General features: G+C 43.5%; 1 protein-coding gene and 1 long non-coding RNA gene across 5 annotated transcripts; one reads left to right on the top strand and one right to left on the bottom strand.

The window, feature by feature from the left end:
• The first annotated feature begins 4,056 nt into the window (after positions 1-4,056).
• LOC307203039 lies at positions 4,057-4,794 on the top strand. The gene is made up of 2 exons (XR_013833093.1): positions 4,057-4,185; positions 4,490-4,794. It is a non-coding gene; the product is annotated as an uncharacterized lncRNA (long non-coding RNA).
• On the bottom strand, positions 4,715-41,331 carry MAPK6 (mitogen-activated protein kinase 6). 4 transcript variants are annotated; one of them, XM_079953275.1, is made up of 6 exons: positions 41,160-41,331; positions 10,862-12,024; positions 10,417-10,561; positions 9,301-9,465; positions 8,104-8,305; positions 4,715-7,083 (listed from the first exon to the last, which is right to left on the bottom strand). In XM_079953275.1, exons 2-6 carry the CDS (start codon positions 11,414-11,416, stop codon positions 5,991-5,993), a joined length of 2,160 nt encoding a protein of 719 aa, XP_079809401.1. In that variant the 5' UTR covers positions 11,417-12,024; positions 41,160-41,331; the 3' UTR covers positions 4,715-5,990. The 4 variants fall into 4 exon arrangements, with proteins under 4 accessions (XP_079809401.1, XP_079809402.1, XP_079809400.1 ...); XM_079953276.1 differs by lacking the exon at positions 41,160-41,331 and adding an exon at positions 19,769-19,868; XM_079953274.1 differs by lacking the exon at positions 41,160-41,331 and adding an exon at positions 19,600-19,739.
• Between the last annotated feature and the right edge of the window lie 30,758 nt (positions 41,332-72,089).

The following is a 72,089-nucleotide window of genomic DNA, read 5'->3' on the forward strand; positions in this document are numbered from 1 at the left end:
TCAGCCTCTAGAAGGCGGGCAGTGACCTATTTCACTCTCGCCGTATAGGGACAGGGAAACTCCCAAGGTTTCACTTTACAATAGGGGTGGGGAACATGTGGCCCTCCAGATATTGTGGGATAGCAACTCCCATCAGCCTCATCCAGCATCTCCTCCTTAAAAGAAAACGGTGGTTGTGCGCTTGGTATAATTCTATCCTGCAATTGTCCCTGGCCCCGTTTTGAATCTTGACGCACCGGTTACAGGCCAATGCCCCCCAGGGCTGTTATCTTTCACCTCTCTGCTGCTACTCTCAGGCTACTCTCTCATCATTCGCTTTTCAAGATCGGCTGCTCTTCCACATGCAACCAGTTTCATCACGGCATGATCTCCTGATCAGTGGCGTAGCGTGGGGGGTGCAGGGGGGGCCGGCCGCACCGGGCGCAACATCTGGGGGTTAGGGTTAGGGATAGGGTTAGGGGGCGCAAATCCAGGGTTAGGGGGTGCAAATTACTTGCCTTGCCCCAGGTGCTGACAACCCACGCTACGCCACTGCTCCTGATTCCCCGTGGTCTTAGCCAAGTAATGGAAGTGAACCAGAGTTCAGGACAGATGAGCAGATTATGAACTCACCTACACCGCAGCTCAAGGCTACCTGGAACCAATGTCCTTTGAGCCAGCATCTCTCTCCTCCAGCCGCCCTAATTTGAGCCCTGCAAGAGCTGACTGCAGTGACTCAGTGGCAGTGTAACACATACAGTCCAAACATACAAGTGAGCCTTGTAAAAAAACAAAACCCAGCCTTGAAGCTCAGCTGTACCACAAAATTGCCCAGGTTTACCAAGCACATATCAACATATCTCTCATTATAGTGTACGTCTGTGTGGACTTTAACCATTAGATCAGGAGTTGCGGAACCTCAGGCCTAGGGGCCCAACACAGCCCTCCAGGCAGCTTCAGGAAGTATGGGCCCCAAAATGCTGGGTCGCCTCCAAACCAGTGCTAAAACTTCTGTAGGGCTTTGTAGCACAAACCCCCCATTTTTAGCGCCTCCAAACTGGGTAGCTGATATCAAAACGGGTGATTATAACCTCCCAAGCCACATCCTCCACCAGCCATGATTTGCACCCCCTTTGAGTATTTTTTGCCTGAACTCTGATAGTACTTTTTAATGACCTGGATGGCAGATAGAGGGGTGTGTGAGAGAGTGTGCAGAAACTAGCCTACTGTACAAAGGTAAAATTTACATTCATTGCTCCACCCACCTTTGCCCCTGACTCCACCCACCACTGGCATTTCAGAAGGGAATGGGGCCCTCTGGGTAAAATAGGTTCCTTGCCCCCATATTAAGTGCTTTGGGAACTAATGTGGGGAGAGAAGATGGGTTTTAAACATAATAAAGACCCCAAAAACCCTTGTTGACAGTGGAGACAGTTCCTCCTAGATCTGAGCCTGCCTGCCAGCTCATTCCCTTCCATCCACTCAGCCTCCTTCTCTCCCTTGGGTGGTTGATCAAAATGCAAATTCCACAGAAGACTTTTGCCTCATTTTGATCTTTTGGCAAACAGCAGAGAGGAAATCAGGAGGCAATAAATAAGACGCCCTGAAATCCACTCAAACTGTCACTGAATGAGAGCGACAGACCGTCAGCAAAACCTAAGCAAACAAACCCATCTGCTTCCGAATCATTTCCGAAAATGCTGCCGTACCAGTTTGCAAAAGCACACCCTGCGTAAATCTTCGCTTAAATCAACACGTGAGTCATAATAAATCTGTTAGTCTTTTCATATGATTTTGGTCACACCAAAACTATAATTAGTGAAGTGCAAAGGAAAACACAGTTGAAGCAATTCTTTGGTGCTGTCAAGCACATGGCAGGCATTTTTCAAACTAGTTCATATTGGAAGAGGCTTTTTTATTTTTAAAAAAAGATAGCTGCCTTTAGAGATTAGTGTGTTGCTGTTTTTAATTTTTTAAAAATTATTATAATGCATTTTATGTGTCTACTGGATTTGCATCCTGTTTTTTGAATGAAGCCCTGAAAACAGCTCACCCCACATTCCCAGGCATCTTATCATTTATTGCTTGGTCCCTTTTGCTCCATTGTCCTTTATTCTTAATTCCAGTCCCCTTAGGGCTCAGCCAATTTTTATCCCCTCTCTCCCCCATCCCAAGTTCCTCTTCTGCTTTCAAGTGTTATCAGCTGCCTCTATCTTGGGATGATCAATTCTTTCCCTCTTTCTTACCCAGTATCTTTGATTCTTTCCCCCCACTACTTATAACCATCCACTGAAAAAACAAACAAACCCAGAACTGGGGCACTCAGATCATTGCACCCAAGCCTCCCACCTAATTCCTTCTGATTCTTAGCCAAAAGCTTTCCTATAGCTTCATAAAAATCAGCGTTTTCCTTCTGATATCCCCTCCAGCCAGATCTCCTGCTTCCCTCCATTTAGCAAACATCCTCTCCCATTTCTTGTTCCAATTCTTACTGCATGCATCCTAGTTTTAATGTGTGCTTTTAAGAATATAATTAGTTTTTAACTCTATGAAAATTAGCAGTTAAGTGTGGTGCTTACTGGTTCTATTTAATTAATATCCCAATTCTGTTTTGCTACATGAAAATTTATGTTTATGTTTGATGCCCTTGTTAACTCTTGGGCTACCAAATTGTGCGCATTCAGGTCTCGATGTCAGAAGATCCGAAAAGGGGTGTGAGGATTGTGTGTGAGAATTGCAAGTTTGTGGGCAAACCGCACACTTCATGGCACACCGTAGGTGGCTTTTACCATTAGACAAATAAAAAATAAGGATTTCCTAGTTGGAGCCATACTGATTGCATGGCATTTATTGCATCAAGAATATTATGTTTCCATGGACATTTAAGTATGCTAGTTACTTTGTTCTAAAGTTCCTTCTCTCAACAGTTCCAAGAGATAGAAAGGTCAGTATCTGTTTTGTAATGGATACATTCTGTTACATAAGTTCTAAGAGTAGCCCTGCTACTCAACTTTATCTTTTACTTTGGGGAGTGAGAGGGTTTATACAAAGGCTGTTATCATTACACCAGAGCGAAGATCTGGCAAACACACAATCAACCTTTCAGAAATGGTGTAACATTAAAGGTCCTTTAAAGGTTTCTATAAAGGACTGTTACAACTTTTTCCTCTGATCAGCAGAAAGGGAGACTGGTGGAAACGTCAGTCATCTTTTGCAAGCAAAATGTACCGGTAAGTCTTAGTAAGTTAGAATGGAGAAAGTGAGCATGCTATGCTGGTGCGGGAATAATGTTGAAAAGAAGTTATTGCTAGCGGTGCAATACATAGGGTATTTAGCTCATTTGCCACAGGCAGTCAGCCAAACCAGTAGTTTTCTGACCACACCCTTGGGATGGATTTTGGTTTACCAGGGCACTTAAACCGTATCTTGTGTTAGACATGGCATGCTGTCTCCCCAAACAGCATTATGACAAAGGTCCAAGTAACGTTGCTTCATAAAAATGAACTCTTCAGTGACCAGAAGAGGAACTGTGTGAAATGGATAAAAGCCTACTGTTTCTAACCTTGCTGAAGAATATTCTCACACATTCTTCTCATGCTCAGAATTATTAAAATGTAAGCTTCTGGTCAGATGCCAAGCAGAACTGGGAAACAGACTCCAGTGGTTTCTGATTACTACTTATGTTGAGGACCAGGAAACTGCACACTTCACACACCAAAGCCAATAATATATCACATGCATTCTCATGGCATGGGCCAAGCACTTTAGCATTAACTGGAACAAATCAGTAAATACAGTGTTAGCACGGATCCCAAAGAAATAAAAATAAAAAATCATCTGCTTTTACTAACGTCTTGATCAGACACAAACTAGAAAGGAAAATCATTACATAAATACCATAGGGAACTGTTAACAGGTTTTACAACTCTGTACCTTCAATCCATCTGTTTCATTATAGCTGTAAAAGGTGGACACCCACTCCCTGCACTGATGCTTTGGAGCAAAATCCATGCAACTTCACAAGCACGTTGAATATAAAAGATGAAGTAATGGCAAGATGGATAACTTTTTACTTGTATGAAACAAGTCTCCAGTTATTTTGCTTTTGCAATGCAGGTGGCTATGCATTACACAGCTATCCCAATTTTGAATATACCGTCATTTTTTTTGGTTTAAGATTAGAATGAAAGCGCCACAGGTACAGTGGTGCCTCGCAAGACGAAAAGAATCCGTTCCGCGATTCTCTTCGTCTAGCGGTTTTTTCGTCTTGCGAAGCAAGCCCATTGACGGCTTAGCGGATTAGCGCTATTAGCGGTTTTTAGCGGCTTATCAGCTTAGCGGCTTAGAAAAAGGGGGGAAACCCTGCAGGAACTCGCAAGACATTTTCGTCTTGCGAAGCAAGCCCATAGGAAATTCGTTTTGCGAAGCGCCTCCAAAACGGAAAACCCTTTCGTCTAGCGGGTTTTTCGTCTTGCGAGGCATTCGTCTTGCGGGGCACCACTGTAGAAAGGTCAGAGCTTTCTCCTCCTTCAGACAATGCTGGAAATGGCATGCTTTGCCTGAAATGCTTTGTATGAAAAACAGCACACACAAGGGGGAAATGTTTCCATTTTAATTCCTTACCCTGCCACAATTGTCATTTCCTAGACCTGGGAACAAGCTTGAAACTGATTAAGGCTCATGTCTTGCAATTACTCAAGGCTATCTGAAGCACTCCCATGTCAAGACAAAAGAATAATTTTTGCTGGCCATGTTTTTATTTGTTTCTCTTTAAAACAGGGGTGCCAATGATACATAGTTTCCCAAAAACAAAAACAACAAAAACCCAGAAGGCAAAACAAACTGTCAGAAGACCGAGATGCTACATGCTACATTTAACCTAATTATACTCATGCTTGCTTTGGGGATGAGACAAAGGGCATCATTCAGTAAAAACATACAGTAAAAACAAAATGTCTGACCATATAGAACTTTCAACCTACAGTAATGTTGTACCTTAATTGCTTCCATGCACACAACTAACATTACAAAAATTGTTTTTAAAAAATTAAAACAATTAAGACTTCTAGGAGCATTTTATAATAAAACAATTCCTAATTTCTTTGTAGAGAGATCAAGCACCTCCAAATTGCAAATTCCTATACACAGTGAGTGCCTTACTTGAAGTGAAATCTCTTTAAAAACTCATATGGATCACCTCAGAATAAGGGGATGTTATTTCATCTCTATTTCAGCTATGTAGGCAATAAACCACAGTGCTAACAAGAACTTTATCTGTAAAGCAAGTTCAATTTTTTTTTTACTTTCTATCATGACAGAAAATATAATTTGCTAAAATAAATAAAACGCTGCATATTAACATTTCCACTATAAAGAAGGCATACCAGAATATTTATAAATATTGAATGATTTCTCCATACCACCTACTACAATAATGTTGGCTAAATAGAAGTGCATTATGAAAAGCACTATGGGTGGTTAATGTTTTGCCACATACTGCTGTTACCTTGAGGTAGATAACACATGCGTACCAAATTCTGCATTTATTTTTCAGTTGCTGCTGGTATCATGTGTCTAAGAAATGTGTACAGTATGAAAAATTCTAAAATACATATGAATGAAAATGTTTCAGGGAAAAATAGATATTTTCATGCAAATATGTATAGTCTCACTGTGTAATTTTCAAGGCAAGATTCTTATTTTTCCTCTGCAAAGCATGAACTGTTTAAACTGAAGAGTGTTTCTACTTGGTTTAGTGCATTTTCTTCTTGTTTCCTCCTGCAATGTGCATTGTTTTGCTCTGTTCTTTACTTTTGTGTGCAAATGACATGCCAGTTTTTAAAAAAAAGAATTGTCATGTAAATAAAGTAATTCTGGATTGTAAAAACAATGGTAAACAGAAAACTAAGGAAATTCATACCAAAGTTAACATTATCTGATTTCAAGTAAAAAAATTACTTACAATAAAAAAGAACACACATTTCATGAATACAAAAAGAAATGTCTGCCGTTTAGTTTAGGTGTTTCAGAATGCTGCTGTATGTTTTGTGGGGAATCTGAGGAGATGATTTCATAGCAGACGGCGTTAGCGTGGCCTGTATGGATTTAAGTGGTGACCCAACGGGGCTGTGAAACTGAGGAATACCTATCGCTTCAAGGTGCTTGTTAAAGAGAAATTCCCCACTATTGCTTAAAAAGCTCCCCTCTCTTTCTTTCTCCCCAAGCTTCCCATCTTCTACTGGCTCAGTTTCTAGCATCTCAGCATCTTCCTTCTTGCTAAAAAACCTGTCCAGGTAACTGGTGTATGGATTCTCCTTCTCAATCTGCTCATCCTTTCTGACTTCGCAACAAAACTGGTCTATGAGGAAACATTCCTCCCCACCATTTACAAGCTGCCCATCCCATGAATTTTGGTAAAGAGCTTCCAATTGGGCCAAGTTGGCCATTCCTTTCTCCTGCTTCTCTCTGCTTACTGACTTGGATATGCCTTTCGACTCTAGGTGGGACACTGAGCTATTCAAGTCATTTAATTTGTCAATATCAGTTGACTCGTGCTGCAAACTAAGCTGAATAGTTCCTGCAATAAACGAATCAAAATCAAACCCTTGATTCTTCTCCTTCTCTTTTTCTGCAAGCTGCGAGGCTTCCTCAAGAGCTATCTGAGCTTTCACCAATCCATTCCTTTCACATTTTGACTTGCCTTTTTTATCTGATTTCTCTTTGCTCTGCTCCTTCCAGTTGGAAAGATCTATGATAAGCTTGGGCTCATAGTAATGGTTCACTTCACTCTCTCTCCAGACCAAATTATCTAGGTATGAAGAGGACCTCATTTTGTAATTACAAGTGTGGCTACATTCCAGATCGCAGTACTTGTTTTCATGATGATCTGGATACTGCCAGCAAGGCTCAGTGGAAAAGTGGGTATCAAACGCTGGATCCTCTAGATACTTTTCACGATCGCCATCCAAATATTTGCGAGGGTCTACTTGTACTTCTTCCTCATCAGTCCCATCGGAAAGAGCCTTTGGATCACGCTGAACTTCATCAGCTTCAAAATTGTTATGACTAGGCCAGTCATGGTCTGAAAATTGACTGTCATGATATCTGTAATATTAACGGCTTATGTTAGTAAATTACAGGCATCCACTTGCTTACATAGTGCAGAAGAGTCAAGACAGATAACAGCAATGAAAACTATGAATAGCCACTCATTTTAGACTCAATGGTATGGCAAGTCAACTGGCAACTTCCCACACTCTTCAGAGAGCTTTAATTTTGAAGCTTTTCTCAGTGACAGCAGAACTCATTCCTTAGCATACAATTTGCGAAAGGACTGCATCTTCATTTAAGGTGATGTTAACATTTCAGTGTCCTATTTCAGTTGCAGATTTCTTAGCAGAAGGGAGAAGAGGAACCTTGACTCCCAACAATCATATTTTAAAAAATGGTTTTTTTGTTCTAACTGCTGCATTTAGCTTTAACCTGAAACTGCAACAGTTTGGAACTCTTTCAAAATTACACATTTAGATAATGGTTCCAAATATTGGCTGGTGTCATCAATCAGAGTTATAAAGTGCAAACTCTTATGATAAAGAATTTGTCATGCTTCAGTGAGAACAATGTTAATTTTACTAAATGCTCACAGCAAGGTTTCCTCCCCATTGGGGTATTCACATCTTGGTTATAAAATGGAAGTCAACGTATTTGGGGAAGTACATTAACAAAGATGCCACTATTCTGGAAAGTCACATTATTTTCCCAATACATATTTTGCATTGGAATGTACAAGATTCCATCATTCTGTTGCAAAACTAGCTAGAGAACACCCAGTGCACGTGGACTTTTATCCCCTTAGCTGGTCAGCTGAAGCTAATGGGGTAGGTGGTTTGGGACACCATGCAAATGGTAGCAATTAATTATAATAATTAGAATGGAGAAAATTCTAATCTAATTTATGGGGGCGGGGGGAAAATGAGAAGAATTTATGCTACAAGATCCCTTTCCTCCTCCTCATGGAAATGCTTCTCCCACCTCACAGCATTCCATCACTGTTAAAAGAAGAAATCAGCTGGTGTTTCAGGCACAGTTGCAACATGCAAACAGAATGATTTTGAAGCTGTTTACCTTTCCCAATTATAGATGTGGCTGTGACTTTCGTCCATGAGCAGAATATCGTCCACCTCGTCCTCAATGTGGAAAGGATGGCTTGAAATGGGCTCATCAGTTGGAAAAGAGTAAATACTCATATAAGGATGGGACAAAGCTTCTTCTGCTGTCAATCGATCCATGGGACTAAACGTCAGTATTTGTTCCAGGAAGTCCAGTGCTAAAGAGGGCAAAATGAATAGCTGACTGTTTGTTTGTTTTTTAATCATTCTCTAGTAAGATAAAGTATGAAATGCAAAAACAATGCTTACATTATTTGTGGACAGGTCTTACTTATTTCAATTTTCTGAGCGCTAGAACCAAATATTTAGTAGCCAGAAAAAATTATTAGAGTGCCAGTACTATGCAGAAGGATGTTTTCTTATTTTTTACAGCCTTTCTCTCATTGTGGAACCTCATTTGCTCCACTCTGCTGCTTGTAGAAGACTATATGATTTGTACGATTGCAAAAAGAAAGCACTGTAGTGTTTTTAGCTCACTTCTACAAGCAGCAATGAATCTGATAGAGACAACAGAAATAAGTGGGTTGGGTGTAAATATGCCAGGCTTGTCAATACTGTAGCTACTTGCACCTGGTTCAGTATGAAAACAAAGAGTTAGATCCTAGCAGCTACATAGGTAAACTTTATGAAGGACAGCTCTTTTGTCTCTTTTAGGGCACAAATCACTAGTACTTCCCCAAGAGGGAACACAAGAAAAGCTTCTTAAGATTATACACTTTTGTGGACTTGTTTGGACAAAATACATAGTGTCCACAGTAACAGCCATCAACGGTTTCTACTACCCACCATGATTATACATTTTTTCCCAACCAGTGCAATTCACTAGGGGACTAAGCTCTCAGCCTTGAACTGCCTGGTCTGATTCTCCACGGAATACTGAGTTTCTGTTTAACTCAGCAAATCAGACAGCTCAAGGGGAAAAATGATATTCCCACAGAACACAACCCTTTCCCAAGAGGACTCAGAAACTGGTATAATAAGACACACAAAAACAACTCAATCCACTATTCACCAGAGATTGTCTTGCCCCCAACATGTGTGGAAGGCAGTGTCCATGGCATGCACTAACAGCCTGAAATGTAGACGCCGCTCTTGCCAAACCAGCTCTCTGATGACAAAAAGAAGGGGGAGAGGAAAGAAGAAGCCAAATTACCTTCAGGGCTAATGCCTGGGAGGAGCTGAGTTAAAGGTTTGTGTGGCTCAGTCATATCATTTTTAATGTAAACTGGGATTACGCTAAGAAGTTCCTGACGATCTTCCTCATGCACAACAGGAATTGATTCTAAAATCAGCTGCATCTGTTCAAGTTCATGGGCACCTAAATGTTAAGACAAAAAGCACATCAGCCCTGTTCCAGACACCCATTTATTCATCAACACAGCTAAGAAAGTCCTTATAATGCTCTATGTACTAAATCCAGGCTTCAGAGGGAGAGTGTAGTTAGTTAGGTAGTCAAAGTAGCAGTACCCACACACATCACAGGCATAGAAGAATACCAAGTATAGAAGTAGTACAACATACATTGGAGGGGGCGGGGCTTAAGTAACAGCCCAATGGGGGCTGAACATGCTCAGTCGCCACAGAACTATAGCTGACTGACTTGGGGGCAAGAAGCAGTGGAATGCCTGGAATCCTGAACAGCAACACCCCAAACTGGAACATTTTGTTGCAGCCTCTACTTACAGGACTCTCATTTCCTACCCTTGGAAAGAGTTAATAGACGTTTCCCATGCAAACTCCAGAAAAAGCTATCAAAGTTACCTCTTCCTGCCATTATTTAGTTACAGACTCTAGTTGGCCATTAGGTTTAACTCTTGACTTAAAAACAGGTTCCTCTACCTTAGTGGTGAGTTATCATTTTCCAAATTAAAATGCCCCCAAAGCAAACAGAAACACCATCCTTTCCAACATTTCCTTGTCAGTCATTAGTTCAAACAATACATGAAATCATGAAAAAGATCTGCATCATTTTCTGTACATTTCTCAATCTGTAGTATCGAACAGGTACCAACTAACCTGTTGGTCATGTTGATATATAATTATTTGCTATTAAAATGTTCCAAGACGGAATTGCTATGGATTTCAAAACAGCTGTTAATATGTCACACCTCTAGGCACTAACATTCATGAATGGATTAAAAGCACTGGCCACTTTGATTCCAATAAGCTCTTTGCTTTTCCAAACTGAAGTTTTACTGGCTACATCAATATAACGCACAGAGGTCTTATACTTAAAATGACAGGTTTGCACCCATCCTTCTCCACCAACCTGCAAAGAGAGTTTTTCCTGTGAGCATTTCAGCAAAGATGCAACCTGCAGCCCACATATCAATGGCTTTAGTATAGTTGTTGGGCGATAGCAAGAGGCGAGGTGATCTGTACCATTTAGTAACCAATCCTTCGGAAAGATGGCCCTACAGAAAGAGAAATTTTACTTGCATTTGATTTATCACATTTGTAGCCTGCCCTTCCTCTGAGGAGCTCAGGGCAACATATTTGGGGTGATTTCATTTTCACCTCTCAACTCTGGAAGGCCAAAGAGCAGCAAGGAGAGGTTTGAAAGCCCTTTGTAAACCTCTCCAAGCAGCTCCTTTGTAGGAAATTTGTAGATCTTTGGCACCACCAAGGTGCTGCTGGCTTTTATTTTGGTTTTATTCTGATGGATCTTTTGTTTCTTATTTTATGCCTGTATTGTATTGCCCATCTTTACGTACCTTGTGAGAATAATGAGGATCCATGATCCGTGCAAGGCCAAAGTCACCAATTTTCAGCACCAAATCTTCAGTATTAATGAACAGGTTAGCTGGCTTGAGATCTCTGTGCAGAACGTTTGCAGAGTGAATATATTTGAGCCCACGTAGCAGCTGGTACATGAAGAGTCTGGCATGTTCTTCCAGTAATGGCCCCTGCTCTAGCAGGTTAGCCAGATCTGTCTCCATGTATTCTTGAACAATGTAAACACAGTTCAGTTCTGTAAGAGAGCCTACATCATCTGTCAGTTGACTTCCGTTGGGACCAAGGATTTCAAACACCTTGACAATGTTATCATGGTCAAGTCTTCTAATAATTTTGATCTCACGCAGAGCATGTTTAACGCTCTGAGGATCTGTCAGGACAATTTTTTTGACAGCCACTCGTTTGTCACAGTCATTATCGACAGCAGAAAAAACTAAGCCATTGCCACCACAGCCCAGAGGTTTCAAGTCCATATACCGAGAACCTACATCAAAACCATGAATGTTCATTAGGCTTTCAAACTTCTCTGCCATTATGTTGAAATTCTTTTGTGTTGTTTTTTTTCCTTTAAAAACTACTAAGCTTCTGCAAACATGTACAGATGCTTCCACTGGTATATGAAGGGTCTTGCAGAAAAGGAGAAGAAAAATTTCAGGTTGAATGCACGATAGTTTTCTGACACTCTCATTGCATTGCCAATCAGGCCCGTTGTATCCCCGTTATAATTAGAACTTGAGCAAAGATAGAGAGGTTGCAGCATTCATAGTTCAAGGAAGGTGCAGCATATCCGCAGACATTAAAAGGAAATACAAGGAAATCAAACGGAATGAAGTGACATACTATAGACTCCACTCTACTGTGCTAAACTGCATTTAACGAAAATGTGAATAAATATGCACGTAATAGGCTTCTATTAACATCCTCCTCACAGTGCAGATACATTCAGTGTTGGACTGGTCCTGAGCAGCTTCATTCTATGGTGTTAAATAAGCACTTTTCTCTCCTCTTCCTTTCTTCTTTTCTTTTGTTTAGTTTGTCAAGGAAGAGGCAGCTTACAAAAGAGGCTGTTAGTTAATGATCAGGTGGCTCCAGCTCACCACAATCACAATCAAAGCTACCATCCATCTTGTTCTGTGAAAACCTGAAGAAAAAGAAAGAAAAAGAAAAGCCATATATCAGCACTCCCAAACCATACATGCTTTTCAAACAAAGAGTGTTTAACAGTGCACTCTTTCATAATTGCTTGCTGTGCACCAGAATGTAAAATACAGGGGCAGAACTAGGCATTACGAATCTTTTGATCTACTGGAGAAACCAGAAGCAAGGCTCATCTCCTTATGAACAAGTTGCTTCTGGTTCATCAAGAATTCTCCACCCCACACACAGTAAAGAGAGGCTCTTAGTTGGTAAAGTTCTCAAATTTCTTCTTTACAAGCAAGTTGATATTCAACTACAGTGGTATCTCTACTTACGTGCACCTCCCGTTATGTATCCTTCGGGATATGCACGCAACAAACCCGGAAGTATTTTTCTGGGTTTCGTCATGCGTGCATGCACAGAAGCGCTCTATTGCGCCGCGCGCACGCACAGAACAAGCACCTCTGGTTGTGAAAACCTCGGGATCCAACCGGAGCTCCAGAACGGTTCCCGTCCACAACCAGAGGTACCACTGTATCTGGTAAGAGCTTAGAGTTGAGGCTTCAGCTCACTGGTGTGTGTTTTTGAAAGGGAAGTTTAAGAAAAGCTATTGAACTACCAAAGTGGTGCATGTACTTAAAGGAAACTTGCGCCTCTATGGAGGTGCATTTCATACTTGAAAATAAAGTCTGGAAATAAATCTGAAAAACTAAACATGGGGTAAGGTAAAGGTACCCCTGCCCGTACGGGCCAAACATGGGGTACAAGAAGCAAAAAAATTCAAATTCTTCAATTTGTTGTTGATTCATTAAGTTATGTATCCATATGCTTTATGATGTATCCAACATAAAATATAGAATCTTGGTTAAAACATCTATGTGGTCTCACCCTAGAATGGAGCAAATTTTACACCCTTTATGATATTTATAGTGCTGCTATATGGTGGCAGAAGCTTGCAGGAAATAAGAATATTGAGATAAAGTACAGTAACTATAAGCTATTTAATGTGAAGAGGCCATATTACTTGGAAGTATTGCTGTGGCTAGAAAGAACTTTTATTTATTTTACTAAATTTCAAACTAAGTGGGTTGTGTTTGAGTGAAATATTAACCCCTCCCCCCATTATTCTCTTACACAAATAAGTTCACCCTTTAAGCCAGGGGTGACTAAATGTCCTTGAGCTGAGGACCAGAATGACCCATGGTCAACCCTCTGTGTATGTTGAAGTGTGCATGGCCAAAGTGTAAAAATGGTCATATTTTGGAAGCTGGGATGGGGGGAGGCCACACAAAAATTAACACCACAGCATCACAGCTGGGAACCTATGGGAATAGCCAGGAAAAAAACCACAAATATTTTTAAAAGTTAACATATTTTTTAAAAAAATATGGAGCCACAAAGGTTTTTTTTTGGCATTGTGACATTACAGTGGGACACCAAAAGTACCAGTTTTAAACATCTTTTTTTTTTAGTGATAAATTTGAGGGGCCACAGCAACCTCTTGGGGGCAGTAAGGCTGCCCCTACTTTAAGGTATATCAACCTTTCAGGTTAGACACACAGCTTCTCACAGCCTAGCTTGATGATTGTTACTTCAACCAGTGAAATCACTTTATATAAAAATGATATTATTTTGGAAATCTTTAAATTGGGTTTCAGTATTATCAAGTAGGTGCCTATTTCTCTTTACGTCCAGAGTTTCTGCATCCAGCTACAGTCCTCAAAGTACATATTTTGAAATGATCTCACTGTCCATTTGAGGCCTACAAAATTACAGTGGTACCTCTGGATGCGAACGGGATCTGTTCCGGAGCCCCATTCGCATCCTGAGCAGAACACAACCCGCGACTGCGCACTGCATGTGCACGGGTCAGGGTTTGCCACTTCCACGCATTACATCATTTTGAGTGTCTGCGCATGCGGCGAAACCCGGAAGTAACGTGTTCCGTTACTTCCTTGTTGCCGCAGAGCGTAACCTGAAAACGCTCAACCTGAAGCATATTTAACCCGAGGTATGACTGTGCTTTGAAGAAATACATCTGAGGATAGCAGACTTAAAGAAATGTTTAATTATCTCAAGAGTGAAATGCTGAAACTGTTTTTGGCAACAGAAGAGAAACCCTCTCTCAACAGTCTGTAGCTTATAGCATGAGAATTTGTTCAAACTATCACCGAGAGTAAAACTGATCACTCAGTGTTGGAAGGAAAGGAAATATTTGCTACAACTTTTTCATAATAAAGATGAAACATGTCCCTAGCTTACAAACAACTTGATTCCTGTTTCCATTGCTATGCAGGTAATCAACAGAAAAACCAAAGGAGCCCAGTAAGATATTGGCTTGTAGTTCTGTAGAACTACCCATGATTCATTTGGTTTAGGCTTGTGACAACTTAAGGCTTCAGCTCTCAGCTTTTCTGCAGCTTTTCACCCAGCTTCCCATAGCAGTTAAGCAATTATGGCTACAATCTTAGAGCTCGTCATCTTTCAAGTCGTGGCTGAAATTTAAACTATTAAATACAGAATGGTGCTTTGTCAGAAGACCACAGGGCAGAAAATCAAAATGGCACTTCTGAGTCACAGTTGCATGCTTCAAACAGAAAGGGATGCTATTAAAATTAACTCAGTAGGCACACTTTTCTGCCCATTCATATTATTAGTACCAATAATAATAATAATAATAATAATAATGAAATATTCAAAGTAGCTTTCTGGATCTTCCACATGCAAATATTCAAAATTGCCAAGAGCTTCTTATGACACATCAGTATCAGCCCTAAGTTTTAGGATCAGTCACAGCTGCCTTCCTTGAAATGACAGAGGAGGGGAGAGTACTCTACAGGAAGTAAGAGTATTAATCATTTCTGTAGGGCTTTGCCATTTTCACCTCATTTACACCTACAATAACCTTTAGAGGCACAATAGGCTGAAAAACTAACTTGCTTAAGGGCCACCCAGAAAGTTTTACCACCAAGCCAAGAATTAGAAGCTGAATTAGAATCTTCTATTCCACATCTAGCTGGCCCTCAACAAAACATCTGTAGTGCAACAAGTGCTGAAGGAAAAATAATTTTACACGATGTCATGATTGAAACAGAAAGAAAAGGCAAGTGAGTCTTTTCCCCCGGATCACTGTAATCGTACCTTATTGTATTCAAGGAGCAAAAATTACTTAGCTGGGCTTTTTTAGAATAATAGGAATATTATGCAGAACCCAACTACCAGCCCCACAACAGTGTTCCTGGTTTACCAGAGAACTATGAGTTACATAGAAAATAATGTACAGTTATTTAGGTTCTGAATATAGATTTTCTGTTAGTGGCAACACATGCACGGAGACTGCTACCTCAATACTGTTGGCAACATAACCCTTTCAAACAGATACCCATTAAAAAAGAATATACTAGCCTACCTTTACAAGGAATATTGCATTCCACTGATCACCATTGTGCATTACACTATTTTTTGTCAATTGCACAATAAGAGCTCCTAGTAAGGCTAGCATTTTGTAATGACAGTTACACAACTCACTGATGATCAGGTCATAATAGCAACTCCTATTTTTATTACAAGTAAGAATCTGCAAGTGTTAAAAGAAAGCTGTTATACAAGGGGATAGAAGTCCAATCTCCATATATGTAACTATACAAGTGCTTATGTGGATTCTTTTTTATCTCAGCCACGTTGCACACTGTAGGGAGTGAGTCATCATAAGAACTCATGAAACTGCAGCTCTTTTTCCTCAAACCTCCCACCGAGTCTCCACACATTCCGAAATTGTTAACTTACATATGCTCAAAATGAATATATGAAGGCACAGCACTTTCTCACCAGAAACAAGGGATCAGTAATTCACATCATTAAATAAACCACTCCTTTAAAAATTGTATACTGTTTAATCCTTGTCTTGATTTGCTTCCCAAAGTTATTGCTGTTTTTACAAGAATGAACTGCTGAGGGGAAAGACCCCCACCAACCAGCAAATAAGACAGTTCACAAAAAGTAGATGGTAGCACATAATAGAAATTACTACTTCTGCTTGAATGTTGATATAACCCACTCCTTTTCATTTTCTATGCTAGAAAATAATTAAGTAATTAACCTGGATTAAAGGCAAGTGATTTTAGCCACCCCAAACTGCCTTCAGCACTATCACCATGAAGTTTCAATAGTTAATCTGAGATTATGGGCCCCTCTGGTATGGCCAAATGAAGGCTCATTTTCTTTCATTTAGCCTACAATCCTTTGCACATGCTTCTAAGTTCCATTGCTGGGACGTACTTCTGAGTAAAAATGCATAACAGTACCCTGCAGTTACTTGTAAATTAAAGAATATAATTTTCTTCAAAAAGAAACTTCCAATAGAGCTTAGTAGGACCTACTCTCATGCCTCTATGTGCTTTCTAGAGAAAAGCTATATACAGGGCTCCTTCTGACTGAACCACACAAACTGGAAAGTGATCCTGGGCCCTCCCAATAAGAGACAGGGAACCAGAACAGCTCCTGCATGTAGCAATCCTGGAAAACCACTGGTAAAAAAAGTTCACTTGCCTGCAATTATTTTGTCTCCTAACAATCCTTCTGCCACAGCCTCTTTGCCACAATGGATATTTTCCTCCTCCATGTCACTGTTACACACAACTATTACCCTCTACTAATTGGGTGGGCCTGATACTTTAAACAAGGTCTTGGATGCCACTCACAGAAAAATCTACATTCAGATGTCTTTCAGTTGCCACAAAGGGGTGATGCGGGGGAACGAGGGAAAGAAAAGGTTCTGAAAAAAATCCACAGTTTCATTCAACCGCAGGGCCCCCCTTAAAACCTCCGTCGTTATTATAACGCAACTGATTTGCACGCCACAAGTTGCTGCTTTCCTGGGGCAGTTTTTAAATAGAGGAGGCAAGTGCCCATAAGATAAAAGGGAAAGGGGGCAGTCGGGTTCTCTAGTTCCTCTGGATGAAAAGAAACACTGCAGCAGTTGCTTTTAAAGGCGCAGAGCAGGAGAATGGAAGCCGGGAAATGAATGAAGAGTGTCCGAAGGGCGAGAGGGAAGCCGCCAAGTGCCGCAGTGCCTGGTGGCCACCGGGGGAAGGGGGAAAAGAGCAGACGGGGACAGGCCCCTTTTGGGCAGAACATTTTGTTTCGCAACGGAGACTTCCACGTCAGGCGACACCCGCCTAACGCATCCTTCCCACTCCAGAGATGAAGAAATCCGCGAACGCGTCACTGATCCGCCCTCGTGGTGATCAGAAAACCCCTTTTCCGTCCACTTTAAAAACAAACAAAAAAGGTCGGCCAGGCAGTGTTTACTCGGAAGTAAGCCTCGCCCATTCCCAAGCAAAGCATGCCCAGGGTCGCAACGCAACCCTATGCGGCTTTTTTTTAATATATATATACGGAAGTAAGATCCGTTCGCGCGTTAAACCCACGCTGGAGGGTTATGATCGCGGATCCGAGGAGGAGAGAGAGGCCCCTTCGCGGGGATCTACTGCTCAATGCCACCCGGGCCTTCGCGTCCTCGGAAACCCGCCCGCCGCCTCCTCTCGAGCAAGAAGACGGGGACCGAGGGAGAAAGTCCCGCCGAACTCTGCGGGGCGCGAGTAGCAAAAAGCAACGCGTGCCTGGGATCGAGGCCTGGTGGGGGCGGCGGGAATGGCCGCCCCGCGGGACCGCCCGCCGCCCCCGAAGCACGTCTCCCCTCGCCGGCCTCCATTGTCCCGGGCTTGGGGCGAGGAAACGGGAGACGGCGGGGCTTTTGCCCTTTCCCCGAAGCCGCCGCCTCCTCCTCCTCCAGCTCGCTTCTCAGAGGCGGGAAGGGCCGCCACCAACCGGCCCCAGGGTTTCTCTTCTCTCTTTCCCACCCTCAACCCTCCGGTCTTCCCTGGGCACGGAGCGCCGGGCGCCGGGGAGGCTCCGCCGCACTGCGGAAGGCCTGGCCGGGCTTCCCCCGCCGGGCAGAGGCCCCGGCGGCAGGGCGCGCGGGAGGCGCCAGAACAAAGCGCCTTTGTGCAGTGGCGGCGGGAGCGAGACCGCTGCTCTCGGCCCTCCGTCTCCGCCTCCCATGCCCGACCCACCGCCCGCCGCTTCCCCGCAACTCACGGGGCTGCCCAGGCTCATGGAGAAAGGAGAGAGAAGCCTCGGAGCTCCGCCGCCGGGCCTTGGCGGAAGGGTCTCGGCGCCAACGACAGAAGCCCTGCTCCCGCCGCGGCTGCTTGCCATGTAACCCGGCTACGAGGACAAGAGAAAGCGGCGGGCGGGCGAAGCGGAGAAGCTCCGCCTTCGGGTGGAGCGGCGGGCGGGCCCGAGCTGAGGCGGCTCCGCCTCGCCAGGACGGGGAAACGTGGCGGTTGAGGTCAAGGCGGCGGCGGCGGCGCGCGGCCTTGTCCCCACTGAGGGGAATTTGCGCCTGAGAGGCTCGCGCCGACCGCTCGCCGCACGAAACAGCAGAAGCGGACGACGACAGCCGGGTCATGGCATGACTGCCATACATAATAATAAAAATAACATGACGACGGCGACAGAAGGGTGATGATATGTTAAAAGGCAAACATGATAATGAAGCGCGAGAAGAAAAGAAATTGTGGGGGGGGGGGGGGGGGAGGATGCCTTCTCTATTCTGGATGTGGAGGAGGAGAGCTCACACGGAGCGTAGTGGCCCTAAAAGGGAATTAAGTGCAGAAATCAGGCATAGGCAAACTTGGCCCTCCAGATGTTTTGGGACTACAACTCCCATCATCCCTGACCACTGGTCCTGTTAGCTAGGGATGATGGGAGTTGTAATCCCAAAACATCTGAAGGGCAGAATTTGCCTATGCCTGGCCTAAATCATGTCTGGACAGATTAGGAAACATCCTCCTTTGCTGAAGGATCCTTCATCTCCAGGCCCACTTTTATCTGCAATCCTATGTCAGAAGTAAGAACCAACTGTATTCGCTGAAGAGGCCTCTTAGGGAGTTTAAGCCTAAATACATGAAAAATTGAAAAAAAATTCCTACAATTTTAACTACAGCCTTCATTTTCTTCTTCTTCCTCTGTTCCCTAACCTGTATCATTTTTTTTTACTTGTAAGCTGCTTGGGGCAGGGACTTGTTCTCTGTGCAGAGACAGAGTACAGAGAGAGATGGTGCTATACATAAATTGGGACGATTTCACAAAGCTTCAAACCCCTTAATAGTCTGGGTGATTTAATCTGAAGGAGGGTTTAACTTGAACCAAGTCTAGGGATTTTATAGAGTTTAAAACCACTTATCATAGCAATCGCCATCTGGCACTCAAACCTCATTGAAGCTTGAGGCCCATCCCTTGATTTTAAAACCAGTACAATATGCCATTACATGAATCAACACAGATAAATTTACTCCTTAAAAACAAGTTTGTTTTGTTTACTCCTGTTTCAGTGCATGCTGTAGACACATCTTATTAGAAGTTAGGAGGAGGCTATTTAGTATTGCCCCCTTCAAATACCCCAAAACACTGTGCCAAGAACAGAATGAATGATCTGCCATAATGGTGGAAAATATATTAGAACTAGAATAAAAGAGATGGGAAGAGGAAAATAAGTAAGAAGAAGAGTTGGTACCTGAATTTGCTTATTATCCTCTTCCCTCCTGACCCTTTTTCTTTTTGAATCCCATCTATTAGATTGTATGTCATTATTTTGAATGACAGACCACCTGAAGGGCACCAGCAGAAAGACAGTAGGTTAAACAAGTAAAGTACAGTAAATAAATAAATGCGTAAATTGTTACATAATGGCCCCAGTGGAAAGACAGTTCTGGGACGGGAGGAGTCAAATGGCAGTTGGTCCCAGCCAGGCTGATGGAGAGAACTATGTATGGCACAATAACATGGCATCATAATGCAGAGTTCAAGGGTGTGATCTTATTATGCAGCAGTCAACCTGTATGGGGATCAATGGGCTAAAACTCCAATCTTTCTATCACCCTGATTGTGAGGTCAATAAAAAGGTATCTGGATAATGGTAAGAGCAATAACCTTGATGAAAGGCGGTTAAATCTGGAGTAATTATGGCCATAACAAAAACATATATGTAAAGTATTACTGTACTGGTTTAACAATCAAAAAGGTAAAGGTACCCCTGACCGTTAGGTCCAGTCGTGGATGACTTTGGGGTTGCAGCGCTCATCTCGCTCTATAGGCCGAGGAGCTGGCATTTGTCCACAGACAGGTCATGTAGCCAGCATGACTAAGCCGCTTCTGGCGAACCAGAGCAGCGCACGGAAACGCCATTTACCTTCCCGCCAGAGCGGTATCTATTTATCTACTTGCACTTTGATGTGCTTTCAGACTGCTAGGTTGGCAGGAGCAGGGACCAAGCGACAAGAGCTCACCCTGTCGTGGGGATTCAAACCGCCAACCTTCTGATCAGCAAGCCCTAGGCTCTGTGGTTTAGACCACAGCGCCACCCGCGTCATAGCTTTCCCCAAATAATCCTGGGAACTAGGGTGCTGAGAGTTATTAGCAGACCCCATTCCCCTCACAGAGCTACAATTCCCAAAGTGGTTTAACAATCAGTCCCACTTCCCAGGGGGACTCTGGGAATTGTACCTCTATTTTTTCCTAGCAGGACTCATGCATGACAGACTGAAAAGTTAACAGGTGAAGTGCCCCCTGGTATGATGGAGAATTGCTTCACCTGTTGAAGCCAGAGGAGTCTTAGCATTCTGTCTTCAGTGACTCATTGGATAGCTCTGTGATAGGGGAATGGGATGTGACCTTCTAGGCCATCCTTTTTTGGTCCTTCAGCTTTGCTCAATTAAAAAAGGAACCTGCTAAAATGAGTTGCTGGCCAGGGAGGTAGATTGATGACTTGACCATTCTTCACAGTGGGAAAGTGTGAACATTACGTTTTGAGGAGCTATGACACAAAATCAGAGCTTTTTTCCAGGTGGTCTTCAATAGTGCAGTGGACGCTCGGGTTGCAAACGTGATCTGTGCAGGATGCACGTTCGCAACCCGCAGCGTTCACAGCCCACAGCTGCGCACATGCACATGCGCAAAGCGCAATTTAGCGCTTCTGCGCATGCGTGACCGCCGAAACCCAGAAGTAACCCGTTCTGGTACTTCTGAGTTTTGGTGGTCCGTAACCCAAAAAAATGTAACCTGAAGCGTCTGTAACCCAAGGTATGACTGTATGTGGTACCAGCACAATTTTTTCTTTCGATGGCTGCAACAGGGCAGGGCTTGGGAGGCACCTGACTCAATACAGGCACCTGACTGTCACGCTTACACATTGCCTTCCCACCATTTTAAGCTGTGGCAGTAGGTGGGGCCCAGAGCTTTAGGTGGGCATGGAAGGACGGAAAAAGAAGCCTAGAGCGCAGGGGTGGGGCTAGATGTGGCTTCCATGGTCCCACGCACACACAGTGGTTCACCTGTGAAAAGAGTGGCGGATCACCATGGGCGTAGTCAGTATTTATTTTGGGGGGGCAGGCTTTATGTTAGGGGGCAGGACTGAGTTCTCTATGAGGTAATTGGTCAGATAAATATTTTTTTTTATTTACTTGATTGGTGGGGGCAGTTACCCTCCTCCCCCCCGCACAGCTACGTCCATGCAGATTGCCATGAACCTGGTGATTATTGGCACCTTTTTTTCTAGCAAAAAGGCACTGCACAAGACCATGATTAGGGTGACTGGATGAAAAAGGGGGGGGCAAGGACTCTGCTCTTTAATAGTTGCATACAAGAAAGCATATCAGTAGGCATCGTGTGCAATGCATTAAAGCAGCTCTGTTCTCTTTCACATGAATATCCTATTTCAGTGGTCCTCTCCCAAAGTCCCCTCCCCCCACTTGAAAATTGCTGACGGTCTTGCCGGACCACTAAGTGATTTTTCTGTTTGTTGTAGCAAATGTAATGTGTGATGTTGTCTGGTTTTTATTGTCCTTTTATTGTTGCTTTTATTTCTTGTATTGTATTCACTATTTGCACTTCCATATAATTCAAATTGTTACTCAAGAACATGCAATATAAAAAAAAATGAAGCAATAAAATGGAGTTAAACATCACAATGAATATTTAACATGGGTATACTGCAAGCCACCTGCATGAAGTTTGTGGACCACCACAATTTAGGAACCCCAGCCTTATGCATTATCAGGAAATCGACATAGATGTGTGAACAGGGCTACAGTTATGATCTGTAAGATGAACCAAGTACTGTCTTGCATCTATCACGCTTCTGCCAAGTTCAGACAATAAATCGTATTCTCAGCAGCTGTCTCAGTGGAGAACTCCCTTCCCCTAGTGACTTGCCTGAACATGACCCTCTGTATCTTTTGGAAGCACTGTAAAACCACTCCTCACAGATACCAGTTAGGAACTATACCTCACACTGGAGGCTGCCTATTTAAGCTAGTAGAATTAGTTGGCCCAGGTGAAAAAGAGGACAAGGCTCTAATACCTTTGTTGTGTAAAAAAGCACATTTCAGCAGATGCAGCTCTGGGATATAGGAAAGACCTTGGGAAGGAAAGACCTTGAGACACAGAAAAGAACTCCAAAATTGTATGAAGCGCCCTACTTTCAGCAAACTTTAGGTCAAAGAGAGGTCACATCCAGCTCCCCAAATGGTTACTTTTTAGAAAATATTTTTTTGTAAAAATTATTGTTGCTCCCACAGATCCCGTTAAAAAGTTCAAGACCCTCCAAATTTGTCCATTTGTCCATTTAATTTTTACGTATTTCATTCACACACACACACACACACAAACACAGAGTTATTGCTCTCACACCCCACTGTGATACCAAAAGTTGTCTTTTTTTTTGTCTCTCCCTCCAAATTTCATAATTTTTTAAACAGTAATGTATCCAGTGCTAGTCTTACTCAAAGCAGACCCATTGAAAGTAATGGACATGGCTAATTTAGTTTCATTACTTTTAATAGATCTTCTCTCAGTTAAACCTAGTTGAATACAACCCAAGAATTATTGAAACAGATCACTCCCATGGGTCTTCTACTATGATTTTGTGAAGCCAAAAGGTTATTTTTGTCATCCCCTGAATGTTTTCCTTGCTCTGAAAAAAAATATGAAATTGACCACACCCACTTTTACACTTTGGTAACACCCATTTTGACACGAGTGGGTTCATTTTGGCCATTGTTGGCTTGTTTGAGGACTGGAACAATTAAATGGATGATATTGCATAACTCTGATTATTCTTGGGACAGTGCTTGGGTTCTGGGAAAGGAAGGATAATAGCAGGTCTCATAGCTGGTCTCTTATCATATGGCAGGTGTGAATTCCTTTTGTTGCATTGTAGCTGACCTTCAACATAGCAACAGAGACAAGGCCTGAGATTTCTAATCATGAGCTTATTGGAAAATGACAGGCAAATCTCCCTGTCGTGTTCTCTGAATAGAGACATATCAACAAGAGATGCTTTTCAAAATTAGTGACAGAAATTGAGGCTGGGTGGTATTCAACTAAGTTTAATGCACAGTGGACCTACTGAAATTAATGGACCTAACTTCATTAATTTCAGTGGGTCTACTTTGAGTAAAAAAATAGCTGACTACCCCCATATCTCTCTATAGAAGGAAACAAGAGGGACCTCCCTGGTTGATCGCAGAGAGTAGGCAAGTTTATGTCAAAGGATTTGATCTTAGGATCCGTTAAGCAGTTAAAGGATTTTAAAGTCCTAAGCAGAACTTTGACTGGACCCGGAAATAGACCATTAGACAAAGAATGTGATGTAAAAGGGGATATACATGCTCCTCAAAACTGACTGTGACCAAAGGTTTAGCTGCTGAGTTTTGAACCAGCTGAAGTTTCTGGATATTTTTCAAAGGAAGGTCCACAGAGTATAGTAATCCAGTTTTAATGTAACCTCCATGTGTGTCACCATGGTGAGATCTGCGTTTCCCTGAAACTGTTAACAGCTATTTTAACAGCCTAAGCTGGGCAAAAGCCCTCCTGGTGACCCAGCTGAACCAAGAAGGATGTGGACAGCTTTATACTAGTAAAGAAGACTCACTTTGCCACTGATGGATCGTCCACATTATCCCACTACTCAGAATGGGGTAGGCCAAGAAAGGCACACTGAATAGCACTGCATGGATACGAATGGTGAGTATTGTTTCTTTGCTAACTGCCACTGCCACAGAGGAAGCAACTACTGTATACCCTACTATATTGTTTGAAACACACACACCCCTCAAGGACTTCTGGGAACTGTAGTTTACTCATATGGGAGTTCCAATTCCCAGCATTCCTTTGCAAACTACACTGCCCATAATTCTTTGAGAGGGGGAAAGTGCTTTGGATGTGCTTTAAAGGTATAGTGTGTACACAGTCAGAGTAAGCTCAGATATGGGCTCTTGTGTTTGTTCAAATTCACCCGATGTTTTCTGCCACCTTCATTCAAGTCATGATCATGTCTTCCTGGTTAATCAAGGAACTGAATGAGCTGTGCTCTTGGGGGTTATCACGTCAGCCACCATACTTGGTAATGGCTTGAAGACAGAGTTAATGAGATAAGAGATTGATATGGAGCAATAAATGTCAGGGTCAAGCTTGGTGGCATCAAACTGCAAATGACATGAGGGAGAGGTGGCATGAATGATCACTCATCCCCAAACTCACATTGACAGAGTGCAGAGGGGAACGTTTCCATTTTTTTCAGCATATATTGACACACAGCGGAAGCCTATAGGCTCTACCAGAGATTTGTAACTCATGGCACTCCAGATGTTGTTGAACACCACCTCCCACTAGCCTCTGACAGCATTTATTGATTTAGGAAAAGCTATAAACCAGTATAGACAGCATCTTAAAAAGCAGAGACATCACCTTGCCAACAAGGGTCCGTATAGTTAAAGCTATGGTTTTCCCAGTAGTGATGTATGGAAGTGAGAGCTGGACCATAAAGAAGGCTGATCGCTAAAGAATTGATGCTTTTGAATTATAGTGCTGGAGGAGACTCCTGAGAGTCCCATAGACTACAAGAAGATCAGACCTCTCCATTCTTAAGGAAATCAGCCCTGAGTGCTCACTGGAAAGACAGATTCTCAAGTTGAGGCTACAATACTTTGGCCACTTCATGAAAAGAGAAGACTCCCTGGAAAAGACCCTGATGTTGGGAAAGATGGAGGGCACAAGGAGAAGGAGACAGCAGACGATGAGATGGTTGGACAGTGTTCTCGAAGCTACCAGCATGAGTTTGACCAAACTGCAGGAGGCAGTGGAAGACAGAAGTGCCTGGCGTGCTGTGGTCCATGGGGTCACGAAGAGTCGGACACGACTAAACAACAACAACAACATAAACCACTTAATATAAAAAAACACCTCTAAGTAGTGTACATAAACTACTACAAAGTAGTTATCAACAACACAGACATCAAATCAGCTAAATTCAAAAAAACAAGTATATATGCTGGCTCTGAAATAAACAAATTTTTAAGAGGCGTCTAAAACAGGCAAGGGTGCCTGGCCAATGTTGATACTGACACATTAAAATATTGACCCCCTCGGGTCGATAGAGCACACATAAAGTACAAGTTCCACAGATCTAAGTGGTCAAATAGGCATGTAGGGGACAAGGGGATAGTTCAAGTAAACTAATCCCAAGATGTTAAGGGTTTTATATATTAACTATAAAACCTTGAACTTGGTCTGGTAGCAAATCAGCAGCCCCTGCAATTCTTTGAGCAAAGCTGTACTACACTGATAGGATCTCATTCCTGTCAACACTTGTGCTGCAGCATTCTGAACTAGCTGTTGTTTCTAGACCAATGGTAAGAGAAGCTCCGCACAGAGTGCCTTGCAATAATCTAGGATTGGTCACCAATGCCTGGCCTATTGTGCTAAAGCTATCCCTGTCTATGAATGGTTGCAGCTGTCACACTTGCTAAAGCTGATAAAAGGCACTAGAATAATGGCCAGGAGTTGCAGTCCAGGAATGAGCAGCAAATCTTTCAATTTTGTTTTCTCTCAACTTCTCATTTGTCTAATCTTAAATTCAGTCCTCCACATTTCCACATAAATTTGAGGGGTTTTTAAAAATTGTAATGAAGATTCATCAGCATTTTAGTGCTCATGTCTTCTAATAAACACATTTTTGTAAAGCGATCTTTCCTAATGTAATGCATTTTAAAAAGTTGCCTTCACTAATATATGCATTATTATGCACCCTCTACCCTAGTATATGCATTTTTGTACACATTATTTGCCTGGAGAACTGCACTGAAAAATCTGGAAAAGTGCAGATTTTGAAATATGTCTGTGTATTGTTTGTGTATTGTTTCAAAAAGTGCAAATGAGGTAGATTTGCCTTTAGATGTGAACAGAAGTGATTTTCTCCTTCATCTCTAATATTCTGTAGGGACACAGGTTCCCCACTCCTAGGCTATACATTTAACCACTGCACAACCATCAGTATGAACTAAGCTCAAGCTGACTGAAGAAACTGGCAGAAGTTAGTTGTTCGTACTTAGGGCTCATCCACATTTCTGCTTTCCCCAGGGGAAAACCCAGTCTTTACCACTGAATTGGAGCAAATGTCGATCTGGATTGACATTTTTTCTGATTTAGTGCTAAAGAGCAGGTTTTCTGAGGGAAAGCGGCAGGACAAAGGCACAACCGCTTGGACCCATACCTGGAAAGCACGGGGCAAGCAGAAAACCACTCAGACCCATGCTTTTTAGGCATGGGGCAAGCAAAAGTTTGGACAAGCTCCATGTCTGGTTAAAGGTGCATCTGCTTTAAAGAGACAACAAATTTGGTCCAAGACTTATTTGACCATGGGGTGAGGGGGTTGATGTTAGGCGGCACCCTGAGCTATTAAAAGACACTTAGAATGGAAACTGACAGGTTTAAGGGTTTTCTTGTGCAACCAGAAGCTTTTTCAAACATAGTTTTTTTCCATGTGACTCACTTTTTCCATTTCTCCCATGGTGTGTCTGTCTGTTGACCCCAATGCCCCTTTCACCCCTTTCACCTCCTGCATCAACCTCCTGCATCAACCACCTACTTCCAGCAGCCAGAAAACATCATAACCAGACACTGGATAGACCTGTCAGGAGTAAGCATGGCCCAATGGTACCAAATAGTATGGGAAACAGCCTCACTAGAAAAATTAACCAATAAACTGAAACTGACACAGGGACAAATAGAAAAAGACGCCTTCAGTGTGGCTCTCCTTTATCACATACACAGCCCAACAAGACAATGACAAAAATCCACCAACAACATACAAATCAATATGGCTAACCTGATCCAAAACACCCACCCACCAAACTCACACCTGAAAACAAAGACTACCACAGCCAACCACAAACAAACAACCACACCCTAGGCCAACCCCAACCTCTCTCACCACCAAAGAAACCACAAGTTAATAGCAGAGAACCTGCACAAGCGATGCTGACACAAAACCCCACATATATTACCGTAAGTAAAACAGAAACATCGCCACCTGACCCCACCCCACCTCTTCCCCACTTTTCTTCCTAATGTCTCAACAAATGAAACAGATCTGTAAAAAAATGTTACGGGGGGGGGGGGGGAAGACATTGCACATACTTTTGTAAACCAAGAAAACCTTTAATAAAAATACATTTTAAAAAAAACACCAGACCTTCCTTTGCATACTACCTTCTACATGAATCTCTCTTGAGCATGCAAATTCTTTTACGACATGTTTACTCAGACGCAAGACTCACTGCGTTACTCAAAAGAAGCTGGCAAGATTGCAGTTTGGACCTGCCAATGTCCTCTATTTAAAAACTAACAAAACAGTAAAGCAAAAAGATGTCTCATTGTTAAAGAACTTAGAATACCTTTTCAAAAGTTTGACCAAAATGATCTATACCCAATATAGTTGTAATCTGATATATGCTTACCTGATAGCTAGTTCCACTAAAATCAGTAGAGCTGGCCATTGAGTATTTATTACCTAATTTTCCATGCTACTCTATAACCCAGGGATTGGGAATCTGTGGGTATTCAGGTGTTTTTTGGACTCCAACTCCCATCATTCCTGACCTGGGCCAATGGCAGTTGGAATCAAAAATAATCTGGAGAGCCACAAGTTTCCCAACCTTATACAGCTCATGCTCTCATACGCATACTCAACAGAACATGTCCCAGCCATGTACATTTTAGATGCTGTCAAGTAGTATTACAGTTCCCTTTTCTCCGAAATTTGGTGAATTGCCAGCTCTTATTTTTTACTATTTTTATCCCCACGTGCTCACAGGCTGACAAGGACTAGACTTTTTTTCCTTTGCTGGAAGGTTTTTATAGTGCTCCCAGCAATATGTCATAACAACTCTTTGACATAGTCTGAATTTTCTTCAGTATTACCTGGGCCTTTTAAGCATTTTATGAATAAACCATTGACTGTGGATCTTTTTACAACGCTTCTTTTTGATGACACATTTCCTCTTTTTTTGATGATGTACCTATGAAAATGATGCCTCTTTCGTCATTTTTAACCTAATGACCCCAGATTCTTGCATAAAACTTAAGCAATTGTATATTTCTTAAGCAGTTTGTTGTAAGGAAAGCAATATCAGTCACTTCTGACCTAAAGATACGAGAGCATTGCTTTCCATTGCATCTGGTTGCTTATTTTGCATGTTCCATCTCAGTTACGAAAACTGACATGGAGTTGTACTATAAAATAATCCATAGTAGTGTAATCCATAGAAGCTGGGAAGAATTTAACTGCTGATTAATTTGTGCAAGGTTCAACTTTGGCATAAACCGTGTGCTAAATATCTGCCTTTAACTCCACCCATTAAAACAAACCCTTCAGCATTCAGTACCAAGAGCTAATGAAAATATTTAAGTTGTAAAGTTTGCCAAGAAGGACTGGTGTTTTGCTAACGTTCGCCAACTGAACAAATCATTAGAATTTGACTGGATACATTCGCTAAACCCAGCAACCTTCCCCAACCTGTTGCCCTCCAGATGTTCTGAACTATAACTCCCCGTGCTATAGGGCCAATGGGAGTTGTAGTCTTAAAACATTTGGCAGGCAGCAGGGTGGGGAAGGCTAATTTAATCATCTTGGCATTTGGGAAGTGATTAGATCTTTATGCTCTTGTAAGAAGCTAAGGTCAGTCTACGTGGTCCCTGTTAAGTTGTGGGCGAACATATCAGACAACAAAGCGATTCTTCAACAGCTCTTGTTTATTCAGAGGCCAGAATAGAACTGAACTGAAGAGCTCAGTCAGCCTGCTTATATAGAGCTCCAGAACAACGTAACTGTTGCAACTTTCTAAAACTATCCAATCACTGAATGTCACTTTCAATCCTTCATTTGCATAACTATCTACAGTATCCCCCTGCTGGCCCAGGGTGAGAACTTCAGTACATAACAGTCCCCATTTCTATTTTATCCTCACAACAACCTTGTAAGGAAGGAAGCCTGACACAGACTGCTCCCGACTATCCAAAAGCTTAATGACTGAATGAGGACCATCTCCCTGGCTTAAGTCCTTCCAACGTACCAACTACTAGACCGTTGTTTCATGAGAACTAAAACCTCTCTTTCATTCACAAAAATGAAATTTGCCATGCTACAATTTTTGTCCCAGTAATCTGTCCAAGAAGTTACTCAGTTATTAAAATCCATAATATTTACATTGATTATAAAGGTGACTGGACTGTGATTGCGCTATTTGCATGATATCACTGTACAGAGATAATTACTAAAATGGAGAGAGAGATTACTGCTAGTGATAAACATACTGAACTCCAGCTATTTATCAACTTTGCTGTAATTTTATAGATGCAATATCTAGTATCTAGTATCCTGGAAGAATGAACATACCTCCTTCTGCTTAAAATATACAGTGGTACCTCGGTTTTTGAACGTCTCCATTGATGAACATTTCCGTTTTCGAATGCCATAAACCTGGAAGTAAATGCTTCGGTTTTGAACACGACTCGGAAGTCGAACATGCCACGGGGCTTCCGCTGAGCGCAAGATCCTGAGGCCTACCTGTCGGCTATTGAGTTTCCAGTTTTTGAACGTTTCAGAACTCAAACGGTTTATGTTCGAAAACTGATTATGTTCGAAAACTGAGGTACCACTGTACAATAAGTTGCAGCTTAATTACTGTCAGTTTGAATTATGTAGAAAGAACCTCTACCAGAAAAATCTTACTTGAAAATCTGACAGATTGCAGTTTACAAGCTAAAAGCTCTGTTCAGGGGGAATAAGCCATTTTGAAATCTTCTGGAAATTGGCATTTGGTGCAGGGGTATAGATAGAAATGCAAAGGCTCAAAGCATAGGCCAGTTAAAAATGCACATGCTAATTTATATGTATAGATGCATATTTATTTTTTGTAAATTTCAGATGAGGAAAACCAGCTCTGGCTATCAGGACTTACTCTGAGCTGTGGGGGCAACAACAGGATTTTCTGGTCCCAGTACAGTGGTACCTCGGGTTACATACGCTTCAGGTTACATACGCTTCAGGTTACACACTCCGTTAACCCAGAAATAGTGATTCAGGTTAAGAACTTTGCTTCAGGTGGAGGTTGCAGAGTATGGAGAAAATAAAAGATAAAGTGCGAGATTGGCTACATTATGCTCAGATTAAAGAAGTTTTTAAGTTGGACAAAAAGGTAGGATTCCAGGTGGAAAAATCAAAGTTAGAAACAGAATTGTTAGAACCCAGCTCTAAGATACTTTCAAGAATGTATTATTTGCTGTTAAAATGGAATACACAGGATGAAACGGTCAAATCAGCCATGATAAAATGGGCACAGGACATAGGGTACAACATCATGTTTGCTGACTGGGAAAAGTTATGGACCACAGGTTTGAGATTTACGGCATGTAATGCCTTGAAAGAAAATATTATGAAAATGATATACAGGTGGTACATGACCCCAGTCAAGCTTGCAAAGATATACCATGTGTCTGATAATAAATGTTGGAAGTGTAAAGAAGCTGAAGGAACATTCTTTCACCTCTGGTGGACTTGCCCTAGAGTGAAGGTTTTCTGGGAAATGATTTATAATGAACTGAAAAAGGTATTTTAAGTATACCTTCCTTAAGAAACCAGAGGCCTTTCTCTTGGGCATTGTTGGTCAGAGTGTGCAAAAGAAGGATCGAACCTTTTTTATGTACGCTACAAGAGCAGCAAGGATACTCATCGCTAAAAGCTGGAAAACTCAAGAATTACCCACACTGGAAGAATGGCAGATGCAACTGATAGACTATATGGAACTGGCGGAGATGACTGGCAGAATCCGAGACCTGGGAGAAGAACTGGTGGAGGAAGATTGGAAGAAATTCAAGGATTATCTACAAAAATATTGTAAATTGTATGATTGTTAAGAAAGATGTAAGATTAGCAAAAACATGGCTTCAACAAACTAGTTATAAAGAATATAAATTTAAATTTAATTGGAAGATGAAAAGATAAATCTTGGATAAGTAACATTTTATAATTAAGTTTCAATAAGAGTATGTTAAATCTTAAAATTTGAGATATTAATATTGAAAAATTATATTATATGTTAATAATTTGCTGGTAAAATTTATGAGTTTAGAAAGCAGGAACAAGGGTTGTGAGGAAGTCCAAAGATGAATATGAAATGTGGATTTTGGAAAAGATTGTGTTATTATCTATGTATTTTATTGTTAAACTAAAATTTAATAAATATTATAAAAAAAAAGAACTTTGCTTCAGGATAGGAACAGATATCGGGCTCTGGCGGCACGGTAGCAGCAGGAGGCCCCATTAGCTAAAGTGGTGCTTCAGGTTAAGAACAATTTCAGGTTAAGAACGGACCTCCGGAATGAATTAAGTACTTAACCTGAGGTACCACTGTACAATGAATGTGGTGAATAGGCCACATTCTGGATTAGTTGATTCTGAGTCATCTTCAGAGGTAGCCCCACATAGAGTGCACTGCAGTAGTCCAAGCGGGAGATAACCAGAGCATGTACCACTCTGGCGAGACAGTCTGTGGGCAGGTAGGGTCTCAGCTGGCATACCAGATGGAGCTGATAGACAGCTGCCCTGGACACAGAATTGACCTGTGCCTCCATGGACAACTGTGAGTCCAAAATGACTCCCAGACTGGGCATTTGGTCCTTTAGGTGCACATTCACCCCATTCAGCACAAAAGATCTGGGGTTCAGACTCCCCAGGCTAGCCCCAAACACCCTAATTCTAGTGTATATACTAAAGATCACAAACACAAAGGGAACTGCAGAAATTTAATTCCAGCAGGAAGATGCCTCTACTTTACTACGTAAGCCCGTTGTGTACTTCCTATCTGCAGCACTGTACTCTCTTGAAAAAGGCAGTGATAGATTTACCGTATTTTTCGCTCCATAGGCCGCACCTGACCATAGGGCGCACCTAGTTTTCAGAGGGGGAAATCAAGGGAAAAAATATTATTTCCCCCCCCCCCAGCTCAGGGAGCAGCCTGTCCGCTACTCCAAGGGCTTCTTGGGGCTGCCAGGTGAAGCCCGGTTTCCTTCCCCCCCCCCAGCCCCAAAGAGCAGCTCAGGGAGCAGCGGACCCTCTAATGTGGGCAGTCAGTCCCTTCTCCCTCCTCGGGGAAAAGCCCCCAAGAGTGGCGCACTCTTTAAAGGGTGTGCGGCTGCTATGGGCTTTTCTACGAGGTGGGGGAATTCTCCCGCAAAAGCACGCAAAAGCTGTGGGCTCCTTAAAGGGTGGAGGGAGAAGGGACTGACTGGCCGCGTCAGTCCCTTCTCCCTCCTGGGGAAAAGCCCGCAAGAGCCGCGGGGGCTTTTCCTGCCTGCCTCGCCCCTGCATTCGCTCCGTAAGACGCACACACATTTCCCCTTATATTTTAGGAGGAAAAAAGTGCGTCCTATGGAGTGAAAAATACGGTAGTTACTGAAGAAATTCAGGCAGCGGTTACACTTTCAAACATTTCCTCCTGAAGTTATTGCATGAGCTTAAGCCCTGGAGGAAATTCTGGGTTTGTATCTGAAACAGAAATAAATTATCTCTATTTGCTACTACCCAGACAAACGATGAAATTAGAAAGTGCAAGCCAAAATGGTTTCAGGCCTTATATTTGTGCTCTGGGCTGAATAATACATTGCCCAAAGCAATGATGGGGGTGGAGATGCTCTTTCAGGTATACTGGGCCAAGGCCGTTTATGACTTTAAAGGTCAGCACCAACACTTTGAATTGTGCTCGGAAACGTACTGGGAGCCAATGTAGATCTTTCTATGACTCCCGACGGCAGAATTAGATAGCAAAACGGACTGTACCACTTCAGATTGTAGGTGTAGGCTTTAGAATTTTGATTCTCCCCTAGCAACTGATCATGCCTCCCCGAAAACTTCACCTCCCCTTGTGCTTTGTAAACCTTTGCTTTAGAGATGCCCTCCAATCCATTTGTCATCATAGGTTTTGGAACTGCCTTATTTTGCGCTATGCTGCTATAAGCCGTCAGTAAAACAATCTCCTCTGCCCGTGTGCCTTGAGTGAGAGAAATTTCCATTCCCCTTTTTGCTATCGTATCTCACATTACAGCACTTACTACAGCTTCTTAATTTCAATTACCCTGCATGACAAGGCATTTATCAGACACTATCCCTGATTTACAACTTGGCATTTGAATTATATTGCACTGGCAAATGATAATTTCTAAAAAAGCAAAGTGTGGACTTTGATCTGAAATGGTTATGGGCCCATTCCTGGAATTGGTTTACAAGAAGCAAAGTTATAAACATTTGCTCTTAAAAAAAAAGTTATTAAAATGTTACTAGGTAGAGTTTACTTTAAACAGTCTTTGCCACTATGGAAGTAAAAGCCCTGCCTATAAAATGCTTTATTCCGGGCAAGTTTTTTTGCACATTCGGAGGGATGAAAACAATTCCTGCATCGCCTTGCCCTCACTCCGACTTAGCTTAATTGGTCCTTAATGATATAAATATTTGGTCCTTAATGATAGAAATATTTATTGAAGGGAGGTATGAAAATCTGTAAAATAAGTTCACCTATGTAATGTCACTGATGACAGCAAAAAGAAATCAGGGTGAAGTAACAAAAAGAAAAATGGAGATGAAGTAATACATAGTCAGTAAATCACCCCAGTTAAATAAGCTGCAAAGAAGGTATGAAGTGAGAAATGCAAGTCTGGGAAAAGAGTTTGGACCCCACAAGAGTATGATCTTCAGGTGAACATTTAGCACAATACCTAACTGATGCTCCAGAGCCAACTGTGGGGCAGGTTTGGGGTTTTGGAGATAAGGCAGGGTGCTTTAGCTGGTACCTGGATCCCTTCAGGAGAAGGCTGGACCTCCTAGAACAGGCACCCCCAACCTGTGGCCCTCCAGATGTTTTGGCCTACAACTCCCATGATCCTTAGCTAACAGGACCAGTGGTCATGGATGATGGGAATTGTAGTCCAAAACATCTGGAGGGCCAAAGGTTGGGGATGCCTGTCCTAGAAGTTGATGCTGGCTGTTCTCCACTAGCCTTCCTGCAAACTGATGCTCAGCTGATAAAACCACACTTTCCATAGTAGGAGTTCCCACAAAATCACTCCTCTTGTTTGACTCTTTTTCCCCTTAACCATACTGAATACCCAGAAGGCGACTCATTCCCATCCGTGGATTACTTTCCTGCAAATGCACTGATGTCATCAATCTCTCTCAAAGTACCGGTACTTTCCTAGCCTGGCACATGATTCCGACCATTTGAATCTTTGATAGTTGGTGGCTGCTGGAATTGTGTCGCACCCATCAGCCAGAAGGGGGGCGGATGGAGGGGATGCAAAGTTTTGAGACTGGAGCAGATTGGAGAAGTTTAAGAGGGCTTTGGCTGGCAAAAGTAAACTTCTGGGACATGCAATACTGTTCTGAGAACTGTGCTTCTTTCACACTAGTGTACTTCCTTGGTGCCACAGCACTGCTTAGTGGGAAGTGGGATAAAACTGTGATGCCACAGAGCACTAAACATAGTACAGCGGTACCTCGTGTTACAGACGCTTCAGGTTACAGATGCTTCAGTTACAGACTCCGCTAACCCAGAAATAGTACCTCGGGTTAAGAACTTTGCTTCAGGATGAGAACAGAAATCGTGCTCCGGCGACAGCGGGAGGCCCCATTAGCTGAAGTAGTACCTCAGGTTAAGAACAGTTTCGGGTTAAGAACGGACCTTCAGAATGAATCTGTGGCATCACAGAAGAACGGTATCAACCCAGCATATCGAAGAAGACCAAAGACCCATCTAGTTAAGAACATATGAAGATCCTGGCCTATCTAGTTCAGCATCTTCTTCCATACCCTCCAGCACGTTGAGGCAAAAACCCCGGAATGCACGTCTTCCAGGGCCACTTTCATGTGAGGGACATGTGACCTGTGCGAGATTGTGGCCCCAACTACAGAGTTTTGAAAAACTAAAAAATAGAGTGCGAGATTGGCTCCATTATTATCAAATAATGGAGGCATATAATCTGGACAAAAACATTGGCTTCCAGGTGGAAAAATCTAAATTGGAAATAGAGCTGTTAGATCCCAAAAGTAAGAACTTGTCAAGAATGTATAACTTGCTGTTGAAATGGAACACTCAGGATGAAACGGTGAAATCAGCTATGATTAAATGGGCACAAGATGTTGGACATATTATGATGGCTGACTGGGAACAGTTATGGACCACAGGTATGAAATTTACGGCATGTAATGCCTTAAGAGAGAATATAATGAAAATGATATATAGGTGGTACATGACACCAGTCAAGCTTGCAAAAATTTATCATTTGCCCGATAATAAATGTTGGAAATGTAAAGAGACTGAAGGCACATTCTTTCACCTTTGGTGGACATGCCCAAGGATTAAGACTTTCTGGGAAATGATCTACAATGAAATGAAAAAGGTATTTAAATATACTTTTCTGAAGAAACCAGAGGCCTTTCTCCTGGGCATGGTCGGCCAATTGGTGCCAAAGAAGGATAGAACTTTCTTTATGTATGCTACAACAGCAGCAAGAATACTTATTGCAAAGTACTGGAAGACACAAGATTTACCCACCCGGGAAGAATGGCAGATGAAGGTGATGGACTATATGGAACTGGCGGAAATGACTGGCAGAATCCAAGACCAGGGAGAAGAGTTGGTGGAAGAAGATTGGAAGAAATTTAAAGTTTATTTACAGAAACATTGTAAAATTAAGGAATGTTAGAAGGAGGCTGGAATGAAGTTATGTGGCTTTAGCAGAAATATTATAAAGGATTAAGTAAAAATAGATTGTTAATGGATGAAAGGAGGAAAGGTAAAGTTACATTATATTAAGATAAATTATAGGATAAAAATTGGGAAAGATGGAAAGGATTTGCTGAAATAGCTAACCGAACTAGAATACAAAAAAGGGAGGTGCGAGGAGGTCAAGGAAACAAGTAAATGAAAGATAAGTTATGGGAAGGTTCGTTGTGTTTTTTTAATTGTTTCTATTTTTCTGTTTTTTATAAAAAAAATTCTCTATTCTCTTCTTTCTTTATTGTGATGTGTTGTCAAGTTTTTGTTTAACTTGGAGTTATCTCTTTCTCTTTTTGTAACATTTAAAACTTTAATAAATATTATTTAAAAAAAGAGAGAGAGATTGTGGCCCCAAAAGACATGCTTTTCCCATGAGCACAGTGCCCAAATGTGTGCCTTTTGGGGCACCACAAAAGAGTGCTGTCCCCCCAAAAGCACTATTTTTGGGGGTGATATCATGGTGCTGTGCTCTTGTGTGAGAAAATGGGATGTCTTGGTTTTATTGGGACAGTTAAGGGGGTTATCATTCTCTCAGTGGCCAACCAGTTTTCTATGAGGAGCCTAGACATGAGCACAACAGCACCGGCTCAGAAGCTGACATTCAGGGTCATATTGGCTCCAGTGATGGAGGCAGATCATAGCCATCATGGCTGGTAGGCTTATCCAGTGGCTGACACACATTTTTGTGGCCCTGAAGCTTAAACAGTTATGGGGGCCCCTTCACAACCAGTAATGAGATCTGGGTAACCACTGTAATCTTCTTCAATGGGGTTGTTCCACGACAGATCACCATATTTTAAAAAACAAACAAAAAACTACTACATCTCAGATTTTGGTTAAAATTGTTGTACAGTGGTACCTCGGGTTACATATGCTTCAGCTTACATACGCTTCAGGTTACAGACTCCGTTAAGCCAGAAATATTGCTTCAGGTTAATAACTTTGCTTCAGGATGAGAACAGAAATCGTGCTCCGGTGGCACGGCAGCAGCAGGAGGCCGCATTAGCTAAAGTGGTGCTTCAGGTTAAGAACAGTTTCAGGTTAAGAACGGACTTCCGGAACGAATTAAATACTTAACCCGAGGTACCACTGTACTGGATTATCCCACATGTCAGAGTCACTGGTGTGAATAAAAATTTCCTAAGCCTTATAGTTTTTGGGTTGTGTGACTCAAACTGAGTCTCCTAGACCCCAAATTTTTGAGCAATAAAGTCACTTCTGGGGCCCCTCTGGGACTAGGGTCCCTGAAGCTTAAACTTTATTAGTTTCATGGTAGATTCGCTTTATCCTCCAATAATTTGTCTAATTTTGTCTGTTTTTCTTTTAAAGTCATAAAAGTTTGTTAAAAGGTTTGTTTACTTTTGTAGATAGTATCAAAGTCATGGCAAAATGAATCTCATGTATGGATTTTCAGCTCTTTCTGCAGATCAAGCAGAGCCTTTGTGAAGAATGGCAAGTTCAAAGCAAGTCTAAAATAAAAATAAAAATCCACCAGCCTTGTTCACTTAAGAAGCTTTTGTTGTTTGTGGCCATTTGTCTTTTCTGGAGATCTATCTGTTAAGTGTTCCTGACCCTGGAGAAGGTATTTCATCAAATGTGTTAAGTAGAGCAATCCGCTTAGCAGCAGCAGAACATTTTGTGAGAGCTTTAAAATGGGTTACATAAATTTATTTGTAGTTCTAAGTGCAAACTTCTCTTCTGATCACCAGGAAAGATACTGCAGGTTTTTTGTTACAAGGCTGATTTGCAATTCCAGCAGATAATCACCTGACCCGATTTGGGAGTTCAACTTTGAGGATATGCATGCTGAAACACTGACGTCTGTGCTTTCCAAAGTAAAGGTTTGTTTTGTTTTTTAAAGTACATTGATTTTCATCTGGTGCACTGCTGCAACTAAACTTTATTTTCAGTTAAAAAAAAGGAGCAGCAAGTTTCAGAACATGCTCCAGGGTCCTTTGCAGCACTAGCAATGCACAAAGAATGTGCACGGCTTTGACTTCCAGCAGTGGGGTTTTGTAGGCAGTTCCTGCATGCACTGATCATGCTCAGACTGTAAAGGTAAAGGGACCCCTGACCGTTAGGTCCAGTCGTGGCCGACTCTGGGGTTTGCTGTACTCATCTTGCTTTAATGGCCGAGGACCCGGCATACAGCTTCCGGGTCATGTGGCCAGCATGACTAAGCCGCTTCTGGCAAACCAGAGCAGCGCATGGAAACACCGTTTACCTTCCCGCCGGAGCGGTACCTATTTATCTACTTGCACTTTGACATGCTTTTGAACTGCTAGGTTGGCAGGAGCAGGGACCGAGCAACGGGAGCTCACCCCGTTGTGGGGATTCAAACCGCCGACCTTCTGATCAGCAAGTCCTAGGCTCTGTGGTTTAACCCACAGTGCCACCCGCGTCCCACTCAGTAGTTCCCTCTAATAATGAACTTGGGTGTCGAGGGTCAACTGAAATAGAGTCCAAGTGGGGCCAACTGAGAAACTAGAGGGAAGCTATCCGCAGACTCGGGGTAACTTTGAGGTTTTCAAAGCTATGAAAACACTTTAAAAACAAAAACAAAACCCCAAACCCTAATAGGGCAACAAACTGAAGAAAAACCCAGCCCAGATGAGTCACAGAATGTCAAGTACTAGTTGGAAAACTGTGGTGTGTGGGTTTGTATGGAAGGATGGAAGGAAGTACTCTAGACTGGCCAGAACCTTGAACCACAGCGCTCTTATTAAATGGGGAGGACACATTTCAGCATTGTACCACAGGTCCCATTTGTTATCCTGAAGATAAAAGAAATGTCAGTGGAGGAAGGGCAAAAAGAAAAGATTACACACAACAGGAAGACACAATTGGCATGGGAATGTGTAACATCAGTAGATACAGATAGGCCAGAAGGGACGAGAAGATGACCCACACTTGTTATTAAGCAGGTAATTTCAGCAGGAGTGGAATGGTTCTCCTCTTTTGCATCTAAACAATGTCTGAACTTTACACTGCAGCCGGCCCTACCATTAGCAGGAGTGCAGCAGCCACCTTAGGCAGCAGTTGTTGAAAGGCTGAGAGTGGGTAGAGCTGTGTGAGCTGCACACACCCACCCAAGCTAGCATGCTGTCCTTGGGTGCAGTGAAAGTCTGTTTCATGGATGGGAAGTGGGGCGGGGCACCATCTTCTCCTTTGCCTCAGGCAGCAAAATGTTTTGGGCTGGCCCTTATCTAGCCAGAGTCCTAAATAAATGATGCTGAAAACAGGTGCATGACCCAGGAGATCCACGGTTGGAAGTTTATCAATATGTATTGTCTATTTTTGCTTTTATACCCCACCTTTTCTGTCAAGGAGCTCAAGATGGCATTCGTGGCTCTCACCCTCTTCATGCTATCCTTGAAACAGCCCTGTGAGGTAGGTTGGGCTGAGAGATTATGTCTGGCCCAAGGTCACCCAATGAGTTTCTTGGCTGACTGGGAATTTGAACCTTGGTCTTCCAGGTCTTAGACCAACACCCTAACCATTGCACCGCACTGCACCTAATTTAAAACAGCAACATTAAAGCAGCCAGTGAGGGCTCCCATCATGACTGAAGCACTGGCACCAGGGAAAGGGAGAATTTTCCTGCAGTTTTCCCAATCAAAACCACCCACTTAATGCAGCTATTTATTAACTCTGCTTTGGGAAGAGGGAGGGAAGAGGTCAAAGTCAGGTGGAATGCAGGTACCTGTTATGAGTTGCAGGGTCAGATTCCCTATAATTTATGGAGTTACAAAAAGGTAGAATTAATCAAGGTAGAAATTGTGGGTGGCCAATAACACCAATGCAACACCTGGGATTTTCAATGAGGAATAACAGATGAAGCAAAAGGGTTAAACACGCACAGAGCTCCCCCCGCCCCTATTGGCTGTTTAAAAAGAGAGAGATCCAAACAGAGATCTCTTGCATCACATGTTTTGACCTTAAGATCCAACCCCCGGAAGAGAGATTATACCGCTTACTACTTGCATTAAGCACATCCTGATGATGTAAGCTCAGTTTAAATGGGGAACTTTCAACAGAATGTAATAGCCACATTGTGGTGGTGGGGAGATTAAGAGACATATTAAAATGAAGGCATGCAAATAAAAATAACTTGGGCTGCAATCCTATACGTGCTTACCTGGGAGTAATTCTCAATGGGTTCAGTGGCGGTTGCATATGTATATATCTCAGTACAATGCACAGGACAGGATTCTGCCCAGAAATCTTTTTTAAAAACTTGTTTTCAATGTGTTGAAATAATAATAATTATTATTATTATTTCCCACCCTTCACCATAAGATCCTAGGGCAGGTTTCAGCAATTTATAAATACAATATTAAAATCTGTTTAAAACATGATAATACTAGATAACATGATATCCCTTTGCATATTGTCTTAGATAAGCAAACTAATTTGGAATAATATGGGATCCTCTCAGGTTTTGCAGGTTCCAGTGCCACGAGCAGTGAGTGGGCTAATTGACGAGAGTAATGTCAGATTATATGTCATATGTAATCATATGTAGTAGCTTCCAAACACATCATGCACATTTTAACATACAGTTTTCCTTCATACTTTGACAGGTGTTGCCAATAAAATGATTTCAGACCCCCCCCCCCATTTTATTTCATGAATAAAACCCCTCAAATAATTAAGCAGTATATCCTTTCCCATTGATATCATGCTAAAGAGACACTGGTGGACTAACTGCCAATTCCCACATGCCAAAAAATGAGTCTTAGAGCTATTTCAGCATGCTGGTACATTTGACACAACACATTTCAACAATTTCCTATATAAGTTTAATTTTAGCTGATTTAAGCTTTGCAAGTCATAACAACTACGAACCTACCACCCAGACAGTTCTTCTTTTGGCTTTTGAAAGAAAAGCGCATGCATGCCTCCTTACCATTATTGCGATTATCCTGCAGGCTCTTGGATTGCATTTCGACTTCCTAGAGTTAAAAAAGAAATGATTTGAACTGGAAGTGAATTTTTAAAGCAGGCACCCTGAGCAAATGAAATCTTCCACCAAAAGATTGCTGGTCAAAAATAGAAGTGATCTGGAAGAGGAGAGGAAAGTTATATTGCTGTGATATGAGCCCTGCTAGTCTACAGCTGTTATACTTGCAGTCATTCATCATAATATTTAAATGAGAGAGGAGGGGCGGGCATTTGACTGTTTAGGTCCCTCCCAGATCTTACACAGAGCAAACTCAAACCAATCCCAAAAAGTGAGTAGAAATCAATCCGAGCAAATCAAAGCTGCAGTTTTCAGAACAGAGTCACAAATAAACAACACGATTTTGCATTTCTGTTCAGGGATCCATGCTACTGAGCGGCTGCCACAGTGGGCTAAATTAATCCACAGTTATTCATTTCCTCAAACCTTAATTAAATTACATCTAGAATGAATAGGGTGCTTATTGTTGGTCAGTTGATGTTTGCTTCTTAATTTTGAAAGTTTCTCTGCCAGGGCTACAGGTAATGAAAGAATAAAAACAGCAATTCTTTAAACCGACAAATACACACATACATGTGCAGAAGTTAAATCAAAGCCATACATTTAATGGAAGATTAAAAACCATAATCCAGGCAAATTAGATCCAGTGTTGAAATTTTTCTAGGCAAACAGAAGAGGTCTCTGGCTGGTGCCCAAATGACATGAGTGACATGCCCTCCATGATGCAACCTGGGGGTTTGGGCCAACTAAGCTGTACTCAGAGTAGACTCATTGAAATTACTCAGTGCTTTCTTTTCTAAAAAAATGTTTAGGGGTACTCTCATTTTCCTACTCATATTGAAATACTGCCCCTCAATGAGGCCAAACTTAGATTCACAAAATGTTTAGGGGTACGCGTCCCCCTGTGTCCCCCCAGAAAAAACGCACTGAAATTAATAGCCAACCCTTTGCCTATTCATGCTTACTACAAAATTTTCTATAGAATTCAATGAGACATACTTCAAAGTAGCATGTCTAGCAGAATGGGGCAGTGGGAATAAGATGGCAGATTGCAGTGGGAGGGGAGGCTCTTCCGAATACTCCCCCTGGATGAAAGATTTGTTGCAAAACAGAAATGGACACAGTAGGGCTTAACTAGAAAATTTCCCCTAATATGCTTATTTATTGATTTATTTATTGCATTTATACCCCACTTTTCCTCAAGAAAATGGTGTACGTGGGTCTCCCACTCCTCATTTTATCCTCACAACAAACCTGTGAGGTACAGTAGTACCTCTAGTTACAAACTAAATTCGTTCCAGAGGTCCATTCTTAACCTGAAACTGTTCTTAACCTGAGGTGTGCTTTTGTTAATGGGGCCTCTTGCTGCCGCTGCACCACTGGCACACAATTTCTGTTCTCAGCCTGGGGCAAAGTTCTCAACTCGAGGTAACTCTTCCAGGTTAGCGGAGTTTGTAACCTGAAGCGTTTGTAACCTGAGGCGTTTGTAGTCGAGGTACCACTGCACTGTACTGTAGGTTAGGCTGAGAGTGAGTGACTGGCTCGAGGTCACACGGTGAGCTTCATTGCCAAGTGGGCATTCAAACTCTGGTCTCCCAGGGTCATAGTGCAACACTCTAACCACTGCGCCACACTTTTACTTGTGTTAAGTTTTTATTTGGGATATCAGTGATTGTTACAGGCTCCCACCCTTCAAAACATTGCAATGGTGCCCCTTGCTTGAAAGGAAGGATCTTTATTCAGGCTAATTAGCAATATAGGCTCAGCAGCAATCACATGGGCCAGAAGCCAAGGTTCTGAGATACATGAGCAAAGCAAGAAGTTCAGAGTCAAGAGGGAAATAGTGGAATGTCCCAACAGGTGACATGTCCCTCCAGCCAAGCTTTTAAAGACTCTCTCCCTCTACAGTCCTGCTGTGCTCATGCATGTGTGTGTGTTTGGGGGGTGTATCTCAGGGGTGCCCAATCTTTTTTCAAAGAGGGCCAGATTTGATGAAGTAATAATAATAATAATAATAATAATAATAATAATAATTTATTATTTATACCCCGCCCATCTTGCTGGGTTTCCCCAGCCATTCTGGGCGGCTACCAACAAAACACTAAAATGCAATAACCTATTAAACATTAAAAGCTTCCCTAAACAGGGCTGCCTTCAGATGTCTTCTAAAAGTTTGGTAGTTATTTTTCTCTTTGACATCTGGTGGGAGGGCGTTCCACAGGGTGGGTGCCACTACCGAGAAGGCCCTCTGCCTGGTTCCCTGCAACTTGGCTTTTCACAACGAGGGAACCGCCAGAAGGCCCTCGGCACTGGACCTCGGTGTCCGGGCAGAACAATGGAGGTGGAGACGCTCCTTTAGGTATACTGGACCGAGGCCGTTGAGGGCTTTAAAGGTCAGCACCAACACTTTGAATTGTGCTCGGAAACATACTGAGATGAACATGCATGAGGGCTGGCCATTTTTTTTACGATTTTACCCCACAGTTGTTTAGCTTTCTTTAGGATTGAAGTTTTGAGCTTTTTAAAAGGATTTGACCCCAATAAATAAACTGCCACAGGGGCCAGATAAAACCAGCCGGGGGCCCGGATTATGCCCCCAAAACAGACTTTGGACATGCCTGGTGTATCTGATCCCACCCTCAAAGGTGGTCAGAGGCAGATTTAGGGCAGCGTGACCAGTTTCCCCTCACTGGTTGCCAAACCGAGGGGGGCAATGGAGGGTTTCACAGCTATGACATGCGCAGGACAGAAGGCGAGAGGTGGGAGTGCCAAATTTGGGGCTCGCGCAGGGCGCCACTGAAATTTAGAAGATCGCCTCTTGCCTGGATCCCACGACAAGGCTGTCTCCTGCCCCTCTGCCTCAGGCTCCAAAGCCGCCCACTCCTGTTCAGCCAGCTCCTGCCTCTGTCTGATCAGTCACGCATCCTCTCTGGCGAGGCTTAGTGCTCCATAGTAGGGGCATGGGAGAGACACAGAGGAAAGACCTCCCCCCTCCAGCTCTAGCACAAGCCTTCCGGCCCCCATCTCCTCCTCCTCCTTCCTCCTCCTCCACCTTCTCTTCCATCTGTGACTGCCAAAACATGCCAAGTCCTGACGGGACCCACAGAAGACAGTCAGGGAAAAAAAACCCTCTTCTCTGAGCTTGGGTGCTCAACAATCCCAGGGAGCGGTGTCGCAGGAACACCCCCCCCCCATCATTCAGTTTCTACAAACTCTACACACACACACACACACACACACACACACACGCTTCTGTTATAAATTCATAGAAAATCAACCATACATCGGATCTGCACCGTTCCACTTTTATTTTACTCCATGAAGGAAGGACTACAAAATAGGGAAGGTCTGATACAGGCCAGCCATAATCCCTTGAGCATACCAGCACATACGCAGGAGCCCTACCCAGTTGCTATGCCAACCCTGATGGTCCTAGACAGAAGACCATCAAGGTGACAAAGAACTTGCATATGGGAAGCTGCTGAATTGCAACTTATTACCAAACTTAAAACCATGGAGAGACCTGGTCTGAACAAAGACATTGGATTCTTATCTCATTATACATGACAAAGCCATTTTTCACCTTCTCACCCCTTGCTTTTTCCTGTAAGACCTATTTTCCTGTAAGACCTATTTTCCTGTAAGACCTAGTCGTCAACAGGCTCATCACAGCTATCTGCCAATCACCCAATCCCACCACCCTTCTGAGTAATACCCCTCCCCACCTTCTCACTATATAGAAGGGTCTGGCGACTTCTGTTTCAGTGTATCTGAAGAAGTGTGCATGCACACGAAAGCTCATACCAAAAACTAACTTAGTTGGTCTTTAAGGTGCTACTGGAAGGAATTTTTTTCATTTTGTTTTGACTATGGCAGACCAACACGGCTACCTATCTGTAACTTGCATATGGGAGTGGTTTCAGCACGGACTGGAACAAACGACAATGATCAGATCTTCCCTCTGGGGGCAGGAAACTGCCAACTCCCCTTTGTCTTCTGGAAATGACTCATGGGGAGGGGGAAAGGAGGAACCAGCCAGGTGACAAGATACTCAGGTTACCTCCACAACTCCTCCCTTTTTGTGATGTGTCAGTGATGTAGTCATGATGCAGTTGTGATGTAGTCCTAGGGGTGTAGCTTGGGGGATTAGTAACTCATAAAAGTTGGGGTCTTCTTTTTTTCCGGGCTTCCATTTTGTTTCACCTGGTGGCAGGTGGGAGTCCTGTCGTGACAGTCTTCAATAAGGACGAGGCCTACTGGCTGCTGTTTTGCTCTGGTATTCCTGGCTGGTGTCCTTGTTTTTTGTCCAAGGGAGCCCTCGGATTTCTCTGTTAACAGTGGAAAAATCAGCGCCGAGCCAGGGGGATAAATGATGCCAAAGGGAAGGAGACAAATATAGGTACTGTGCCTGTTGAAGAAAGTAAACCTGACCATACTGAGCTGTTTATAGGATTGCATAATTTTATTCAGCCGCTCCGCCTAAATGGTACCACCCGCCACCGATTCTGTGTTGGTACAGATTCTTCTTGTTTTGCTCAAGAAAATGACGTTGCCAAGGCATCCCTAAGCAGAGGTGTAACAATATGTTGCTTTTCTTTACCTTTAAAAGAGAAAAGGGAAACATGTACCATTGCAGAGGTCTGATAAGTGCTCATATCCGCGGAACAACAACAGAACACGCCGTGCCAAACCTGTTTAAATCAACTTCTCACAGGGGCTGCTGTGAACGCACTTTTGGTGGCCTTGATGCAGAAAAGCAAACTGCCTTCCTGTGATTCTGACGTTTGGGAAAGGAGGGTTCGTTTTTCTCCCCTGGGGATGTGAAGATTCTACTCTCTGTCGAACTGCAAACGGCACAGGCAAAGTGTCTGTGCAGGGCTGGAGTACACACCGTGCAATTAAAACACATGACACCCCACCCCAAACCTGGGAACTGTAGTTTGGCCCCTCACAGAGCTATAATTCCAGGGGAAGACAAAATCCAGAGGGAATAAATTAGGAGCAGCTGCTGGGAAGGGTTGCCAGTACAGACCTGGCTATACTGGGGAGGTGGTGGCAGGGCAGTGGTGAGGTTGGCGTGGTTTGAGGGCACCATCAGGAGGCCTGCCTTGGTTCCCTTGGTGTGTCCAAACTGCCCTGACCTCACTGCCACACCCTGCCCATTCTGCATGCCAGTAGGTGGGGATGAAGCAGCTGCAAGGAGGCCAAGCTTGTGGCACTACCCATGGCCGCCAGCTGCTGCTGGTGGAAGGAACAAGCTCCTATTTCCCATGTATATATATTTTCTTAATTTTGTGCAGTGGTGTAGAATGGTTTGCTGGTGTCTGTGGCGGGCACAACACAGCCCTTGGTGGGCAAATCCCCCCAACACCTGTGGATGGGGTGAGGAGGGCACAACAACCACGTGCCCTTCAACCTCAGCCTCACAAAGCTCATTATTTCCTTCAAAGAATTCTGGGCACTGTAGTTCACCCATCGCAGATGAAATATACTCGGAGTCGAGAGTGGATTTCATGCTCTTTATTCAGCTCATAGTGGTGAGGAGGAATGGAAGTCCCCCCAGAATGTCTTCCTTATATACATTATTTACACAATGGGCCCCACATGATTGGCTAATTCCAGGATTCTCCTGTAGGCCAATCAGGTTGCGGATTCCCTTCCACCTGGAGCTGGATTGGGTGGCTCCTGTGGACCAATCAGACCGCTGCATTCTGAATCCTATTGTTCTAGGACCAATCAGACTGCTGCCTTTTGGATCCTATTCAACACAGTACATAACAGCAGAGGTACAATTCCCAGCACCTGCCCACAAATTACAGTGCCCAGAAGAATGCACTTGGAATGTGCTTTAAAGGTGGAGTGTGTATGCAGCCTCACACACCTTTTTTTCTTAAAAATAAGACAGAATTTTGGAGGACCACACACACACAAGATAAATAGGTACTGCTCCAGAAGGAAAGGTAAATGGTGTTTCTGTGCGCTGCTCTGGTTTTGCCAGAAGCGGCTTAGTCATGCTGGCCACATAACCCGGAAAAACTGTCTGCGGACAAATGCCGGCTCCCTTGGCCAGTAAAGCAAGATGAGCACTGCAACCCCAGAGACGTCCACGACTGGACTTAACTGTCAGGGGTCCTTTACCTTTATCTTTTTACACACTTGCCACTGGAGGGCCAAATGGAGCATGGCGCAAGAAGCCCCAAATTTAATAGTAGTCACACGGAGGGGGGGGGGAATCAGATTGAGGCTGCAGTCCTGGAGGATAGAGGGACTCATTTTCCCCATGCTGTTTCCCTAAATTTTGGGGGCGAAAGCTCCCCCTGAAATTGACATTTGCTCCATGGTGGTCCAGAGACACAGCCTGGGAATTCCATTTTGGATATATATGACATCATTTCCAGGTAAAGTGCTATTGTACTCATGTGGACTTCTCCTTCGTTGTAGGATCCCCATAGCTGGGAACAGAATGCTGGGCCTTTGGCCTGATCCTGCAAGGCTCTTCTTATGTTCCTATACTAGGCCTAGGCAAACTCCAGATGTTTTGGCACTACAACTCCCATCATCCCTAGCTAACAGTACCAATGGTCCGGGATGATGGGACTGTAGTCCCAAAACATCTGGAGGGCTGAGTTTGCCTATGCCTGTCTTATATCCATCAATTTCCAACTCTGCAGTTGTTAAGATGCTACCAAGGCGAGGTACCAATCCTTGCAAGCAAATCTGAGCTGCAGTGTGGACAAGTTCCACAGAGAGTTGTTTTCTTCCATTTCAGAAGTGCAGCATGCTATTCGGTTGATTTGATCTTGGATGTCAGCCTGACATCTTCCTCTCCACAACCATGAATTGAAGCCAACTCTTTGTTCTTCACCTCGCATGCAAATCCCCACTCTCTCATTTCAGGCTTATGAATATGCTACAGAAGAGCCTTTCTTTGGAACATCTTAGTGTCCCACACAAGTGCTGACCTCCTTCCAGCTGGTCTTCACAACAATAAGTTGTTGTAACAAGCAATTAAGAGCCGTGCAGTGAATGCTAAGCCATTCTAGTAGGCTCTGAGAAAGGACACCAAGCAAATATGACCTCAAAGGACTGCTTTCTCCAAAAGAAGGACTGTGGGAAAGCAGTCGTCCCTCCTGCCATCTCATCTCTTTCTTTCTTCCACAAGGCAGGTTTTATTATTGTGAAGTGCACCCTTGCAAAATGCTTTAGGGCCTTTCCAGCCAATAAAATCCCAGCAACGTTCTCTTAGCACTATGCTCATCTATTGCACATAACGAACCTGTAGCCAGTGCCCCGCCCTATGCAAAGGAAGGCCAATAAATTCTTGCTACCGAGGAGTTTGTGTGTCCATGTGTGCTATATTTGCTGCAACAGTTTTGGCTCATTTATAGGGATGAATATTTGCTCTGCTGAATATCCAGGACCTGTATAGGTTCTGTTGCACCTATATGGGTCTTCAAGGAGTGGGTTTCATGGCTGGTTGGATGTTTTGTGGCTCCGGAATCATGACTAGGTTGGGATTCGAACTCTAGTCTTCCAAGTCCGAGTCCCACACTGTAACCACCACCTCATACCGGTCTGGTGATTTCACTAGACAGATGAGTTGTGAAGCTGGAGAAACAGTTAAATATGCCCTTGAGGAAATAATGTTTCAAGGAAACCAAAAATGCAAATAACACATGTGATTGTGGTGTGGTGTGTGTTAAAATAAAACTGTGATAATGGAAATTGTGTTTTTTGATGGGGGCAGGAGGTGAAGTGGTGCATTAATACACATTGGGCTATTATCATCCTATAATTACAGGTGACAAATAATGCTTCATTGACCCACTAGTACTGCTTCTTCCCATACCAATAAAATGGTTTGGACAGTAATGGCCCAGAGATTCATGGGTTCTGCTATGTACAGTCCCTTAAATGGAAAGTAATAATAATGAATATACACTATTCAGCTCCTCCAACAACTATACCGTTGAAGGAAATAATGGGCTTTGACCTTATGCACAGGTGCGCTGGTGTGCAAGTGTGCATTCAGTATGGTTTTTTTAATTAAATAAACTTCACAAGTGAAATCAAACGACAGATACTTCCTTTACCACTCCCAAATGCCCAAGGTTAAAAGTCAACAGGGAAAGGAGGAAGGTGGAGGGAAAAAAATAGCCCAGCCAGTTCTGCTGGTTCTAAGACACTCCCACCAACTATGGTGATAATTCCATGACTTAGCAGCACACAAGAAGAAAGGCATAACTAAAATGCTACAACTGGAAAAAGGCTCACAATAAAACTAGTCTTAGAAATCCTGGAGTCAAAGGGTTCATTGCCGAAGGGTCCAGTGACTAAAGGGGTCCATTGCTGGAAACCCCAGGAGGTGGGGCTCCTATGGTGCTCAGATCTTGTGGGCTTTCCATGGGGATCTGGTTGGAGACTGGGAACAGAATGTTGGACTAGATCCAGCAGCTGGCCTGATCCAACAGCTATACTCTTCCCATGACTTCCCCTTCTGGTTCTTTAAATATTTACTACTTCTGCTTAATTATTACCTTATTTTTATAATCTTACACCTTAATACTCTTTTTTTCTTATCCGTTTTATACCAAATCTTCCTTCATGATTACATCTTACAGTCAATTTCATTCCATGTTGTCCTTACTTAACCTTTGATCTTATTTTCTTACTTGTAGGTGTTTAATCAAACCCTGCTAGTGAGTCCATATCTTTACAGTATTTCCGTAAATACAACATAAAAGGTTTCCAGTCTTTTAAAAATTCTTCATTATCATTGTCTCTCCTTCTTTCTGTCGGTTTCGTCATTTCTGCATATTCCATAAGCTTGACTTGCCATTCTTCTTTCGTTGGTTTCTTGTCGTCCTTCCATTTTTGAGCTAGTAGAATCCGAGCCGCCATTGTAGCATACATAAACAACTTCTTCCAGTCTTTTGGTAGTTCCTTTCCTATTATACCCAACAGAAAAGCTTCTGGTTTTTTAAACAAAGGTTATTTTAAACATCTTCTTCAGTTCATTATATATCATTTCCCAATAACTTTTAATTACAATTCCACCACATGTGGTAAAACGTGCCTTCTTTCTCTTTACAATTCCAGCACTTATACTTGTTCTATACATTTTTGCCAGTTTGGCAGGAGTTAAATACCATTGATACATCATTTTCATATAATTCTCTTCTAAAGTTGATCTTAAATTATTGCGTTCAGATGTAGCAGTGCTAATACAAGTGTGTGGTGGGGAGGGGGGCACTGCTTTCATTGTGAGTACAAATAGGGAACGAATTCTATTCAGTTCACATTTCAAGGTGATGCTAGCTCATTCTGACTTCCTGAAAGAGCAGGAAGCAACTGAAACCTAGCTAGCTCTTGAAATTTGCACTTTTCCAAATTTTGCCATGCAACTTTCCAGCTAAATAATGTGTGCAAATACTGCATAAACTACTGTATTTTTTGCTCTATAAGACGCACCAGACCATTTCTCCTTACTTTTTAGGAGGGAAAAAGTGAGTCTTATAGAGCAAAATATACGGTAAGTGTGTCTTGAAATGCATATATTAATGTTTGATAAGTTATTGTATTTTAATATTCTCTTGGAAGCCGCCCAGAGTGGCTGGAGAAACCCAGCCATCTGGGTGGGGTATAAATAATAAATTATTATTATTATTATTATTATTATTAGAGTGATAACATGCAAAAAACGCACTGTATTAGGGGGAGTTGCTTGTAAAAATGTCTGTCTTTGGCAAAAATGCATGCAATAATGTGTATACTATATTAGCAGTCATGGATTCTAAAATATGACTGAATTTTTATTGGACTTCCCCCCCCCCAACACCCCATTCCCCCCCCCCCAAACCCCCTTGCATGTGGAAATGTGGAAAGCTGAGCTTAAAACTGGGGAAATAAGAATATGAAACTTGTGGATTCATCCATCCCTCACTGCGATGAGGCAAGAAGCAGTAATGCCTGTAAAAGTAACCCAAACCGAAATGTGGATCCAAGCTGGGCTTTTTTTCTGGCCCTTCCAGCTCTGTAAAAAGAGGGTAGGTCAAACCAGTTTCTTTTGGGAGTCAATAGCCCTGACCAAGTCTGTTAAGTATCTCCTTTTGTAATCTAAGTTTGGGACAATAAATCTCTGGAGACACTTCAGGGAGGTAATAATAGCCAATCTGACGAAAGAGGGCAAGCGTTTGTTCCCAGCTCCCATGGCTTCTGAGGATGTCACCAGGGGTAATCTGTGTGAAAGAGAACAATAGGCTGTGGAACTGTGGAACTGTGTGGCTTCCAGACTGTCACTGTTTTTGCGTGGGATTCAATCACCTACTGGCAAATCCAGGGGACACTGCCAAAGTTGATTTGGTGCTTTTCTGCCACAAACCCACTTTCCTTTAAAAAAACACAACTAGACTGTTTGCAATAAGGAAAGTGACAAGGAAGTGTAGGATAACAATTTCTGGATGTGATGTTGGCTAAGACCTCTTGCAAACAAATGGATGCTCAAATTAACAGCCACCTCGCTGTCTCACCTCGCTGCAAACTTTGTGCAGACAAATCAGGATAACCGCTCCGTAAACAAGTCATCTGGAAGCAACCCGAGTCTAAGAAAAGCATAGAGGCCCGGCTTGCTCTCTGTGATGAATTTAGTGCTGTCAGGGCTGGCACAATGCATTTTGGTACCTGAGATGAACCACAAAATGGAGATTTACCTCAGGCAGCAGGGTCACTGCCACTACAGCAGCAGCAGAAGCAGGCAGTGATGCATTCTGCTGCCCCTGTGAACCCTGTCACCTGAGGTAGGTAGCTTCACCTTGCCTCATGGGTGGGCCTGACCTGAGTGCTGTGACACAGGGGATCCCCTGGTAACTTAATGGGGCAGCAGGATATCTTGGGGTGTTAATACTGTGAAGTGATCCCTCATGTGATGCTCAGTCTATATCTATCTATCTATCTATCTATCTATCTATCTATCTATCTATCATCTATCTATCTATCTATCTATCTATCTATCTATCTATCATCTATCTATCATCTATCATCTATCTATCTATCTAGTTAGCTAGCTAGCTAGCTAGCTAGCTATCATCTATCTACAGTAAGACCTCTGTGAACGTCCACCTTTTCTAGTGTCCATTTCAGCGAACGTCTGTGGCAAACCCAGAAGTACCAGAATGGGTTACTTCCAGGTTTGCTGCTCGTGCATGCACAGAACTGCTAAATCGCGCTTCGCGCATGCGCAGAAGCACAATCTGCCCCGTACGCATGCGCAGCCGCAGCACTTTGCCCTGCGTCCTTTTTGGTACGACTCTATCTATCTATCTATCTATCTATCTATCTATCTATCTATCATCTATCATCTATCTACCTATCTATCATCTCTCTCTCTCTCTCTCTCTCTCTCACACACACACACACACACACTTTGTAAATAAAACTGTATCTCGTAGCAAGACGAGAAGTCTCCAGTGATCTCATTCAAAGGAAATCAACTCCGGATCATGTACTGGAACACCTGAAACCTCTCATCACTTGCTGGCTGGGGTACATGTATGCATAAGTTTGTGCTAAGGATGCTGTAAGATGTCATATAAGCTGCCCTGAGGTAAGTTAGGAACAGGGCAGGCCAATAAATTTTGTTGCCTGAGTCAGAGCAAATCCTAAAATCTCCTCTCCCACTCCCTGGCAGTAAAAGTATAATTGTAGTAAGTTTAACTACTAACAGTTTGTTGCCCTGTCATGAAACCCTAGATCTGTGACCTAAGGGTTCTATCCAGCTATGTCCTGCTCAGAGGAGACCCACTGAAGGTAAAGGACTTTACTAATTTAGGCCCATTAATTCCTAACTTTTATTTTTCATTTTTTGTTTGTGAAGAAAGAAAGAAAGAAAGAAAGAAAGAAAGAAAGAAAGGTGCTTAACCATCACAATAGTAATAATTTAAAATCAGGGTCGATTAATTTCAAATGGTCTATTTTAAGAATAGCTTAGTTGGATACAACCCATTGATTCCAAGAGGCAACTGCTCCACTCTGTCCTACGGTAGAGCCGGCCCAAGTTTGAAGTCCTTAAAACAAACAAACAAGACTTTTTCAAGGTGCCGAGATACAGTAGTTCTTCATGGAGAAGGCTAATTGAATACCACCCCCTGACTCCATCAAAACTCCTTTCCATCTTTAACTAAAGATTACTAGTCCCACTGCAGTCCCCATACAGAACGTTGACAATATCTGCAGGCAAGACCCCTCTCTCTGTGCTCTCTGCTTGCATGCTCTGCTTGCCCGTTAAAACGGATCTCATGACTTGTTGGCTACCAGCTTGTTGCTTCCCTGACCCACAAATGACCCAGTTTTAAAAATAGACATTCGTTTTCATTGCAGCAACCAGACGCTCAATATTATGTTACAAAGCATTTACACAGTAAGGAAAGCGAGAAGGGGGGGGGGGGGAGAGAGTCAGTCTCTTCCTTTCCTGTTAAGTCACAAAATTTACCAGGAAAACTGGTAAAACTTAAAAAGTCCTCCCTTTATGCCACTCTGCTCTTTGTGGAGTAAAACATGACTTTGCCCTCGCACAATGAGTCCACTTTGAAACAATGGCAGACCTAAAGTGGTTAGAAAAGTGATGGGCAGATTCACGGGGAAACGTGGGAACATGAGAGAATGTATGAACACAACACAAGCAAATCAGGATAGGCGCTCATTGTCATCTAACTTCCCCGTAAAAAAGGCAGAACAAATGTTCAGGAAAGACCAAACATAGTCTCACCTCCATTCAAGATCAATAAACAGGCTATCCAGAGGAACCCATGGTCTCTTGCTTATGAAAATGAAGTTGCAGGGAACCAGGCAGAGAGTCTTCTCAGTAGTGGCACCCACCCAGTGAAACGCCCTCCCATCAGATGTCAAGGAGATAAGTAACTTTTAGAATACATCTGAAGGCAGCCCTCTATAGGGAAGTTTTAATGTTTGATGTTTTATTATGCTTTTGTATTTGTGGGAACCACTTCATGGATCACTGCCTTGCCGTGGCGAAGGGGCTTGAATAACTCAGAGAAGCTATGAACTATGCCGAGCAGGGCACCCACTCTGAATTATGGTGCTGGAGGAGACTCTTGAGAGTCCCATGGACTGCAAGAAGATCAAACCTCTCCATTCTTAAGGAAATCAGCCCTGAGTGCTCACTGGAAGGACAGATCCTGAAGCTGAGGCTCCAATATTTTGGCCACCTCATGAGAAGAGAAGACTCCCTGGAAAAGACCCTGATGTTGGGAAAGATGGAGGGCACAAGGAGAAGGGGACGACAGAAGACAAGATGGTTGGATAGTATTTGCGAAGCTACCAGCATGAGTTTGGCCAAACTGCGGGAGGGAGTGGAAGACAGAAGTGCCTGGCGTGCTCTGGTCCATGGGGTCACGAAGAGTCGGACACGACTAAATGACTAAACAACAACAAATTTGTGGGAAGCTGCCCAGAGTGGCCGAGGAACCCAGTCCGATGGGTGGGGTACAAATAATAAAATTATTATTTAATAATAAGTTGTATGAGGAAAGTGTGAATATTTTACTCAACAGCTCTGTTACGTAAAAGTCCTGCTGTCTTTCAGAGTCGAGTGATTCAGAAGCACTTGAACCTCCTTTTTACATTTCGATTACCAAGTCATAAAATACTTAAAAATCCATTAGACTATTTTTATTTACACCCTTGCTCTTTTGCTGTGACGCATGTCGCTTCTCAGAGCTCTGACCCTAACAGCTCTGGCCCTGAGCCTTGTCATATTTGGTCACACACATTTGATCTATTTACTTGGCTAACCTTTTTTTTGGCAGAAGATCCTCTCCTAAACTAACTGTCTCTGCAAAGTGCGAGAAACAATCCCTGCCAAGATAAAACATGCGCAGCAAAACTGCAGGCAGTGCCTGCCACCTTCTTTCTGAGCTATGGACAATCTTGCTGCAACTAACAGAAACGTTAGGAAGTTCTTTGTTTATATCACTGATCTGTCCTCCAAATGTTGCTAACAGAGATAACTGTGCTACTGATTCAAATCATTTCACGTCTTACATGGGCCAATTCAGTAGGTTAAAAAAAAGGACCGCTGACTATTAGGTCCAGTCGTGGCCGACTCTGGGGTTGCGGCGCTCATCTTGCTTTATTGGCTGAGGGAGCCGGCGTACAGCTTCCGGGTCATGCGGCCAGCATGACTAAGCCGCTTCTGGCGAACCAGAGCAGTGCACGGAAACACCGTTTACCTTCCCACCGGAGCGGGACCTATATCTACTGGCACTTTTTTGGCATGCTTTCTAACTGCTAGGTTGGCAGGAGCTGGGACCAAGCAACGGGAGCTCACCCTGTCGCGGGGATTCGAAGCACCGACCTTTTGATTGGCAAGCCCAAGAGGGCCAGTGGTTTAGACCATAGCAGCACCTGTGTCCCTCTAATTCAGTAAGTAAAGGCAAAGGGTAAAGGGACTCCTGACCATTAGGTCCAGTTGTGGCTGACTCTGGGGTTGCTTTACTGGCCAAGGGAGCCAGCGTACAGCTTCCAGGTCATGTGGCCAGCATGACTAAGCCGCTTCTGGCGAACCAGAGCAGAGCATGGAAACGCTGTTTACCTTCCCGCCGGAGTGGTACCTATTTATCTACTTGCACTTTGACGTGCTTTTGAACTGCTAGGTTGGCAGGAGCAGGGACCAAGCAATGGAAGCTCATCCCATTGCGGGGATTCGAACCGCCAACCTTCTGATCGGCAAGTCCTAGGTTCTGTGGTTCTGTGCCACCCACGTCCCTAATTCAGTAAGTACTGCTCCCCAAAAGGTTTGCTGACAGGTGCATTTCCGAACGCATTACCTGGCTGGAGAACGGCATTGCAAAATCTGGAGAAGGGCAAAATTCAAAGGATAGTTGCGTTTTGCTTTGCGTGTAGCTTTGAGAAGTGCAAATCAGGTTGGTTCACCTTTACATGTGAACAGAACTAAATTTATTCCCCATCCCTGCTCAGGGACACCCCCCACCCTGACAGGGAGGTCTTGGACCCATCTACATAAGGCCTGCTCATTCTTCTTATCAAACAGCAGCTGCTAACCCCGGATAAGCACCTGGCATAACCACATTTAAACAAGAGGATGGGGGCGATGGGGGTCCCTCAAACCTGACACCACCCGCCGCTCTCAGGTACACATTTACCATGTATTGCACATTTGCTTTTGAACACTGTGGTCTTACAGCGCTTCCATTTATTACACTTGGCCTTTTGCAGGGCAGTTTCCCAAGACATTGCCCCCCCAGGCTTATCCCTTTTAGCGACTTTGCAACAACAAAGGCCGTTGGGCCAATGAGATCAGATGGAAGGAGCTGACACTCTCTTCCCACGGAAGCCCAGGGCAGTTGTAATTTCCTTCTCTGTGTGGGAGCAGATGCAGGAAAGCTTTCTTCCTGTACTCAATGGGAATACCACATTTCCTATTTATCTGCCTGGCTCAGAGCCCATGTGCCTCACTGCTGTGAACGCGGCCGGCTGAATTTCTTTTGAAGAGGGCTGCGCTGTGCCCAGGGGGACCAGTTATGCAATGGACAAATTGTCAGTGTGATGTAGTGGTTAAGAGTGGTAGTCTCGTAATCTGGGGAACCGGGTTCAAGTCTCCGCTCCTCCACATGCAGCTGCTGGGTGACCTTGGGCCAGTCACGCTTCTTTGAAGTCTCTCAGCCCCACTCACCTCACAGAGTGTTTGTTGTGGGGGAGGAAGGGAAAGGAGAATGTTAGCCGCTTTGAGACTTCTTAGGGTAGTGATAAAGCGGGATATCAAATCCAAACTACTACTACTACTACTACTACTCTTCTTCTTCTTCTTCTTCTTCTTCTTCTTCTTCTTCTTCTTGGCAAGCAGAAGTCACTATTTGGTATGCCATCGCAACGCTGGAGGGGATGCTCATGGGCTGAATGCCAAGGGGCGCTGGGAGGTGATTTCCCCCCCCCCACATCCTTCTCTTTCTCCTTAGCCTGTGGTTATGAATTTCTTTGGGGTCGTTTGGAGCTTTTTGTTCTCTTGATTCACGCTTTTGGAACATGGTGCCAAGATTGGGCAGAAGGTAGGTTTCTGAGTGATTTGTGGTAGATTGGTAAATGTTTCTGAATTCCAGTGTGGTGCAGTGGTTCAGGGGTCAGCAAACTTTTTCAACAGGGGGCTGGTCCACTGTCCCTCAGACCTTGTGGAGCGCCGGACTATATTTTGAAAAAAAAAAAATATGAACGAATTCCTATGCCCCACAAATGACCCAGAGATGCATTTTAAATAAAAGGACACATTCTACTCATGTAAAAGCACGCTGATTCCTGGACCGTCCACAGGCTGGATTTAGAAGGCGATTGGGCCGGATCCGGCCCCCAGGCCTTATTTTGTCTACCCATGGGTTAGATCCTTGGACTAGGCATGTGTATGCACTTCTAAAGCACATTTGAAGTATGTACCCGCCCGCCCCATCAAATAATAGTTTGTCATGAGTTGCTAGGAACTGTAGCTCTGTCCCCAGAATTCTTTGATGGAAAGGGCATGCTTTGAATGGGCTTCATAGTGTGTGCGAAGCAAAGGCCTGAAGAGGCCAGGGTTCAGATCCTCTCTCAGCTATGAAGCCATGGGCCAGTCACTCTCTCAGGGAGCTTAACTCACCTCGCAGGGTGTTGTGAAGATAAAAAGGGAGAATGGCGGCAGCTTGTGGGTGGTGATGGAATGGAGGGGGCAGCCTCTCACCAGTACAGTATTTCTGCTTGCCAGGTTAGGAATGCAAATACAAGTAATGAAGAAATGAACCGATGCTGCCAATTCTCGTAGTAGACCGGTATAAAGTAAGCAGCACATAAGCGGCACACAAAACACTATCAAACCATTCTACGTACTAAAACTTATATTAATAATCCAAAAATTGAGAGAGCTATGTACAAGATCTACTACAGAACCCACAAACAGAAAACTCATTCATATTGTGTACAAAAGGAAGATTCAGTCTTTAAAGTTCCTTACCCAGGCTCCTGTAGATATCAACAAAGGTAAGTTTGATCAAATGATGTGTTGTGATGTTATGCACAAGAGCTCCCCCCCCCCCACTCTCTGCACCACTGCTGGGGGGAAACAATGCACACGGAGTTTCTTGGAAGAAATGGTGGGCATTAATGTAAAAAAACAACAACCTAACAATAGTAAGTAAAACTGCAAAGTTGCTTTCTTTCTTTTTTAACCCCACCCCGAAAACAGCCTATGCCAGTCACTTCTCTCTCAATCTCAAGTAGCTTTGAGATGGGCTGATTTTCTTTTTAGCATTCATTCACCCTGGTTTGTTTGCAAAAAGTTTATGGGGAGGTTATACAGCACTTTCTGTTTATTGAGAGTTCATTCTGATTTGTTTGCCGGGAGGTAATATCTAACATGAGCAAATTGTATCCTTACACTTCCCAGTATTTTCCCCATCACTTTCCTTACCACAAAGCCCATTTTTTAAACATAAGAAGCAGATTTGCTTGCAGAAGAGCACCAAATCTTACGTGCCCAGTCTGAATTTGCTGGCACGTGATTGAATCCTGCCAGCAAAACAGTGACAGGCTAGAAGGGCTTCTGTGCTCCTTACCGTTGAATCATGAAATCGTGCAATGCTGATGTTCAGTTTAGAGTTCTGTGTTTGAATCCTTGATCTGCAGTAAGCCAGATGTAGATTGATAACCTACATATTCAAGTTATCCCAAGGGATGGTCATGGGAAACACTGGTTTCCATTGGCTCCATCCTGTCTTGTACCCGGCTCCACCTCTAGCACTGTTTTGTACATGGCTCTGGTTTTGTACAGTATGTGGCTCTGGTTGGTGAACATATTAGATGTTGCAAGCCTAAAGTCTGCCCACCAACTGATCCAGGCTGGGAAGATGGATATAAAAATACTGGGATGGAGGCAGAAATTGTATTGCCTCTGGGCAGGGAGCTGAACTCAAGGATGTTTGGTCTCTTCCAAAGAAATTACCGTATTTTTTGCTCTATAAGACTCACTTTTTCCCTCCTAAAAAGTAAGGGGAAATGTGTGTGCATCTTATGGAGCGAATGCAGGCTGTGCAGCTATCCCAGAAGCCAGAACAGCAAGAGGGATTGCTGCTTTCACTGTGCAGTGATCCCTCTTGCTGTTCTGGCTTCTGAGATTCAGAATATTTTTTTTCTTGTTTTCCTCCTCCAAAAACTAGGTGCGTCTTGTGGTCTGGTGCATCTTATAGAGCGAAAAATACGGTAGGCTCTCTTTGCATCAGCCCATTTTCATGTCAGTAAAAATGTCAAAGTTGTTAAGAACAATTCTAAATATAGTAGAAATGGGGGGAAAGTAAGTGATGTTGTTTGGATTAGGGATAGATAAATAATTTTGGGCAACTGCGTAAGTGTAATAATTTCATGTTTCCGTTTTTTTTGGCTGGAAGAAGTCAAACAAACTTTTTGAAACGGCATGGTTCCTGCACTATTTTGATGGAAATCCTTTCAAAATAACAACCTGCTGTTGATATTCATACAATAATTAATTGCTGGGATGCTGAAAACATTTAGTTTTTTCGGAATGCGTGACGCAACCCTCCCGAGTCCCAGCAGAATCTCACCCACTCAGAAATACCTGCTGTTAGCCTCACCCAGCCATACCCTCCAAGCTGTCGTTTTCATGATCAGTTAATAAAGGTTGCCTCACACGACCACTCAGCGCACGGTAGCTCGTGAAATTACAGCACGGTCCCTACATGCATGTTGGGTCCTTGCCCATAGCCAGCCAGTCAGCCATGAGCAATTGCTATGCACAAGATCAGCTGAGCATGCAGCTACTTTAATATTGCTCACACCAGTTGCTTTTCATTGTCTGTTGAAGACCTACCTGTGTTCACAAGCCTATGATGCTGGTTGAGAGATAATTGGCTGCTGAACTGCTTGCAATTTCCAATTTTTGTTATTTTTATATTTCTGGGTTGCTGTTTTTTAAATATAATTCTGGTTTCTATTGCTGTTTTATGGGTTCTGTTGCTTGGTGGGGGGTGAGCATCATAGAATTGTAGGTCCAAAAGTGTCATCTAGTCCAGAGCTCTGAAAATAATTATGAGCAGATTTGGACATACTATACACAAAAATCAAATTAAGGAGCTCTGTTACCAAGCATATAATAGCAGTGCAAATCTATCTTTGGCAGGTGATACGCTACAAAGTCTCAAGTGACATAGCGTGCATAACATGTCGAAATCTGTTAATTATTTTCAGACGTCTGACACTTTCCCTCCAAAATAGCCTAGCCTAGTGATATGTGACCTTGAAAATGACCTCCCAGGTCATTTTTGAGGATGGCAGCCACCCACATTTCCTTTGTCACTTTGTGTACAATTGAACTGGCATGCTTCCCTGTTCTCAATTCACCAACACTGGTAATTCATTTTCTAAAGCACTTTCTGGGTTTTCCGTGGCCTAATAGAACACCTTTAAGATGGTGCTTGCCATCTCCAGTTTTCATAATTCAATGTATTTTAAATTTGTTAGGAACATAAAGGTAAAGGGAACCCTGACCAGGTCCAGTTGTAACCGACTCTGGGGTTGCACGCTCATCTCGCTCTATAGGCCGAGGGAGCTGGAGTTTGTCTGCAGACAGCCTCCGGGTCATGTGGCCAGCATGACTAAGCCGCTTCTGGCAAACCAGAGCAGCACACGGAAATGCCATTTACCTTCCCCTTTTATCTACTTATACTTTGACGTGCTTTCAAACTGCTAGGTGGGCAGGAGCAGGGACCGAGCAATGGGAGCTCACCCCATCACGGGAATTCGAACCACCGACCTTCTGATTGGCATGTCCTAGGCTCTGTGGTTTAACCCAGAGCGCCACCCGCGTCCCTTGTTAGGAACATAGAACACTGCCTTATACCAAGTCAGAGCAGCAGCCCATCTAGGTCAGTATTGCCTACTCCAATTGGCAACAACTGTCTAGAATTTAAGGCCAGGGAGATTCCCAGGGGGATGCTGGAGATTGAACTAAATGCCTTCTGCATGGAAAAGAAGATCCCCTGTCACTCAGCCACTGTCCTTCCCCAAGGAGTTAAACCTATACCTATAAAATTAATTTAGGGAACTTCTTAGTGGGTTGTTGTTGTTTTAATTGATTGATCTAACTGATCCATCGTTTAATTTTTCTTAGCCATGCTTAAATATGCGCTCAAATATTATGGGCACTGAATATCCTGATACAGAATTTATATCCAAGCTGTTCTTAATCAGAGGGGGTGGGGTGGGACTTGAAAATGTTGGCATTTGACTTCACATATCGTGTTACTGGTTCATTTACTTTTGTCGACATCACAGAAATGTGTACCAGCAGAAGAGTCAAGTCAGGTAAGGAGGTCAGTGGCATATATGTATTAGGATTGCTTTGCAGTTAAACAATAAAATGTTGAGTGATGAAGCTGGAATTTGACCATTTATGATGGCACAAATGTACTTTCTAGGCTATCAAACCGATTGAATAGCCACCGAAGACTCAAGTAGTTAAATGGGTTTAGGAGGCCAATAGAGTTCATTTCACCAGGACGAAGGTTCTTGCTTAGTCACTTCCTTCATAGGAGTACCAAATACACAAATCTGTCCATTTCAATTTCCCCTGGTCTCTCTTTAAGGTAAAGGTAAAGGGACCCCTGATCATTAGGTCCAGTCGTGACCGACCCTGGGGTTGTGGCGCTCATCTCGCTTTATTGGCCGAGGGAGCCAGCGTACAGCTTCTGGGTCATGCGGCCAGCATGACTAAGCCACTTCTGGCGAACCAGAGCAGTGCACGGAAACGCCGTTTAACTTCCCGCCGGAGTGGTACCTATTTATCTACTTGCACTTTGACGTGCTTTCGAAGCTGGTCTCTCTATACCCACTCCTAAATTCAGTTCTCCTCATTTCTCCAGCAATCTGCATTTTTCATGAAAAAATGTTCAGCGTCCTATTGCAAATTTCTCCTTTAAACAACAGCACATTTTTGCATGTAGTTTTGACCAGTTATTATACTTTTTTTGCATGCAGTTCCCTCTACCATACTGGGTCTGTGTGTGTTACTTTCACTAATATATCCATCTATCAAAAAAAGAACCAAATAATAACAAAGTTTATTCTTTAAATATCACAGAGGAAGGACTAGAATTGTGGTTGTGACTTGAAGAAGGGGAGTTGTCAGGTCCAGTCAGAACATTCGTGAAAGGGATAAGCAAAGACGCTACCTTCTACGTGCTCCATATCACAAAAAACATCATCTTGCAATACGCACAAAACCCACAAACCAGAATAATGCTAGTTAAAGAAGGAGCCACCTGTGTACCCACACACACACCCCAGACGGGAGTTTATTAGTCATGTTCTTTTTTTGGCATGGAGCATAATTTTGGATTCACTCCAGATTGACAGAATTTGGTGGCAAGGATTCAAGCTCATGCTTCTCCTTTTAAAGGATTTTTGGTGGTTAGGGAAGCGGTGGACAATGCGCTGAAAAGTGTGGGATGAATGAAGGGTGTGTTAGAGGATGCATAAGCACTGCACAAGGGACGTGGGTGGTGCTCTGGGTTAAACCACAGAGCCTAGGACTTGCTGATCAGAAGGTTGGCAGTTCAAATCCCCGCAACGGAGTGAGCTCCCGTTGCTCGGTCCCTGCTCCTGCCAACCTAGCAGTTTGAAAGCACATCAAAGTGCAAGTGGATAATAGGTACCACTCCGGCGGGAAGGTAAACGGCGTTTCTGTGCACTGCTCTGGTTCACCAGAACCATGCTGGCCACATGACCCAGAAGCTGTACGCCGGCTCCCTCGGCCAATAAAGCGAGATGAGCGCCGCAACCCCAGAGTCAGTCATGACTGGACCTAATGGTCAGGGGTCCCTTTACCTTTAAGCACTGCACAAACAATTCAGGATGAATGCTTATTGCTGTATAACCTCCCAGTAAACAAACTGGGATAGACCTGACATAGTCTAGCCTCTGCATTAGGTTTGTGCAAGCAAATCAGGACGAATGCCCTGGGCTTCTTTGGGAAGAAGGGTTGGATATCAATTTAATAAGCAAATAATAAATCATATAGTTACCTTGGATCCCAAATGTCTTGCAAGTCGAACGTTTTGGCTCCCGAACGCTGCAAACCCGGAAGCGAGCGTTCCGGTTTGTGAACGTCCTTTGGAACCCGAACGTCTGACGGGGATTCCGTGGCTTCCGATTGGCTACAGGAAGCTCCTGCAGCCAATCAGAAGTCGCACCTTGATTTCCGAATGGTTTGGAAGTCGAACGGACTTCCGGAACGGATTCTGTTCAACTTCTGAGGTCCCACTCTACAGATCATCCGCAGGAGGCCTTGGGTTTTGTTTTGTTTTGCTTGGATTTGAGCATCACCAGTGTCACTTAAGGAGAATAAAGGCATTCCACCCATGGAAAAATCAGTGATTCCGTTTTTATCCAAGGGCACCACTGAGGGCAGGCATATTACAGCAGGGCACCAGCAACAGCCACATCAAAACAGGTCACCAGCGCAAACATTTCTACCCAATCTCATCTAAGAACAAAAGGACAGTGCACCAGTGGTCTGGATTTCTCCTTCTTCCCCAGGAAGTGGCAGGAAATATTTCTTGCCGCATGACACACACCTACACATTTCCGGTTCCTCCAGCTTTTCCTTAGCCATGAATGAATGCTGCAGATGTCACTGAGGCTTGATACAGAGTCCAAGGGACGTGGGCCGACTGTAATGAACAATTCACCTGCTACATGCGATGGTTGCCAGCTTCCTGGTTCCTGTGGAAAATGAGCACAGTGTCCAACTGTGTGTGTAAGAAATGGATGGTTGCTACTTTCCCCACATAGGTCTCTCCTCCTGCAGCAATGCCACATTTCTCTCTCTCTCTCTCTCTCTCTCTCTCTCTCTCTCTCTCTTTCTTTCTTCCCATTTATAAAGCAATTTAAAACTAGCATTTAAAGCCTTGGCAAAAAGATTAGCAGAACAAAAAAAGGGGGGATCGCTGGGTTGTATTCAGTGCAGTGCTAAGTTAAAAGTCATTTAGCAGCACACTTGTTCTGCTGGGGAAACATTGCTGCAAAAGTGAAAACAGTGGTATGTTACTGTTATGTACTGAGTTGAATAGGATTCAGAATGCAGCAGTCTGATTGGTCCTAGAACAATTGGATTCAGAATGCAGCAGTCTGATTCGTCCACAGGAGCCACCCAATCCAGTTCCAGGTGGAAGTGAATCTGCAACCTGATTGGCCTACAGGAGAATCCCGGAATTAGCCAATCACGTGGGGCCCATTGTGTAAATAATGTATGTAAAGCAGACATTCTGGGGGAACTTCCATTCCTCCTCACCACTATGAGCTGAATAAAGAGCATGAAATCCACTCTTGACTCCGAGTATATATACCAAGAATCAGCTCTCGCACGACAAGCTTCTGCTAGCACAACTGTTGTGCTGGCCTGTTTTGTTACAACACCTTTAAACTCTGCCATTCACTGGCACAAAGGTTTTGGCTAGCAGAGAGAGAAACGTTGGATATGGCCTAATTTTAACCCACATTAGTAACTTGGGGGGGGGGGCAGAGATGTTATGTTACTTTTGTTAGCTGCCTTGATTCTCTGTTTTTCACAGGAACGGTGCAAATTGCTCTGGGACCAGAGAGCAGAGCAGAAGCAAATGCTAACCTCCGTCTGCCACCAGCCGAGGGACTGAGAAGTTGTACCCCTGGCTTCATGGGACATCTAGGAGACCAGGGTGGCCCCATCCAGCACCCAGAGAAGGAGGAGCTGCTGGGAGGTCTATTCCTCTTTTCCTACAAGAAGGAACACTCTCTGCTCCCACTGCTAGTTGCCTTGGGACTTCTGAAGCCAGGGAAATGGACACCATGGCTTCCCGCCAGAGGTCAAAGAGCTACTAAGTCAATGACAGCAGTCTCTGTCTCAGGGTTGGTTGCAGGACACCGGAGACAAGAGATGGGGTAGAAATTGGGTTTGGTTAGGATTTTAATGCAAACTTACCTGATTCGCCATGTGTGCCAGCTTGAGCTCCTTGGACGAAAAGGTGGGATATAAACAACAACAACAACAACAACAACAACAACAACAACAACATAATAATAATAATAATAATACTGCCTCGTTTCCAAACGGTGCATGTCCCCAAGTTTCCTGCTGAAATTCTGTAACTTTTTTTAGCAGAAATGTTCTGGGGATTTTTTTGTCTTGCTTTCATTGTGTTGTAGTGCACTTGGCAATAATGCGGCAATACCAGGAAAGCACCGTAGAACAACTTAGTCAATTGGAATGAAGTGTGGACAGCCCAGGATAAATCCATCATTTGTACTGCATCACTGAAATGTTGCAGAACACACCCACCAACATTCCCCCCAGTTTGGAGGGCCATGGGCGTAGCCCATAGCTGTCAATGTTTCCCTTTTTAAAAGGAAAATTCCCTTATCCTGAATAGGATTCCTTGCAAGAAAAGGGAAATGTTGACAGCTATGGCGTAGCCAGGGGGTGGGGCAGTTGCCCCCCAAATTCAAGTAAAAACATAAAAATACTTAACTAAAAGTAGAAATTGTAGAAAGATTTTGACAGGTTTTTCTGAGCACTTCAGGTCAAAAGAAAGTAATCGAAAACAACTATTGCTGAGACATTTCATCCCAATTCTGCAAGACAGAGCCAGACAGAGGATGATGACAGGTGGGTGTTCTGCCCCCCCCAACACAAATCCTGACTACCTGCCCTTCCAACATAAATCCTGGCTCTGCCCATGGGGAGGGGCCCAAAATATCTGAGTGTGACCCAAATGTATGCTTTTAAATCGAGCAGAGAGAATGAAGGATGTGCCTAAGTCCTTCCCATTAAAATCAGTGGTACTTGGAAGCGCTTGGCTTCGGATCAGTGCTGAGATTTAGTGTTCTCTCTCTCAATTTGTCCCTTTGTCTCCCTCTCTCAGGGAGGTAGATGTCAATGTTCCAGGACTAAAATTAAACGTCGTTAAAGGGTGTGCTTCGTTTTTTGACCTAGGTGTGAATGCACACAAATGTTCTTCACTCTGCCCTGCTTCAATAAAGGCACTCTAAAACTTTCCATACAAAGTCGACCTGGAAAGTTTATGGCGGAGCACGAACAACTTTGCAGTTGTCTGCCAATCAATTAAGCCATAAGACTTGAGTGGATGCTTATATTCAGGGCTCTGCAAAGTTAAACGCACCTCCTTCGAAGTAGGTCATCGCTTCTTTGTCCTGGCATGCCTTCCTGCAATTTAGCTTTGGCATCAAGCATCGTCTCTAACCTAATTAGAACTCCCTCCCTCTCCCTCTTAAGATAGTAATATGTTGCAGAATGGTCTTCAAGGAGGAAGGCACCATCATTGGTTCAGAGGCGTTGCGTTCTTTTTCAGCACCCAGGGTGCGCACGCCGGGCAGGGGCAGGGCACAGAGGCCCAACAGAACTCACTGTGCCAGTCCAGCCCTCACCACCGATGCCACCAGGCTGGGCAGGCCCAATCATTATCTGCCCCTAACCCCAGAGAATTATGGTGGTGGAGGAGACTCTTGAGAGTCCCCTGGACTGCAAGAAGATCAAACCTATCCATTCTTAAGGAAATCAGCTCTGAGTGCTCACTGGAAGGACAGATCCTGAAGCTGAGGCTCCAATACTTTGGCCACCTCATGAGAAGAGAAGACTCCCTGGAAAAGACCCTGATGTTGGGAAAGATGGAGGGCACAAGGAGAAGGGGACGACAGAGGACGAGATGGTTGGACAGTGTTCTCAAAGCTACCAGCATGAGTTTGACCAAACTGCGGGAGGCAGTGGAAGACAGGAGTGCCTGGCATGCTCTGGTCCATGGGGTCATGAAGAGGCGGACACGACTAAGCAACAACAACCGCAGAGACCAAATTTGACAGGTGGGCAGGACACCTCACCTGTCAATCACCTGATGTCCTTATGATGCCAGATGATTCACATGTGAACTTCCCCACCCATCTGCTGAAGACCCTTACCAAAGCTGTTCAAAGTTGCAGTGTGAGGGGCTCTGCCAGCCCCATACTGGCTCTCTAAGGTGACCTCACCAACCATCCACTGAGGGGTGTGTGTGTGTGATTTTGCCCCTGCTTTCTGCAACTGAGATCCACAATGAACTCAGTTGTGCAGCCAGTCTAGCTGCACCTCTACCTGCCCCACACCTGAAGTCACCTATGATGTCAGGTGTGGGGCAGCTGGGGGCAATTTGAGAGGAAATGCCCTTGCATATATGGCCCATGGTTCTCTACTCCCTGATCTAAAGAGTACAGTACCTCCATGGTAAGTCCATTAGGTCCTGAGTCTTAAATTACTTAAATATACCACAGTATAAGCCCGCAGGGACAAACAGCAAGCTGTTCTAGTCTAATAAGAATGGGGGACAATTGGAATTTCCCTAAGAAGCAGAACAGAACTGCTCACCCCTGGCATGTTTCCTTGGCATATAATTGTGCCTACTACAAGACAGTGAGACAAGTCCCTCCTCAGCCCCACTGCCGTTTAAACAGATGCATTGGGGCTAGGCTTTCATTTCCATTAAGCGACTCTATATGCAGCTATTCAGAAGCAAGCCCAGTTGTGTTCAATGGACCTTACTTCCAGTTTGTTTGTTTGTTTGTTTATTTATTTATTTATTTATTTATTTATTTATTGAATATATGTTCCACCTGGAAGGACAGATCATGAAGCTGAGGCTCCAATACTTTGCCCACCTCATGAAAAGAGAAGACTCCCTGGAAAAGACCCTGATGTTGAGAAAGATGGAGGGCACAAGGAGAAGGGGACGACAGAGGACGAGATGGTTGGATAGTGTCTTCGAAGCTACAAACATGAGTCTGACCAAACTGCGGGAGGCAGTGGAAGACAGGAGTGCCTGGCGTGCTCTGGTCCACGGGGTCACGAAGAGTCAGACACGACTAAACGACTAAACAACAACAACAACAACAAATGTTCCACCCCATACCCAAAGGTCTGAGGGCGGCTCACAGAACAGAACCAGAACAGGAAACCACAAAATATATAAAAACAACCCAATAACCCCCCCACAAAAAAACACATTTTTAAAGTCCATAGGATGTCACTATACAGAATGTGTAGAGTGTGGACTTACGCACACAAACAATGCAATCCTATGCAATTCTCTCCATAAATAAATCCTGTTGAGTTCAATGGAATTAACTCTATGCAATCCTATATATGTGCTCACCTGGGAGTAAGTCCCATTAAATACAGTGGGTTTTACTTCCAAGAAATTGTGCTCACTATTGCTCCATTATAGGGAGTAAACTCCTTTGAACCCAGTGGGGCTTACTTCTGAGTAGACATGGGTTTAACATGCTGCATGTTAGCACAGACTTAAGACTTATGGTGTAACTGGTCTATAGATCACAATCTTTGCCTATTGTGTTGCCAAGAACACTGTGGTGTCATTGCGGCACAAACCGCAATGTGTAGGAACATGTGTAGGAGAAACGTGCATACAGAACACACAGTCCTGCAACTACACATCTGGCTGGTGTGTAATAACAGGAACTAGATGCCATAAAATCCCCTTTCCATTTCTTCTCTTTCCAAAGAACATTGTGTGGGTGAGAAGTCTTAGAAAACTGAGGTGGGGTAGATTTGTCGGAAGATACCTGACAGTTCTCTACCCAGCATATCGTTAAACTATGGAACTCACTCTCACAGGAAGAAGTGGGATGGCCACCAATTTGGATGGCTCTGAAAGAGGATTAGAATCAGGCATCTCCAAAGTTCGTTTCGGGGGCCTAATCCGGCCCCTGTGGCAGTTTATTTCCTGGGGTAAAACCCTAAAAAAACCTCAACAACTTCAATTCTAAAACTAGCTGGCCCTTTGGTTGGCTCTCAGGGCCCTTCACTTCATCAAATCTGGCCCTCTTTGAAAAAAGTTTGGACACCACTGGGATTAGATGAATTCCTGGAGGATAAAGGCTCTCAGTGGCTACCAGCCATGATGGCTGTGCTCTGTCTCCACACTTCTGAATACCAGCCGCTGGAAAATGCAGGAGGGCACAGGGCTCTTGGGCTTCCCACAGGCACCTGATTGGCCACTGTAAGAACAGGAAGCTGGACTTGATTGGCCATCTGCCATCTCCAGCATGCTCATTTTATGTTCTTAAGACTCTTACCAGTTTTAAATGCACAACGTGTGTGTTTTTAGTGTGCAACTGGCCACAAATTTTGTGCAGCTGGAAAGCGGAAGCTGTGAAGGGTAGAGGGGAAGAAAGGAGGAACTCAGACAAGTGCAAGTGTGTGCAATTTTTTTAAAAATCAAAAATTTTATTAGATTTTCATAACTTTAACCAATTAATTTCACACTTCAAATTTGTCTCTCCCCCCCCCCGTAATTTTTATTAAATTTTCTGTTTTACATTTTAGAGTACAGTGGTACCTCAGGTTAAATACTTAATTCGTTCTGGACGTCCGTTCTTAACCTGAAACTGTTCTTAACCTGAAGCACCACTTTAGCTAATGGGGCCTCCCGCTGCTGCCACGCTGCCGGAGCACGATTTCTGTTCTCATCCTGAAGCAAAGTTCTTAACCTGAAGCACTATTTCTGGGTTAGTGGAGTTTGTAACCTGAAGCGTATGTAACCTGAAGCGCATGTAACCTGAGGTACCACTGTATTCATTTAAACAACCTTAAAATATCAATGACTTCCCATCTTCTCTTTCCATGGTTCATTTTGCATAATATAAATCCCTGTATATTTTACATAAACTAAACCATTTAGTACTCCATTATTGCATCCATCAAAACTTATTTACACTTTGAATTTATCTTAATACTGCAAAAGTTTTCAAGTGTACACAATTTCCAATCTTCTTTAAACGTATGTTCTTCTTGTTCTCTTATTCTATAAGTTAGGTCCACAAGCTGCGCATATTCCATCAGTTTAAATTGCCATACTTCTTTAGTTGGGACGTCGCTCGTTTTCCATTTTGGGGCTAACAAAGCATGGGCCACAGTAGTGGCATACATAAATAACCTTTTTTGACACCTGGGAATTTCCATCTGAATTATCCACCCTTCAAATATGTCATACATTTGTCTTCTAATTTGCCTTCTCGTCTTCCTTTCTATGCTGTCATACCCCTCCCTTTTTATATACTGCATAATATCACACTTTTCACCTAATACAAATTCCTCTATTTACATCACGCATTTCATCTAATACAGATTCCTCTATTATCATTACTTCCCATTGCTCAAATTTCAAATCCTGCCTGCCATTTCATTTGGCTGTTAGATTCCCACCCCCCAGAAAATAATCCAAAAAAGGCTTCTACTCTTCCATAAATTGTCATTCACGTGTTCGGTAAACATAGATAGGTGTGTGTGTTTATTGAGGATTTGAACAACAGACAATGTCAGGGACTGCATGTACACAAATTATTGGGCACTTCAAGACTGGATTACTGCAGTGCAGGGCTTCCCTTGTGCCTGATCTGGAAGCTGCAGTCAGTGCCAAATATTGCAGCACAACTGTTGAGAGGCGTGAGGCCTTGCCAGCATATAACACAACTGCTGTGAGATATGCATGGGTTGCCAATTTGCTAGGGTGCTGAGCTCAGGTGTGTTTGTGTCATAGCTATCAAATTACAGATTTGAAAATAAGGGACCAGCAGCATTGAAAATAAGGGACCAGGAACCAAAATAAGGGACCTGCAGCCTCACCTGTTCCAGGCACTCCAGTCTTCCTGTCCTCCTGCAGTCTGGTCAAACTCATGCTGGTAGCTTCGAGAACACTGTCCAACCAACTTTGTAACCAGAGGTTCAACTGAATAGAATCTGAATCACATGCACCACAAGGCCTATGCAGCCTCAGCTTAAGATGGCTCCCCGGCCTGGCTTTGCACTGCAAAGTTTGCAGCAGCACGTGCAACAAAATGGTGTCCAGCATTCAAAAACCCCCTCAGCTTGCATTAACTAGCCACACACACACACAGCCTCCCCCCCTCGCCACAAGACCGCCAGTCACATACCATTTTAGTCAACCAGCTCCTTTCTTTTCCCCAAAAATCAATCGAAGGAGTCTCCAAAACAAATTCAAAAGCCCCCCCTCCCACAAGATCTCCTTTCCTTTCCCCCCACCATGTGCTCCCGCTCCAGACAGACCTTTTCGCTGTCAAGGGTGAGTGGGCCGTCGATGACGTATCCATCTGATTCTGATCCGAGCACTCAGCACTGGTATGTTCAACTTCTGAGCCCCTCTGAGCCAAAGGCAGTAAGCCCAGCCAGCAGCCAAACGAAGCCTCAAGGGAAACCACCGTCACCTCTCCGCTGGGAAGCGCTGAGCAAAGGCGAGTCCCCAGGCAACGCAGCTGATTTGATCAGCACAAGGCATGCAAGCTCCACCCCCCAGTCGTTCTTAGACTTCTTATTGGGTGAGCAACACAGCCAAGCAACACAGTTGGAGCCTCCCTCCTCCCTGGCCGGCAGGGAGGGAGGGAGAGGAGCTGCTTCCTTTGAAATTTAAGGGACATCATTTAAGGGACATTTAAGGGACATCCATCAATAAGGGACAGCAGCGGGACATGGCGCTGGAATAAGGCACTGTCCCTTCAAATAAGGGACGCTTGACAGCTATGGTTTGTGTGTTGAATTAGGTCGGTGTCATCATGCAGGCACATCCTATCAACTCAACAGCTGAAACTAACAGCAGAAACTGTTCACATAGCATGAATAAATACAGGTGCAGAGATCCCCGCATGCAAATGTATAGTCTTCTATGACATGGATAGATCACACATGCAAATCATGCATCAAAGTTGTGAAGCAGGAGGGAAACAAGGCATTAAATATTGAACAAATGGAGG

Source organism: Podarcis cretensis, assembly GCF_951804945.1.
Source record: "Podarcis cretensis genome assembly, chromosome: 14".
Lineage (NCBI taxonomy): Eukaryota > Metazoa > Chordata > Lepidosauria > Squamata > Lacertidae > Podarcis > Podarcis cretensis.

Excerpts from the sequence above, each read along its gene's own strand:
- MAPK6 (XM_079953275.1), bottom strand. The coding sequence starts at position 11,416 with ATGGCAGAGAAGTTTGAAAGCCTAATGAACATTCATGGTTTTGATGTA. Across the intron at positions 10,562-10,861 it reads ATCCTCATTATTCTCACAAG|GGCCATCTTTCCGAAGGATT; the intron begins GTACGTAAAGAT and ends CTCTTTCTGTAG. Across the intron at positions 8,306-9,300 it reads CCCAGGCATTAGCCCTGAAG|CACTGGACTTCCTGGAACAA; the intron begins GTAATTTGGCTT and ends TGCCCTCTTTAG.